The 60,948-nt window shown below is 44.2% G+C and overlaps 3 protein-coding genes across 5 annotated transcripts; 2 read left to right on the top strand and 1 right to left on the bottom strand.

Moving 5' to 3' along the window:
* Positions 1-965: 965 nt before the first annotated feature.
* Positions 966-6,806, bottom strand: commd8 (COMM domain containing 8). 2 transcript variants are annotated; one of them, XM_079287169.1, is made up of 5 exons: positions 6,750-6,806; positions 6,007-6,162; positions 5,028-5,180; positions 4,562-4,717; positions 966-1,229 (listed from the first exon to the last, which is right to left on the bottom strand). In XM_079287169.1, exons 1-5 carry the CDS (start codon positions 6,792-6,794, stop codon positions 1,209-1,211), a joined length of 531 nt encoding a protein of 176 aa, XP_079143295.1. In that variant the 5' UTR covers positions 6,795-6,806; the 3' UTR covers positions 966-1,208. The 2 variants fall into 2 exon arrangements, with proteins under 2 accessions (XP_079143295.1, XP_079143294.1); XM_079287168.1 differs by lacking the exon at positions 6,750-6,806 and adding an exon at positions 6,608-6,713.
* Positions 6,801-27,086, top strand: atp10d (ATPase phospholipid transporting 10D). Its single transcript, XM_079287167.1, has 23 exons — positions 6,801-7,164; positions 9,852-10,225; positions 10,441-10,635; positions 13,735-13,939; positions 14,647-14,732; positions 15,335-15,441; positions 15,941-16,072; positions 16,366-16,478; positions 18,114-18,366; positions 18,939-19,162; positions 19,785-19,976; positions 20,138-20,831; positions 20,932-21,038; positions 21,244-21,370; positions 21,482-21,666; positions 22,118-22,418; positions 22,656-22,732; positions 22,877-23,002; positions 23,109-23,309; positions 23,638-23,718; positions 23,824-23,928; positions 24,055-24,242; positions 25,345-27,086. Exons 2-23 carry the CDS (start codon positions 9,939-9,941, stop codon positions 25,538-25,540), a joined length of 4,182 nt encoding a protein of 1,393 aa, XP_079143293.1. The 5' UTR covers positions 6,801-7,164; positions 9,852-9,938; the 3' UTR covers positions 25,541-27,086.
* A 481-nt stretch (positions 27,087-27,567) lies between these two features.
* Positions 27,568-35,525, top strand: dapp1 (dual adaptor of phosphotyrosine and 3-phosphoinositides). 2 transcript variants are annotated; one of them, XM_079286036.1, is made up of 9 exons: positions 27,590-27,664; positions 29,836-29,958; positions 30,339-30,472; positions 31,135-31,265; positions 32,091-32,138; positions 32,270-32,332; positions 32,483-32,568; positions 34,154-34,241; positions 35,056-35,525. In XM_079286036.1, the coding sequence occupies exons 1-9, from the start codon at positions 27,618-27,620 to the stop codon at positions 35,077-35,079; spliced, it is 744 nt and encodes a 247-aa protein (XP_079142162.1). In that variant the 5' UTR covers positions 27,590-27,617; the 3' UTR covers positions 35,080-35,525. The 2 variants fall into 2 exon arrangements, with proteins under 2 accessions (XP_079142163.1, XP_079142162.1); XM_079286037.1 differs by lacking the exon at positions 29,836-29,958 and having other exon boundaries at positions 27,568-27,664.
* Positions 35,526-60,948: the final 25,423 nt, after the last annotated feature.

Below are 60,948 nucleotides of genomic sequence, written 5' to 3'. Positions count from 1 at the left end.
CTCTGCAGCCGTTATTTTCTTAAGGCCTGCACTCAGCTCACTTCCTCTTTCTCCGTACTTTCTACACACAGACTGCACTATACTGATACACATTATTATTATTATCAGGTTTACATTTGTTAAATCACTCTATGTATTAAACATTCGTTATGTAACGATCACACTTTATCTTTCGATTACACTTTAACTATTGATTTCTGAGTATATGCTTTATGCTTTTTATATCCTGACCTTCCCCTGACCGTGTAGTATGTATCCAAGGCGGCTTTCTCTGAGAGCTCAACTCTTCTCGACAAGTTAGGGCTGGCTCGGGTTTATAGTGAGTGCTGGTTCGGGTTTATAGTTACCCTGGCTCGGGTTTATAGTTAGGGCTGGTTCGGGTTTATAGTTAGGGCTGGCTCGGGTTTATAGTTAGGGCTGGCTCTGGTTTATAGTTAGGGCTGGAGAACCAGGAGGGAACCCACACTGATACTGACACAGGGAAAAACATGCAAACTCCACACAGATCAGGGAATCAAACCCTGGTCCCTCCTGCTGTGAGACGACAGCGCTAGGCATCATTTCATGTCACTCAAGCTGTTTTCTCACATTGTCTGTGTCAGACCCATTCTCACCTTCTGGAAACACTGTTGGGTTTCGGCAAGCGCTGGTGCCTGGGCAGAGTGCACATTTGTAATTTGGTCATGAACAACAGAGTCTTTTGCCGTCCCTTGAATCTGTCTGACCATTTAAGCATCTGCCCTTTCCTACAGATTTTTCATAAATCTTGTCGTGCCTTCCAGGTGTGTGTGCGTTTCTGCACAGTGGGAGCTGCCACGTCTTCCCTGTCACAAACCAAGACATGCTTGTGCGTGAACGCATGCAGCCTTTACGATATAGAACAGTCTGATGGTTTGTTAGTTATAGTGGTGTAATAACCCATTTTGATAAGTTCCTTGTATTTAAAGGAAGTGAGAAAACCAACAAAGGAAGTATAGTTTTAATAAAAAAACAAAAGTTCGCACTAAAAGCTGCCAAACTACTCGTAGAATGTTCAAGTGCTCATATACACGACTGAAGTGCAAAGGACAGAAGTCATCATTACATCTGAAAAAACATTGTGTCTTCAACACTACATCATGGCGGTGAATGTCCTTTACACCTTTTAGAAGACATGAGATCCATCCACTCCTGTAATCACGGGTTTGAATGGTCCAAACATCTTTCCATCATTTCAACTGCAGCACCACCTGCAAGACACAAACGCATATCAATCAGCAGCATTCATTTGACGGACCAAGTGCAGATATTTACTACGTGCATATAGCTCAATATTCTGCAGATGGTTTACAGTTTGGTTAAAAGCTGTGAAAGCTGACGTGTGTTGTTAGCGCCTGTACTATCATTTGTTATAATAATAATAATAATAATAACTTTGATTTATATAGCGCCTTTCAGGGGACCCAAGGCCGCTTTACAAGAGTAACAGTTAGACAAAAACAGTTTAGACAAACAGTCAGAAAAACAGAACAAGTAAACTAGGGGCCGAAAGCCTTGGCGAACAGATGGGACTTGAGGGCCCTTTTGAAGGCGTCCAGAGTGGAAATGTTGCGGATCACCGCAGGGAGAGAGTTCCAGAGGGTGGGGGCTGCCACACTGAAAGCTCTGTCCCCGAAGGTTCGCAGTTTGGTGCGGGTGGTGGCAAGCAGGCCAGAGTCTGAAGACCGCAGGTTCCGGGGAGGGGCATGTGGGCGGAGGAGGTCCGATAGGTACTGGGGGGCATGGGCATGGAGGGACTTGTAGGTGAGGAGGAGGATCTTGTATGAGATGCGGGACTTGACCGGGAGCCAGTGGAGGTTGATGAGGGTGGGGGTGATGTGCTGCCAGGGCTTTGTGTGCGTGAGAACCCTGGCGGCAGAGTTTTGTACGTACTGGAGCCTGTCCAGGGTTTTGTTGGGTACCCCAAACAGGATACCATTGCAGTAGTCCAAGCGGGAGGTGATAAATGCATGGACCAGGGTTTCAGCAACAGACTCCGAGAGTGACGGTCGGAGTCTGGCAATGTTCCGGAGATGAAAAAAGGCAGTTTTGGTGACGGACTTGATGTGGGACTTGAAGGAAAGGGTGGAGTCCAGGATGACACCCAGGTTGCGGACTTCAGGAGATGGGGAGATGGAGCAGCCGTCAACCTCGAGGATGAAGTCACCCACCTTCCGGAGCAGCGCCTTGGGTGCCACAACCATGAGCTCCGTCTTCTTGGTGTTGAGTTTTAGAAGATTTGATGACATCCAGGTTTTTATTTCATGCAGACAGTTGACAAGGGACTGAGGGGGGAACTGGGAGGATGGAGTGGTACCGAGATAGATTTGAGTGTCATCAGCATAGCAGTGGAAGTTCAGTCCATGATGGCGGATGATCTTGCCGAGGGGGAGCATGTAGATGGTGAAGAGGAGGGGGCCAAGCACAGAGCCTTGGGGCACGCCATGATTGACTGGGGCTAGGGGGGAAATAGAGCCGTTGCTGGAAACAAAATGTTCCCTGTTATGGAGGTAGGATGAAAACCAGGAGAGGGCGGTGCCAGTGACCCCTAGAAGGTCAGATAGGCGGTTGAGGAGGATGGTATGGGAGACAGTGTCAAATGCTGCAGAGAGGTCCAGGAGGATGAGGATGCTGAGGCGGCCAGAGTCAGCAGCAATGAGGAGATCGTTGATGATCTTAATGAGGGCGGTCTCCGTGCTGTGTTGGAGTCTGAAGCCGGATTGGAGGGGCTCATAGAGCTCATGGTTGGACATGTGGAGATGGAGTTGGCCGGCGACTACTCTTTCCAGAGTCTTACTGAGGAAGGGGAGGTTGGAGATCGGCCGGTGGTTGTTGAGGTCATCAATGTCCAGGCCAGGCTTTTTGAGGATGGGGGTGACTGAGGCAGTTTTGAAGCTGGTAGGGACAATACCAGATGCCAAAGAAGCGTTGATGATGTCCACCATGTAGGGGCAGAGGGTGGGTAAACAGTCCTTGACCAGGGCTGTAGGCATGGGGTCCAGGGAGCAGGTGGACGTCCTGGCCGAGCTGACCAACTTGGCCAGTTGGGGAGCATCCACAGGGGAGAAGGAGGAGAGGTCACAAAGGGAGAGGTGCGGCGCTGAGGGGGCGTTGCCAGGTGGCTGAAGTGCGGGTGGAGGGGGAGGGGCTGGTGTCAGGAGCTGCTGGTGGATGGAGTCGACTTTCGCCTGGAAGAAGTCGAGGAATTTGGAGCAGAGATCGGGAGCACCAGAGGGATGGGGGGCGTCAATGGGGCGGAGTAGGCGGTTGATGGTGGAGAACAATGATCGAGGGTTGCTTTGCTGGGCACCGATCAAACGAGAGTAGTATACAGTTTTGGCCTGAGAGAGAGCTTCCTTGTAGGTTTCCACATGGTCACGAAAGGCCAGGAGGTGGACCATGAGGCCAGTTTTTTTAGAAAGCCTCTCCAGCTGGCGACCAGAGGCCTTCATGCTGCGGAGTTCGGAAGTGAACCAGGGGGCAGGGCGGGTGAAGGAAACAGTCCGGGTTTTGATGGGGGCGAGAGAGTTGAGACTGAGGGATAAGGCAGCGTTTTAGTGGGCTACCAGGCCGTCCACGGTGGAGTCGGAGGGAGCCGAGGCCATGTGGGTAGCTATCAGGTTGGATAGGGCTGGTGCACTCACAGTCTTGATGTTCCTAAACATGATGGTGCGTTTAGGATGCTGCCTGGGCAGAGAGACAGGAACAGTGAAGAGGATGGCGTGATGGTCAGATACAGCCAGGTCCAGACGCTGTAGGTCGGGGGGTGGTGGGCCGGTAGAGCACACCAGGTCCAGTGTGTGGCCTTTGTTGTGGGTGGGACCCTTGACATGTTGCTTGATGCAGAAACAGTCCAGGAGTGACAGGAATTCGGTAGCAAACGTGCAGTTGCTGGAGTCCACATGAATGTTGAAATCGCCAAGCAGGAAAATTGATGGAGACATGGAGAAGAGAGAGGTGAGCAACTCAGAAAGCTCAGACAGGAAGGTAGTGGAGGCTTTGGGTGGGCGGTAGATGAGGGCGACCTCATCTTATACCTCATTATAGTTTCCCCGGGAGTTGGTGAAGACCAGTGCTGTCAATACTCTGACCGGGTCCTACTGAAGACTTCTTAAAAACACCTCAAAGATGTATTTTCTCAAGTAAAAAGGTGATTTCATGAACAGTTTTTTTAATAAGATTTCATATGAAGTGTACTGTAGTTATTTTAGTGCACCCTGACTGTCATGATGAAGCTAACAAGATCACACATTCCACTTCTCTCATGTTGAGCTGCGGCTGTATGCCGCAGCACTGCCACCACTAGTGTTCATCCTCCATCGATGTGGAACATTTAGCAGGTGGCCGTGTTTCTTCTGTTGCATTAGAACAGCGTAGTTCATTCATTCATGTTCTACCGCGACCATAGTGTATCGTAGACGGATGTTTGGTTTTCCCCTCACCACATTGAGCTACACATGAAAGTGTGCAGATACACACATGCAGTAGTCTGCATGCTCTGAATTTCATATTCAGCACCTTTAAGTGGTGTGTGTGTGTGTACCTTGTTAGCAGCCTCTAGTGAACTGATGAGTGTGTTTAACTCCTCTCTGTTCATCTCCATGGTGACAGACCGGAGGGCTCTATTCTCTCTCACGTCCAGACTGAGACTGAGCAGAGGAGTGTGGAGAGAGGAGATCTTATCGCTGGACAGAGCCAACTGGAGACCGGACAGGAGAGAGAAGAGGCGGCGGCGTTAATACAGACTGTGTGTTTACTGAACTTCCCAAGGCTGCTGTCATAATATGGTGCGATGTCAGCACTCGGGCTATTTGAATACCTAACTTACTTAAAATATAGAAACAGTAAGCTCATCCTCATGTAGTGCTTCGTGATAGTCTTAGTTGTTTCACGCTGCATGCCATCAGCTCAGGTGTGCTGACTTCCTGCATCGTTTCCCCGAGAGCACCACAAGCTTTAACTGGGGACTTGCAGGAACACATGACATGATGAGTGAAGCATTGAGTCACCTTGAGTTGCCAGTCAAAGTCCTGCAGAGTAGCCGAGGAGATGGAGTTGGTTCTGTCCAGCAAAGCGTCTCGGATCTCTTCCCGTCGAGCTCTCAGCACGCTCAGCACAGACTCGGCGTGGCTGCTGTCCACATCTGCCAGCCCGGCCAGCACCTGTCCACAGCCACACAGAACACCACCCGCTTTAGGCCCTACTCACAGCAGCCATTTTTACATGTCGTCAGGCTCGTTTGAGATGAGCTGCGCTGAGCCTGGAGAGCGGACGAGAGCAGGCGACAGCAGCAGGGGGCGGTGACAAAAAAAACACAGGAAGTCAAAGAAACAGTTACTTCCTGTTAGATCCGATCTGTAGGCTACTTGTAGTTTACAGACCTTGTTCGGATTTATTTAAGAGTTTGTAAATAGATATATGTGGAAATATGCGTGTATCTGTATTATATGTTATCCTATCTTTTTATGTCTGCCTGTTCGTTTTGATATGTGTTGTATAAATAAGCTTTATTATTATTAGCAATCACACAAGATATGTTTTTAGATTAAACCTTTGCTCCACAACATGAGACGAAAAGCCAACAATCTAGCGTTAAATATTACAATTACACAGAAAACTTGGATTTTCTACAAAACGTGGTGTTTGTTGTCAAATCAAAGAGCCAATCAGAATCCGGACCGGCGACAGCCAGGCGTTTCCCATCATGCAGTAGGTGGAGAGCAACTGCGGCTCCTGGCTCTAAAATCTGCAGCCGCCTCGCTCTCGTGAGGTCATCGTTGACCTCGTGTTCATGACATCAGAGCAAGTCGGACACAAATCTACCCAGCATGCATTGCGAGCCGATCGCCGGTGATCGATTCTGATCAGGCCTGGCTCACCTCAAACGAGCCTGCTGCAGGGTAAACACAGGTGTAATTGATCAAATCATGAAGGTGGGCCGGGACCACCATCTATTTGACTCCATCATCTCCCCTGTTGCTCTCTCACCTCTTCATCAGAGCTGTTGCTCCCCACTGCCCGGCGGAAGAGGGCCGTCAGGGAGTCGAGCAGCTCCAGCCATTGCTCCAGGCTCCAGGAGGCTCCGTGATCCCCCCTGTGAGGAGGCTCCCGCCCACACAGTCCATCCACCACCCTGTGGCAGAGCTGCACAGCAGACAACACGGTGAGGGGCCCACTTTGGTGTTTGGTAGAGAGGACAAAGCTAGGCCTTGGGTGTTTTAGTTTGATACATTTTGTGCAATTACTATATAAACTTTTGTCTAAATAAAAGATTTGTCCAATATTTTAGTGATTTTAAAACAAAATAATTCGCCGAACTCAGCACTTAAAGACATAATAGGATAACAGATGTATTACCAAGCATGTTTAATGGATATTTATATTTACTTTTAATGCATAATTACAATGAAAGCAATGAATAGTTGCTTTTTAAATTGCATTAATTGACTGTAATCAGACATTGACATATGCAATTATTTTTGGTAGCATTAGCCAGATTTGAAAAAGACTAATAAAGACTAAATAATCCAATGACTCCTCATATTTAGTTGGAGGATACCGAAGATACACAACCAGCAGTGGGACCAACCTGCTGATTAACACACACCACGTCCACGGTGTGCTCGGACATGTGAGAGGACGTGAACACAGCAACGTGTTCTCTCTTCATGTCCGGAGAGGTAACAACTACAGCGGTGACCCGGCTCGTGAATACAACGCCTGCTACTTACTTTTAGACACTCGCTGACAGGTAACCTGTTCAATAAGACCACCATGTTTCCGTCCGCTTCCGCCTGCCGATCAGCTGACAGTCAGTCACGTGGCGAAATGAGCTGCGTTCAAAATGCCTGGGAAAAAATGCACTTCTGCGTCTCCGGTGGCTTCTTAGACCGCGCATAGAACGTCAGTAGATGGAATACTGTGCTGTGCATAACAGTCAGTATATGTGTGTTCATGTACACATCATGTATACGTATGTGTTTATCTGTCGCTGAGGATCTTCTAATCTAGAGGATGTTCTTGATGAGTGCTGCTGGTATTACCCGTGGTGCTTTGTGCTGCAGGATGCCTCTCGGTGTACAAACAGGGATGTGACCGAGGACACACGGTTGAAGGTCCGCTTGAAGACTGGAACTAACAGCGGGGGTAAGTGCTGTCTTTCACTATTTCTGCCGTGGACTGAGGCGGCCACATATCAGAAGTTTACTCCTCGAGTTGAGACGACGAACCCGGATGGGAGGGTTTTGGGTAAGAAGAAACCCTTCAGCCGCCCGGAGAGCGAACTTTTTCCATGAGCTACAAACTGCTCTCCTTCAGGAAGAGACGTGCATTGTAGGTGTGTAGTCATGTCAATAATGGTGAACAATGAGCATAAAGGCGAACATCAATGGAGGCTGCTGTGGACATGTCACAACAGCTTTCATTTCAGATGGTCCAGATTCCGACCCCTAAGGTGGTGAGAGGTCACCGTGCAGCATACAGCTCCGTGTGCTCCCAGAGAGCAGCATCACAGCTGCTGGACCATGACCATGTCTATGGCTGTGATAGGTTGGACTCCTTCAGTGAGAACTACTGATGAGACAACATGGCTTAACAGGGCTAGTTTGAGTTCAGTCTCGCGGTTAAATGTCTACATACACATGAAGTTGAGTTGAACAAGTCTTACATCCAGTTTGCACTGATATGATTTGTGGATGAGTCATGAAGGAAGGGTTCATTTATGGAATATCTATCCCAGGTATCCAATTAAAATGTTAAAATGCATTATTATAATATATACATACTCTAAGAATATATAAATTATCTTTGCTTATTTCAAGTAAAATAAGGGCTGGATTAAAAAAATAACATGCATAACAGAAAGCTTTTTAAAAAATGTGCATCTTAAAATAAAGTACTTAATTTTAGAAAACTGAATTGACTTGCAGCTTTAAATTTAGTTCATTCAGCTGTGAAGTGATGTCACCCAAAAAAGACACGATATTCGATTTTTAACTTCAAAAAAGATACATTTGTGTGCAGGGACTTTATCTGTGGTTATTGAAACCACATATTTCAGCTTTATTCCTCTCTGTTAACATCATTGTTGGACATGAATTAACGTGTTAGGATTCTGATTTGCTCAAAAGATTTGGTCTCGTAGCGGTGCTTCACATTGCCGCTTTTATTACAATCGCCACAGTCTCTGAACACATGACACCTACTGGTTTTAAACTGTCCGAAGGAAGAATGGGCGTTTCAGAGTATCTCCATTGTAGGTGAAAGACTCTGATCTCTCTGGTCTCGCTGAAAACATTCCTCTTTTTGGAGAACGTCATGTGACGTCATGTACTCGCGTAACAGAAGTTTTCTGACTACTCTGTCTCTCGCCCGTCTCTCCCGTGTGTGTGAATCAACACTCGAGTCGGAAAGTTGATCAGAATACACATATCTGATTGGCTGAGTAGCGTCACGTGATGTGATTTACAACGCATATAATTGGTCGGTGTGTTTCCTGGACCGCTGAACGAGCACCGTAAAGGCTGGAAAAGTTGCGCGGGTTAATATTGAAGCGCTCCGTCAAACTACAATAATTCTCAATTATCTATCGGTTTTAGGTCCAGGGTCCAGATACGTCGTCTGGGTCCGGACCGCGGTAAACATACAGGCTGCCTCAGCAGATTTGGGTCCTCTGTAAAAGAGATCACTGGTGTTTAAGGGACGAGGCAACGGCATGTGTCATGTGTCACACATGGGTGTCTGTGGCTCAGAGGTCCAGCGGGTCGTCCTTCAGTCAGTTCCATCCCCAGCTCGTCCGATTCATGCATGTCGATGTGTCCTTTGTATCATCTGTGTGTGTGAACGTTTGTTTGAATGGGTAGTTGGTCCAGATAGGCAGGTGGCACCTTGCACGGTAGCCCTGTCATCAGTGTATGAATGATGACATGTAGTGTTAAAGCGCTTTGAGTGGAGCTCTTTTTAATCTGTGGCTCTGCTAGTATTTCCTGCTCAGTCCCTGGAGCTATTTACAGCAGTGGTCTTTTCAACCGTTTCTGAGCCGCGGCACATTTTTTACAATTAAAAGATCAGAAGTTACAAAATGACACATTGTAGCATAATAGAGCACATACACTGCCAATTGAATGACAAGTCTCTAAATTTGTTGATCCTTACTCAGTGTGAAACCTGGGCCTGTTCAGATGAAAGTAAATCCAAAGGAAAGATAGCTTTCGCTGTATTTGTATGACTGCTGAATACATTTGGAACTGTTCCATTGTTTTTAGAGTACTACCATGGTTTCAGGATATTCCAGTTGTGTACGAAAAGAGGGGCATCGTAGCTTCAGCGAGTCACTTACGAGACTTTTGGGTGTGTCGTTTTTAAAAACAGCAGGCAACTTTGTTGAAGTGCCAAAGAAGGGGAGTGACACAGCCTCTCATTGTACGGTGCATGGTTTAACTGTCAGCATATTATTTACTCGGGTTCAGCTGCAGTACAGTTCCAGAGTAACCAAGTGTCAGATAGACTCAGATTAGACTCGATTGCATTTCATCAGCGCTGTCCTACCATCACATTTCCCATCCCCAGACAGCAGATCATCCTGATGGCTTGTAATAATCCAAGATCATTTAAGAACTGCAGAACAGAGCGTCGGCCGTTTTCAATTTACATGATCAAACTTTCAGAGCGGCTCATAAGAAATCGACTTGCGCTTCTGCAGAACCACGTTTAAGGGTCCAGTGTAAGATTTAGTGGTGTGAATTTTAAATATATAGAAGAACACCTGACTGATCCTTTTAACTTGCCTGTAAGAGCAAACTAGAGAAACACATTATTATATTCTCTCTTTGCAGGATGAGGACATTGTGAAAGTCCAGTGTGGAGCACAGAGGAGGGGGCCCATCCACTCTCACAGCTCAACTCTCTGCAGCTCTCTGCAGATGGAGCGGCTCCACTGGGTGCGACATCGCTGTCGGCAGCTGCTGGCAGGAGGCTCTGGGAGAGGCTGGTACTCTGCCCCTGATGGCCCGCTCGGCAAAACCTCCCTGGACACCCACAGCTCTCCACGGAGGGCGAGTGGGAAGCAAAGAACTGTATTCGCTCGCCATGGCCCCCCCCAACTGGGGTTCGAAGCGGTCTCCACAAGCTACGAGGGCAATGCCATCTGCACTACCAAGTACAGCTTGTTGACTTTCATCCCCATGAACCTGTTCCAGCAGTTCCACAGGTCAGATTGGTACTCGTGGGTTGAACACGCTGCCTGGCTTTGTTGAACAGGGTCTGTGTCACAAAGCCAGATCAGTGTGTCATCAAGCTATCGGTGGTATCAATGTGCTGTATACCAATGTAAATGGTGGTAGCACATGGTTGTACTTCCACTGCTTCTGTTGTTTCTTTGTAGTTTCGACACACTAACTTGCTGCTCTGGCCTTCCTTTTGTAGGGCTGCCAACCTCTACTTCCTGTTCCTGGTGTTACTGAACTGGGTCCCGGTTGTTGAAGCCTTTCAGAAAGAAATTACCATGATTCCTCTGGTGGTGGTCCTCACTGTTATCGCCATCAAAGATGCCCTGGAAGACTACAGGCGCTACTTGTTTGACAGGAAGATCAACAGCAACGTGGTGCAAGTGTTCTGTGGGTGAGTCTGCTTATCTGCCTTTTAGATGATAAGAAATGTTCTCCTGCATTGTCTCTGCCACACCCTGCTCCCAGCCCAACAAACACCCTGGTGCCTTCTGATACATCCACACAGCCAGCTCTGCCCATCTCCAGTCAGCCTAGAAGAACAAGCCCTACAAGGGGTCCTTCTGGATGACTCTTGATGGCAAAGTCCTGGACACAAACGAGCGTTCTCCTGGAAAAAAAAGTGCCATTTGAAATGCTGCAGCTCCACAGGCCACTCAACAAAGCTGTTAGATAAGGAGACCCTCAGGAGCCCTCAGTATCTGGTGATCCACACAGAAATATGACCTGCACTGCTTCTGTACAGACATCTGGACCTCCCACTCTAACCGGGCGCGGGATATAAGCTGCAAACCCCAGTGTTGAGTGTAACCTCAGCATAACTGTTTGGTGTGTTTACGTCAGTAGTTGTATCAGTTGGAGGAGCCATCATTTCATTCTGTTAGAATGTACAGTAACATTATATCGTAAGGAAGATTCGTCAAACCATGCTGTTCCATTTTGCTCGTGGATATATCCATCTGTCCAACGGATCAGATCTGAAAGGATTGTCAGGGAGTCAATGACGCACCCCCCTTTCTCTCCTTTATCTGGTTTCACAATCCGTCTCCTGGGACAGCTGTAAAACTTGCACCTTGAGTTTGTTTATAGCGGGAGTGGCTTTTAGAGGAGGTAGTAACTATCCATTCATCCCCCATTCCCACCTCGCCTGCCATGTCCGTGTCTTTACTTCAGAGGGACAGTGGAAAATATTCCACATTTAGAATGAATCTGCATGAATGTAGAAGAAAAGTTACACCTGGGGAACGGTTGCAGGTAGGTAAGGCTTCTTAGTGGAGACATGGACCAGCAGGGGAGCGGTGGTCTCATGTATAGCTTGGATTGTCCGTCCCGTCTTCACTCTTCCCTGGAGCGCTTCTGGAAGAAGAGGACGGTAGTACCTTCCTCCACAGAGAATGAGGAACTGAGCCAGCTCCTGAAGTTGTATAAAAGCAACAAGATCCGTACCACAAAGTATTCTCTCTTCTCCTTCCTGCCCAAGAATCTGTTCGAGCAGCTCCATCGCTTTGCCAATATCTACTTCATCTTCCTGGCTGCTCTGAACTTTGTTCCCGTAGTGGAGGCCTTCCAGCCAGAGATCGCTCTGGCTCCTATCACACTGGTGCTGTCACTGACTGCTGTAAAGGCTATCTGGGAAGACTTCCGCAGGTTTAAATCGGATCGTTCTATCAATAGGCTTCTGTGCCACATTTACAGCAGGTAAGTTAAATGTTGCTTTCAGTCAGTTTGATGTGTCAACAACCAACATCTAAGCTATCTTCTTCTTGGGACTGTATATTCCCCTTAGCGTTATCCAAGAAGGATAGTTGTGACTCAGTTGTGTGCATCTTATTTTCTTAAGAGTTAAAGGGTTTCGGCTTCGATCCCCGATCCCTGGCGGTGCTTCTGTGTTGAGTTTGTACGTTCTCCCTGTGGCAGCGTGGGTTCCCTCCGGGTTCTCCGACTTCCTCCCACAGTCCAAAGACATGCAGCTTAGGTTATTTGGAGACTCAAAATTGCCCCTGATGTGAATGTTTCTCTGTCTCTATATGTGCCCTGTGATAAACTGGCGACCTGTCCAGGGTGTACCATGCCTTCCCCCAATGTCAGCTGGGATCGGCCCCAGCGACCCTGAATAGGATAAGCGATTTGGATAATGGAATAAATCAGGCTATGAACGACATATGAACAAACCCCTCTGTACAAACCTTCAGTATATAGACAGGAATGAAACTGGAACGTTTGGTGTATGTGCTACTCAAGTGGATATTTCTGGCTCATAGAATGAGAAAGAAAACGGCCTTTAACGAGATTGATTGTACAATTTCATACATTTTGCAAGGCACTACATGTGAATAGGGTAAATAAAAATGACTTGAAGGATATCCCCACGAAACTTTCTCAGTTTGTAAAGACAAGTCGTCTGAAATGTTGTGTTTAAATAGACATGGTGAATTTATGACAAATCTACAGACACAAATAGAGAACGTGTATTAGAATGATCGGCAAAATGTGTGTTTTGGATGTTTTCTTTGGGAGCAAAATAGCCCAAAATCCAATCCAATCTACAGGAAGTAGATTGGTTGCTTGATTACAGAGAATTAGAAGAAGTATTATAGTAGCATTTGATAATGAAAGGTCGTGCTCTCACTGGTCTGGTCTTGGTCTTGACTCCGTCTCACCCTGTTTTGACTTGGTCTCAACCCCTCCAAGTCTTGGTCATGACTTGGTCTGGGTTTAGGTGTTCTCGACCTCAACACTGTCACAAATAGTTATGACGTCAAGGAGAAAGCCAAAATGTATGATTAGACATTTTTGAAAATGTATTAATTTAGACATTCAAACATAAATTTGAAGTGCAATAACAGTCTATATATAAATAAACACACAACATTATATCAATAAACTATATTTAGATTGCAATCAAAGTTTATCTTGGATCAGCTCATAACCTCACACTGTACATACTGGTAGAGTTCCAGTAATTCTCCTGCCCTGGCTGTAAAGGGTGTTTGACTGTGAGGGTAATGATTACAGTAACCAGGCATTGTAATCAGTGCATGTGACGATAATGCCCGTCAACAAAGGGCTGTGTTTTCTCTCTTACTCGGACTCCCTGATGGCAAATACCACCAGGAGTTATCAGTTGACATATACAGTACATTATGGTGTTAAAGGCTGACACGGCTTCCATGGTCAAAAGCCAATGCAAGTTCTACAGTGTAAAATAATAGGACTGGTCATTCATACTCACTCATCTTCATGCACACGTTCACAGACCCAGGACAAAAGTATGCTGCTCTGTGTGATCACAGTCACATGACATTTCAATAAAATTATCAAAGAAATTCAACTTGCGTATTTCCTTTTTTTCCCCCATTGATTTATGGCATAACTGTGTCATTCTGCACAAAATAAATATTTATATTCTCTCTAAATCTAGCCGTGATTGGGCTGTTTCCATCGAGTGTGCGATATTCCGCTGAGTCATGTTCTCGTCGGTGTCTGTCCACAGCGAGCAGAAAGCCTACGTTGACCAGTGCTGGAAGGATGTGCGAGTCGGAGACTTTGTCCGTCTGTTCTGTAATGACATCATCCCAGCTGACATGCTGCTGCTGTACTCCTCTGACCCACGGCGGGTTTGTTACATTGACACCGCCAACCTGGATGGAGAAACCAACCTGAAACAGAGGCAGGTGGTGTCAGACCTCCCATTGCAGGTAATAATACATGTGGATGTCTTACATGTTGTTCATTTTACTTCATTACAATTAGAAAAAGTGTCTTTCTTCAAATGCAAATCTTGTTGCCAATGTCGTTTTACAACATAGAGCAATCTCTTTAACCAGCCTATTAATGGTGTAGGCCTTCTTGCAAAGTCTTTAATGATTGAGATTGTTCATTTTTTTTATTCAGTTTTATTTCGGTTTTTCAAGTCATGGTGGAGATTTTCATTTCGTCTGTATTTCAGGAAGTGAGTTCTATAATATATTAATCATGATTTCATTCAGTAGATATGTTTTATTTCCTGTGAATTGCATTCATATTTCCAGTTGGATTCTTCTTGATAAATGCAGAATTCAAAGACTTACCACAGCAGAGTTGGGGGTGACTTTGATGAATCAGCTATTTGTGGGAAGGTGCTGGAGTTCAGCAGCTACCAAGTGGTGTGTTCATGTTTTGAACAGTAGAAATCCACCACATCCTCTGATCTGCTGTGTGTCTATATAATCCCTTTTGAGGCGTTGATTCAGACTGCGTTATACATCATCTTTACTTCCACGAGGATCAATGAAAAGCTAGTTGACATATTCCTCAGAAAACAGCCGTAGAATAAAGCGTGGCGTCGACCGGCAGCATGATTATCTGTTCTACTTCCACATCTCTGCTCTGCCGTGCCTGTCTGATATCTGTGGGTGTTTTCCAGGGAGAGGAGTTCACCGCTGAGAGCTTCCACTGCCGCGTCGAGTGCGAGAAGCCCAACAACGACCTCGGCAGGTTTAGAGGCTACATGTGAGTCTCTTTCCAGTCCAACATCCAACACATCTAGTCCGTGCACACTGCCGGGACCTCGATATATGGATTAAGACTTACAGTTCAGTATCTCATTTTATTGAGAAATCAAAAATATTCTCAGTTTATGTATTGATGTGTTTATGATAGATTATTGACATTGCTTTTTCAACACTAACGGACTGTAAATAGCCTATAAATAAACCTGCATTGACATTAGAAAACGGACTGAAATGCATAGAATAAAACACCATTTAGTGGCATGAAGCATTACTGCTCGGCAAAGCACTGTGGCACAAATTCAGAGGTGACATAATGTAACATACCCGATAGAATTTCATGTTTTGAAAACGGATAATGACACATTTAGGACTTGCGCCATTTATACATGAAGACAGTGGGACAATTAAGATGTGATCACAAGCTGATGGAAGGAAAATGATGTCAACAGCACCTGCTTTTGTCTCCCACAAAGCAATGCAGCAGGGCCGCCTCTGTCTCCTAGATAGACATGTCAGCGGCTAGAACTGGATTCTGTTCTGCAGCTGAGTCTGAGCTCCGGCCTGGTGTGTGTGTGTGTGTGCGTGCATGTTGTTCCACAGGGAGCACCCCGGTGGGGTTCGAGTCGGCCTCCATAACGGCAACCTCCTGTTGAGGAGCTGCACCATCCGCAACACTGAGACTGTGGTGGGCATGGTGGTGTACGCCGGTAAGAGCAGAACATCTGTCACTTTGAGGAATACATCACATGTTTGATTGAAGGACTTTTTTTATTCATCTTAACTTCCAGCGGCCTCAGCTGATCTGATCTTTTCCTGACTTCTCAATCAGCTCCTCAAAAGCAGCTCTGAGCTTGTTATTCTCTTCTCTCTGTGTAGTTTGATCTGTTCACCCTTTGTCTTCTCTGTTTGAGTTCCTCATCTTCTTATTCAATCATCTCATCCTCTCTTCTTGAGTGGATGTCAAGCCAGAGAGTTTTCCACTTCCCTTTCCACCTGTTGGTCGGATGTGGAAGGACTTCCTCCCTGGAATCCTCTCCAGATTCTTGTTTTTACTGTCCACTGATCTCCATGCTGGTCTAGTGTGGACATCAGTCTTCATTGTCTTTCATCGTACGTGGGGATTTGTTTGCCGACATACTTCCTGTATTAACGGTCTACATAAGTGAGCATGGACGTATACAGTTTTCCTCTTCCTGTGTGACGCAGGTCATGAGACTAAAGCCATGATGAACAACAGTGGGCCGAGGTACAAGCGCAGCCAGCTGGAGAAGCGTCTGAACACAGACGTGCTGTGGTGTGTGCTCCTGCTCATCATCATGTGTCTGACTGCTGCCGTAGGTGAGTCCCGACCCTGCTCTCGCTTCAGTCAGCTAGGAGTAGCAGCAGTGTTACTGCAGGGTATGGCTGAGCGCGTGAAAGCACACGTAGACTACTTGAGAGCCAGTATTGCCATGGAAACCAGTCACCGAAAAGACACTGACAAAGAGCCAGTAAACGCTCCAGAGGCTGATGCCGGGTTCACACTATAACCAATTGTTTGTAGTGTGTTTTCTTGCCAGATTTCCACACGTCCAGTGTGAACCATGTCCAGCTTTAATCTGCAGCTGCTCTGGTGTCTTGGTGTGTTTCAGGTCACGGCCTCTGGCTGAAGAACCTCAAAGACCCGGTCTTTCAGGTTGATACGGACACGTCTCCTGCCCTGGCTGGATTCTATGTCTTCTGGACCATGATCATTGTGCTGCAGGTACACGGTTCACCATTTCAGTCCAAGGTTAACAATTGCATTGTTGCAGTCTTGTTCAAGTCTCTTATTAGCTGCAGTTATAGATCCAACGCTTTTTCTTTTGTGGGCTAACCAAAGACATTTGAACATAGTTTTTTCTTTGGATTGCTTGAATGGATTATATCGACGTAGGATTGAGGGTCATGCATTTATTAAACATCTGAAGGTTTCATATTTGACAGCTCATAAGAATCCAACTTAAAAAAAAGAAGTGATAGCAACTATGGGCTTACAACGACTTCATGAGCCGAAATGGACAGAAGCCTGATGAAGAGAAGCAAAACAAACGAAGTAACTCTTACAGCGGTCCTTTGTGACTTCACAGAGGTCAGGGGTCAACACCTCGACTGTCCAGCAGGATTACTACCAACTTTTAACATGCCACCACTTTGAGAAGCAATCAGACATTCTAACACCCTCCTCTCTCATATCAGGACTGAGTGGCAAAAGAACTTCAACTTGATGCACACATGTTGCTTGGATCCTCATAGCAGCATGAAAACCAGGGCCACAAACGCCAGCAGGCTGCTAGCATACACAGGCAGACATCTCCACACACATCACACTGCTTATGAATCCATATTCTGCTCGTTTATGAAGAAAACATCCGGTCACCAGGCTACATCATAGCCTCTTTTTCCAACTGTGAGACCGGCAATGTGACTGGCTGAGAGAGTATTTAACAATCACCACACCCGCTGATTGATCTTTGCGCTGCGGCACACACACATACACTAAAATAGAAGGTGCACATGGAGACACGGGGGTGCCACGCATGCTTTTTGCACCCTTGTAGAACGGGGCCCTCCTCGTCTCCTCCAGGGAACGGTCACACGTGCACCTCCGGCCGTATTGAAGCCACGTGAAGCTTCATACCGACCTGCCGCGCGTTTTGTAAATCTGCCGACAACCGTTCTGGAGCTACTGAGGTCATGCCAACGCTTGCATACAAGTGCAGCAGTATTGTGTTCCTTTCTCACGTGTGTCATATTCCTCCGCTTCCGTCTCGGTGTCGATGTTTTTGCTGAAAACCTCCGTTTGTCACTGTGAGAGCTTCCTGTTGCTCCTGCAGTTGACAACGCGATGTAGTCGTGTTTCTCAGCCTACATCCACACAACTACGTTTCCCTTTCAAAACGCATATCCCTTTGCTACGTTCACGCCTGGCGTCCACACTGCTCCAGAGTTTTTAGAACCTCATGAAAAGGAGGCGTTTGGGAATGCTACAGACGTCGTGTTGGTTTGGCGTTGTGGTGTGGACGGGAGGAAACAGGAACTTTTGAAATGCATGTCGGGGGAAGCGGGGTCGGTTGTGACACTTTTGTAATGACGCCACGCAACCTTCAAAACTTCCACACAATTTTTAGAGCCCAACCCAAACGTGAAAGGCACACTTCTTTGAGAAATGGGAAACATTTGTAAAACGATTGTGTTTTCTTAAATGACTGATTTGTGCAATTCACGGTGGGTCTTATTCAATAGGAAAGGCTAAAACTCGCGTGCTTACATTGAACATTTTCAATCAAGGTTGGTCGAGTTGGTGCTCGTCGTATCCATAAATGCACCATGCATATAACGATCCATTTCTGTCCATCAGGTGCTGATCCCCATTTCTCTGTACGTGTCCATTGAGATCGTGAAACTGGGCCAGATCTACTTCATCCACCATGACTTGGCCTTGTACAACGAGCAGCTGGACTGCAGGATTCAGTGTCGGGTTCTCAACATCACCGAGGACCTGGGTCAGATCCAGTACCTCTTCTCTGATAAGACCGGAACTCTGACGGAGAACAAGATGGTGTTCCGCCGCTGCAGTATCTATGGGGTTGAATACCCTCACGAGGAAAATGGTAAGAACTGATAACATGACTTTCATTTGCCTCCGTTGGACTTATTTTCACAGCAGTGTAGAATCAGATCAGTTGGTTTTAATACAAACAAATTAGAAGTTTGTGTGATCCTAGCTCACTGTTTGATATCTGTTCAGTTTTAAATCTGTGACTTGTTTATTTTTTTGTTTTATTGTTATTCAATATTTCTGGGTTATTTTTCTGTGTTTTCTGTTGGATGTTCTGTGTGTTGTGCTATTTTTAAACTCTATGACAAGTATTCAAGGTCTAAAAACACGAGCAGTCAGATGATTAGACTGTGTGGTGAATAACCCCAGAGGTTAGTCAAACTTATTTGAAAGAGAGAACAAAGGCAATTATTATGAATATAGTTACTACGCACAAATCCATAAGAGTTTACAGACTAAGTAAAGTGGCTCAGATAATGTGGATAATGAACGTGTCTGATGGTCTGCCTGCTCGTATCTCTGAACTTTGTAGTTGTGTGTATGTGTGTGTGTGTGTGTGTATATCTCTCTCCATGGTTTGGCCCTGTGATGTAAATGGTCTCCGTTTGTGTTGCTGTGTGTCAGCTCGGAGGCTGGAGGTGTACGAGGCGGAGAAGATGGAGGCGGCCGGTCGCTCTGTGACTCTGAAGTCGGGCTGCAGTGGTAGATCTCTGAGCGGTCGCTCTCTCAGCTGCAAACACAGCTCTGTGTCTCTGCACACAGTCACTGGTGAGGAGGAGGAGGAGGAGGAGGAGGACCAACCGTCCAATCACATCCAGCACAGGACCAGCGCCTTCTGCAGTCGCGTGGTCAGACTCTCACACACACTCTCACAGACACACACTCTCTCACACACCATCACTGGAGTAGAATAAGAAAATAATTAGATTTCGATTTTTTTAGACCAATATTGCGATTATAAGTCAGTATTCAATGAGTTCCCTATTTTCTGTATATTAACAAACAATACGTTATTCTGTATATAATAGACCAACACAACATTGGATACAGTCAACATATAAACTGCTCTTTCTTCACAAATAATACAATCTTCCACCTTGACTTGTAAATTCAAGCCTTGTAGACATGTAATGTAACTTTCACAAACCTGAGATCTGCGCTCAGTAGAGTGCCGATCTCAGAGAGGTATGTCTGAAATGACCACCACTGTATTGTGTGTTGATGAGTATAACCATCAATTGGCTAACGCCCTGTCAAGACACCAATGAAAGGCGTTGTACTACAAACAAGCAGTGATGAATACAGGCCATCGGCTAGAAGTTGTCGTGTAAGGTAGTCATACGGTCTTGTCAAACACTGTTTGAGGTGCTTAGAGGTTCAGCAGTGTGTGTACTGGTGCTTCCATCAGCTGTTAGCCAAAACAGAACAATACAACTGAGCCAACTACCAACAAGTGCTGTGTCTGTTCAGACCAAGGAGGTGGTACCAGACCCTGAGCTGGTGAGGAAGTTGAACTGGTTCTGCTCTCCCATGCTGGCTCTGAGTGACGGCTCCTCCGGGACTCCGTCCAGCCTGGAGCTCACCTACATCACGGACTTCTTCCTCGCTCTGGCCATCTGTAACAGCGTGGTGGTGTCCTCGCCCAGCCAGCCTCGACACGTGGTGAGAAGATCACAAAATGTTGCTGACAGCATATTCCACAATACGTACGCCAAACTACATACAGTGTATACTGCAGTGGTGGGCCGTCAGCAACTTACTGAGCAGTTCAGCTCAGGAGTTCCCTTGTTTCCATGTTCTCTTCGTATGTCTCTTCTCTGCAGGTGCCTGAGACTCGAACACCTCTCAAGTCCCTGGAGGAAATCAAGCTGATGTTCCAGCGCCTCAGCTTCTCTCCTCTCTCAGCGCTCTCCAGCCTGTCCCCTCCCCAGATCAAAGGAAGCCCCCGCAGCTTCACCAGCAGGCTGTTTGCCCGGGGTAAGACCGGCTCCTTCACCTTCTCCACGCCCACTAACAGCACCCCAGACGGGTCAGAACCAGGCCGAGAAAGCAACCAGGAAACCTCCAACCTGAGGCGTGAAGTCCACTCATCCTCCAGAGTGGAGAGTGGAGGGGATGCTGAACAGATGGCGGACAGAGAGACAGACGACTATATCGAGGGTGCAAGGACAAACCCCGAGGGGTCCAGGCAGGAAGTCGAGGGCCTGACCGGAGACGTGGATTGTGAGCGAGCCACTGATGATGAACTGCTGTATGAGGCGGAGAGTCCAGACGAGGCGGCTCTGGTCCATGCAGCCCATGCGTACCGCTGCACCCTGAGGGGACGTTCTGCAGAGAGCCTGCTGGTGGATCTTCCAGGAATCGGATCATTGGCTGTCCAGCTACTCCACATCCTTCCCTTTGACTCCAACAGGAAGAAGATGTCGGTGGTGGTCCGCCACCCGCTCACAGGACAGGTGGTGGTTTATACCAAGGGAGCCGACTCTGTCATCATGGACCTGACTGAGACGCCGAAAGGTAATTAACAGAAGGGATGTGACTGAAGAATGCTGTGTTAACATAATAACAATATTAACAGCACTGTCTGTCTGTGTCACTGTCATTCTGTTTTGTTCAGGTTCAGAGCAGGCTCGGGAGATCTACAGTCGCATCAGAGAACAAACCCAAAATCATTTAGACGGCTATGCCAGAGAAGGCCTCCGCACGCTCTGCATCGCTAAAAAGGTACCGCTTCAGGACGGGGAAACCACACGGCTGTGGACAGTGTTGCGGCTCAGACGTGTCTCCAGAGAGGCGCTAGAGGGGCTTTTATTTTTGAAACAATTGAAAACTGAATGTTGTCATCATACATGTTGCTGGTATGATGACAACATCCAGTCAAAAGATCATTTCCTGTCTGGTTTTGCTGCGTGTTCTGTGTCTGGAGCAGGTCCTGGAAGAGGAGGAGTACGAGGTGTGGTCGAAGGGACAGCTGCTGGCAGAGAGCAGCATCGAGCACCGAGAGGAGCTGCTGCTGGAGGCGGCTCAGAGACTGGAGACCAACCTCACCCTGCTGGGTAGGAGAGGCGCTCGGCGCAGACATGACCGTGTGCACATCAGAGCTTGGAGCAGCAGTACTTAAAGTACGTTGTGTCTCTATATCTGTGTGTGTGTGTGTGTGTGTACAGGCACCACGGGGATCGTGGACAGGCTGCAGGAGGAGGTCCCAGACACCATCGAAGCTCTGCAGAGGGCTGGGATCAAAGTGTGGATCCTCACTGGAGACAAGAAAGAGACGGCCATCAACATCGCCTACGCCTGCAAGCTCCTTTGTCCCAACGACCAACTGCTGACAGCCAGCTGTGGAAGCAAGGTCAGTACTACTACTACCACTACTACTACACTACTACACTACTACGACTACTACTACTGGCCAGATGTAATGTTCATTTCACTGCATTGTGTGACTACTGCCAATGTCATTTTGAATGGTAATGGTAAGGTAATTGCTCTGGACATAAAGGATTCTCAAACCTATGGCACCAGTATTTAGTCTTTTTTTTACATGTTATCTACTGTAATATTTGGCCCTATGTGTTGTACAAAAACAAAAACCAGTTGCCTGATGCCAGTCAACCATTTAGGGAATTTCAGGTGTTTTTTGACCATCTGGCTTTTCTCCAAATTGCGTCACCAGCAACTCCCCAAGTTTCCAATATCCCTTCAGTCATGTCTTCTGTCACGTTTTTCATGTTCACAAAACAATGAATCTTATAAATGCCAAGCGTACGGAACAGTAATCCTGGAGTTCTTCCACATATCAGGATGCATGTGCGGCTTTACTCGAGGAGCTCAAACTGGAAGTGCAGCGTGGCATCGCCGGTTTGACGGAAGTGACTGCAGCGGGGGATCCTGGAGAGTCCTCCTCAGGCGGTGTGGGAGGCTTCGTCCTGGTTCTGGACGGACGGACCCTGGACTGGGCCCTGCAGGAGGAGCCGAGGAGCGACTTCCTGGAGCTGAGCCGGAGATGCAAGGCAGTCATCTGCTGCAGGTCCACTCCGCTGCAGAAGAGCAAGGTGGTCCGGCTGATCCGGGACCAGCTTGGTGTTATGACCCTGGCTGTGGGTAAGGACTTGGCCTGATGACTTCCCTCTCATTGTCTGTAATAATTACTTTTTCCCGCTAAGAAGTTTTCTCATTTCCTGAAACTAAACGTCAAGTCTAAGCCTGAGTTGGATAGCAGAGAGGGATCGGTTATTGTTAGACACAATATAATAGTGGCTGTGGGGGGGAGCAATGCAGATAAAACCTTATGAAACCTTGTGCATGTACTTAAACGTGGACCTCTTTCTGTTCATTCAGGTGATGGGGCCAACGATGTGAGCATGATTCAGGTGGCTGATGTGGGCGTAGGGATATGTGGTCAGGAGGGCATGCAGGTAATGACCCCTCCATCCATCCTGACAGAACACTACCAGACCCACAGCGGCCTGTAGACCTGCAGCTTTCTTTAGCTGTTCTACTCAACTCTGTTTGATTGATCTCCAAGCTCTCTCACTGTATCTTACTCTTCCTTCCCCCAGGCTGTGATGTCCAGTGACTTTGCCGTCTCCAGGTTTAAACACCTCAGGAAGCTGCTGCTTGTCCACGGCCACTGGTGCTACTCTCGTCTGGCAAACATGATCCTCTATTTCATCTACAAGAATGTGGTGAGAGTTCTGTGTGTATCAATGTTTCTAAAATGGCTTCATTTAAGTGTCTGGTACTCCCGAGGAAAACAGCCCTAAAGATTCCTCGCTGTCTGTCTGTCTGCAGATGTATGTGAATCTGCTGTTCTGGTATCAGTTCTTCTGTGGATTCTCTGGGAGCGTCATGACCAACGCCTGGGTGCTCATCCTCTTCAACCTGATCTTCACCTCCGTTCCTCCGCTCATCTACGGCGTCCTGGACCGGGACACGGCTGCACACACTCTGATGGAGCTGCCCGAGCTCTACCGGGAGGTGCAGACCTCCGAGGTGACTTCATGCACACGCAATCACAGCGGCTGTTGTTCAGCGTTTCGCTCTGTTGTTTATTCATTTTTTTCCATCATCATGTCAAACATTTCCTATTTCTAAGGAATGGAGAAGCTTTTGAAATGGGACCACAGGGAGCCAAAGCTCTACTCTGAGACCCAGGATCCAGGATCAAGTCCAACATGCCATAGTCTACTGACTGGACTAGATAAAGACTTTCTATAAGATTGTCCAGCTCGGGACCTTTTTGTTTTTTCTTCATGTGTGGACAGGACATGAAACGTGGACCTGTGTTTAGAAGGACTAAGTGAGTCCTTTGTCTCTGCAGGTCTATGCTCCCTACATGTTCTGGATCACAGTCCTGGATGCGTTTTACCAAAGTCTCATCTGCTTCTTTGTGCCTTACTTTGTAAGTACACCGTGTCAAATCCTTCAGTAGCCGACAGCCTTGCAGCTGATCGTCCTATCACGGAGCTGTAAACGCTGCTCATACAGTCGGTGATGTTTGTCTCAGGCTTTCAGGGGATCCAGCGTTAGTGAGCTGTCCTTCGGCTCTCCCATCAACGCCTCGGCCCTCCTCATTGTCCTGCTGCACCAAGTCATCGAGAGTCACACTCTGGTCAGACGCACTGCTGTACAGTAGGGGTGGTTGTTTGTGATCAGAGTCCAGACAGGAAGTGACATCAGGATCTGTGAGTCTTCAGTTGTGTTGTGGCTTAACCAAAACATCTGTGTCGTTTTACAGACGTGGATTCATGTGCTGGTGCTGGTGCTCAGTGGTGGGTCCTACTTCGGCTTCGTGCTGCTCTTCAGTTTGTTCTGCGTGACCTGCAGCCCCCCCACCAACCCTGTGGGGGTGGAAACCCTCGAGATGTCCCAGCCTCTCTTCTACATCGTATGTGCTCTCACTACTGTGACGGCTCTGTTACCCAGGTACACACACACACACACACACTCAAACACACAACTGGAAAAGTGCACAAGCTGGGTCCAACTTCAGTGCAGCCTACTTTGAAGTCATAAAGGCTTTCCGTTACAAAAGCCGACTTCATACAGCTGCTCTCTTCTATTATTGAAGCCATGCTGCTAGCTGCTAGCTGCTAGCTGCTAGCTGCTAGCTGCTAGCTGCTAGCTGCTAGCTGCTAGCTGCTAGCTGCTAGCTGCTAGCTGCTAGCTGCTAGCTGCTAGCTGCTAGCACAGGCATCTGTAGGAGCACTGGGCTGCTGGATGGCCAGAACAGATGTTGATGCAAATCTGAGATGAGATCAAGACGAGATTTGTACACTTGAGGAATATTTGCAAAGAAAGAACTACAGCTCTGGTGTCCATCGTCCCTTTTTAGAACCTTTTTTGCGATTGTGTGTATGTGCGTGTACGTACGCGTGAAACTAAAATGACCTAATATGGTGGGATACAGTATGTGTCTGTATTGCGGATCTTGGCTCATCTAAATGATGTTGAGGTGTGTGTTGTTTGTAAGCGTCAGTGAGACATATAACGGTACTATATGCGTGACATATATTGATACTACCATAAGGCATGGAAATCAAATGAATGAATTAACGGATATGAAAAAAGCAGCGGAACATTCAGATTGTATTATGCAAAGCAGCCTCCATGTTGTCAATGGATGAAGTCACGTCGTCTTCTGCAACTCTTCACTCAAATCCATTTTCCTGGTCTCAGTTTGGAAAGTCCTTTGAGTCATGTTGACTCATTCATTTTAATCCTAGTTCAGATTTAAATGCACCTTAGTACAGCTGCTAGTGCCTTTAAAGTGGAGTGTGTACTGTGTTAGATTAATGGCTGATTCTTACCAATATTCAGACGTCATTCACTGCATTTATTGTCAGTTAAGTTCTTTGATTTCTCGCAGGGAGCCGAGCCTAACAAGTGGTCCAGTTGTTAGTGGAGTGAAAGGACTGAAGTTGCGTCTCTGTTGGGTGTTGAGTTCATCATGTACTGATCCGTGTGAAGCCACATTCCTGGAGGACTGACTGATACTCACATCTGCCCCGCGTCTTCTCCTCTGCAGGCTGTTGTTTCGAGCTCTGTACAACACCTTGCACCAGTCTGCTGTTCTGGAACCAGCTCGGATGGACGTAGTCGATTCGGAGAAGTACCGCAGGAAAATGCAGCGCTGGAACCTGAGCCGGTTCAGAGACAACAGGCTGCGACTCTGTGCCGACAACCCGGGCCTGGAGCCCAGCACAGCCTCAGTGGTGTCCTGACGTCCCTTTATATATACACGCACACGCACACACACACACACACACACACACGCAGACAGGCAATGCAAGAAGAAAGACCTAAAAGTTGCTGTTGACATGCTGGGGCAGAATAGATTGTGTGGACGTTCCGCAGATAGCTATCCGTTCTGCTGAGAGATGCTCGTTTTGCGACATGTCAACACCCAAAGAAGTTTCAAGAACCGAATAATGAAGAAAGATGGATGTTCTCCTCAGTGATTGAATCACAATAGCGAGCATTTGTCTGTGAAACATGACCACCGTGTGGAAAAAGTGGAGACAATTTTTAGAATTTAGCTGTAGCTATGTATCATTTGCACGTCAACAAATCATGAGTTTATGAAGCTGATGATTAACAGTGATCGTAAAGGAACGAGCTGGCCTTCACGTTGTACTACAGTTATCATTGTGAGCCAGCAGACTGATGAGGAAAGAGACCAAGTCAGATTACCTTCCATAGATCACAGATACAATCAGAGATTATGATTTTTTTTGCTGTTTCATACTCTTCACCATCCTGCGCTGTATAATGACACAGAAGTTGCAGACCTCTCGACATGCATGTTCCATGACATTTTGTCAAATGTCAGTTTTATTGGCTTACTTTCAGATGAGCATAAATCCGAATGTAAGAAAAGGTACACAACGTCAGCATCCCATTGGAGTGGTGTTTGTGTCCCAATACTTAGCTGTGGTTTGGTCTCCACCGACTCCTGAGAATCTGGATATGCGACTGTTTCCTGTTTACTCTTTGTTCACGTCAGCTCTTTAGCGGGTAGCATGTGGCTCAAGAGAGCGCTGGACAATCCAAATGCATCCAACCATATGTAGACAAAGAGATTGTGTTTAATCGATTTGCTGTAATCAACATTCAACAAAGGCTTTTTCTGAAGTTCTCTCTTTACATGACGAACACGACTAATACTAGAGCATTCACTGGTGCTGTTTCTCAGGTAAACTCTCATCAAATCAAAAGGGGGATTTTGTTCCCAGAACCCCCCAATTTGTAATATTGTCAACTCGCTGTCTTAATATTACTTATATTTGAACCCATGACTGGTTTATTCTCATCTATACCGGTTGTTTGCATTTTTCAAAGTTGCAACAAATTCACTCAACTATCCAGTGAGTAATGATGACAGGGCATGTTTTACCTCTATAACTACAAATCATGTTCACTTGACATTAATACAGAAACATTTTAAATGCAAATTGTTCAACTTCTCATTTTTGGAGGTATTTTTTTTCCTATTCCTGATTGGTTGCGGGGAGTTTGTGTGTAGTATGAAAATGAATGTTCGGGTCCGTCACAGTGAGACTGGTTGTAAAGCACTTTATGTGCTCTACCTTTAGCAGATGGAGCTTCACCTGAAGGTGCACTAATGTTACTATTCACATCGTGGATATTAAACTGGCAAACATGTGATTATGAATATGATTCTGTAGATCCTAAACGAAAGACCGCCATGTTAGACGTGACAGGTTTGTTGTGGACTTTGCTGTAATGACTCATTTTGAAATAAATACTTTATCAAAAAAAAGCATCTTCAAATGATTAACCGTCAACTAATGAATGAAAAGCAACAGACTGCTGATGATCATTTGTTCATGTTGTTGCGGAGCCCAGCAGAGGAATGCTGGTTTTTCCATCTGTGATAGCAATCCTGATTAAACCAGTCCAGCAAGTCAGAATTCCATAGAGACATTCCATAGAGACAATGAATGGCAGGCTGACTTTGTTTTTTAATACTCAAATGAAAGCTCATTTGTTCAGACTGACTCTAAATGCAGCACTTGAAGCATGTTCAGCGTCTGATGGAGGGCTATACGTTCTAGTTCTACCATTATTTGAACGTTGGGCTTGTGTAGTTTAATGCACTGCTTATGAGTTGCTTTGGATCAATGAATGGAATGCTGAGGTAACCCTCTGAGGCCGCTCGTGACTCTGGATGCATTGCAGTCTTCATTTCCTCTTTAGGCGTGTCTGCCTCGAGCTCACAGCTCTCACTTCTGTGTGAGTGCTGCTGCTCCTCGTGCGCACCGACCCCGACCTCCTGACATGAGTTACTACAGCGATGCGCCTGGAGACGAGTTGGAGACTTTGGGGTAAGAGCGCGTGGGACTTACTGCAGATGTAGAGCGCGTGGGACGCTGTTATTTGTTGTTCTTATACACTGTGCCACTTTACGGGTTAAACAGTCCAGATGATGCACTCTACAGACGCTGATTCCATTGCCGTGAGTTGGTCGATTTATTTTCACTTTCAACAAACTTAACAAACTCATAATAATAATAATAATAATAGACTGCACCGATGCCCCGTTCTAGTCCCTCCCCTTCCTCTTATCACAGCTGATCTAGATTAATAACAATAGTTCCCAAAGAAAAAGATAGTTATTCAGAATACATTTAAATCCATTCATAAGTCAAAGGAATGTATTTATATCACGCAAATCTTTTAGCAAAGTTAGAAAATATGATTTTGTAATCAAAACAAAAAATATGACTCGAACATCTTCTCTGATAACGATACGAGTCATGAGCCCCACTTGACTGAACCAGAATCCGTATCACAACGACGTCATTCAAAGTATTCTGACCTACTCACAAACAGAAATATGTTGAGTAATCACAACATGTAATATCTGGGAATTCATTTGACCCAGACAGTCGACGGTGTCATCAATTCCTGCCACTTCTCAACTGTTCATAGCACGACTTGGCTTCTTCGTGGAGTAGTTTTGCATAGTGGGCATTATTCAAACCGTGTTAACTGCTTACAGTTTGTATGGACTCATGTGATGAACGAGAGAAAATGGAAGTAGGATGCTACATGGAGCTGAGAGCAGGGCAGCAATAAACTGCTGGTCTTTGACAGAGAGAACCTAAAGCTGGTTCTAAAACATGATGTACAAAATGAAACAAACTTTAACCTGTAGATAAACTCTCTGTGAGTACCATGTACACCTGTAAAATCCAATGCTGTCCAATACAATAGTTAAACAATGCATTCTACTACTTTTATTAAGCTTATAATAAACTTTGGTTGAGGTGTGCCTAATATTCTGCCCCCCTCCTGCATGTTGCCTGTCAAACACCAGTCAGTATGTGATGACCATAATCCTCCATGCTGTGTTTACACACTCCCATAGCTGCTTTTTGTATAATCCCTCAGCAGCTCTCTATGCAAATACTGCACTTTCACATCCCTTTACTAGTTTCCTCTGCAGCTGTCTTACAGTCTGCGGCCTGTTTACCAGCAACAGTCGTCTCCATTTCACCTGAAAACCAACTGTTTCATCAAAAGGCACATTTTTCATCAACTCTTGTCTCATATTTACCTTTACAATATAGCATCCTCTGACCTTTGACCCTCACATCGGTACAGAAAAAACTCGCCCAAAACACTCTTTAATGGGGAGAGAAAAAAGGGAAGAGACCTCAGAGAGAGGAGGGATCCCTCTATCAGGATGGACAGATGTGTGACAGATGCGTGTACAGAATGAACAACAGAGTAACAACACATTCAATGCATACGACAGAAATGATTCGTATAATGAGAGCAGTGAGCATAATGATGATCGGAAAATTACATCTACTAATAATAACGGCATCAGTGGATATAGTAGAATAATAATGATAACAAAAGCAGTAATGGTATCGGCAATAGTAATAGTGTTGCCCATGGACAAATCGACATCGAACCCCCGATGCTCTAAATGAAGGACGACGCCCACAGATCTGTGCTCTATTCAGGATACAAATGCTCGCAGCGCACCTTAATGCAGTGAATGTGGACGTTGCTGTTTCTCATCTCAGTGTCAGAGTGTCTGATGTGGACCAGTGTGTATTCCACACAGAGCAGAAAGACGAGAGAAGGCCCAGAGCTACTGCTTGACTCTGCCTTTTTAGACAAGTACAGTACATTTACCATTAGCTCCAAGAGTTGCTCGATCAAGCAAGAAAGTCGCAGAGTCGGCAACCCTAACAGCACATCCCTTCAGGCCTCCCTCACTCGAATGAAGTGATTGGTCGGGCTTATTACAGTCCTGCGACAGTCACAGAGACCAGTATGATTCAATTTGATTCATTGATTGCTGTCGGGATGTCATTTCAACAAAAATATCAGAAACGTTTTTGAAGATTACCGACCCGGCCTTTAAAGATTGTAGCAGTTTAGACGATCTCTTTTATTCCCATAGAAATAGAATAGATCAAGATCGACTGTCAGTTCATCCCAGTAGAGTTCCAGGTTAATCTTGTGGATTTTGTTGAAGGTGGTACCACTATGACCTGTCCCGTCATGCCACAGAGGCCCTCCTCTTGTCCAATGGGACTGATGGAAGTTATCTCCTGAGGAACAGTAACGAGGGTCCAGGCTGCTTCGCCCTGTCCGTCAGGTCAGTCCGTCTAAAACACGTCTAAACACAACAGTGGAGGCAGTAAATAGTGAACTCTGAACAAGTAGCAGAGAGTTTTACGAGAGAAACTAATCGAGCATAATCTGAAGCTGTTAAAATGCATCATCTGATGTCAGCCAGGGATGGATTGGCCGTGATCTTCCCGCGAGTCGGTAGACTGTTTAACACACGGGCTACACAGGAAGTATGCCTGATGAACACGCCACTCTCACAGCCACTTCATGTACGTGCTGTTAAAACCAAGCGTGTCTTCAACCGGAGGCCATTACCAGGATGGGAAACAATCGAACAAATACTTTGTGCACATGAATGACTTTAACAGTGCATTGTTAAATGTTTGTTTGTCATTTGACGCGCAGGGCGAGGGATTCTGTGAAGCATTTTCATGTGACACGCAAAGACAATGGTTACGTGTTCGGCTTCAACGAGTTTACGACCCTTCGCGACTTCGTCAACCACTTTGCCAACCAGCCTCTGCTGGGCAGTGACACAGGTATGCAGACCTTCAGCTCTTCTAACTAACAAAGCTCACTGCATATGACCAGCTCATATCCAGTGAAACGCCACATTTGATCTATTGGCTGTCGTTCTGGTGAATGGCTTCCATCGCGAAGGTGAAGCTATACTAGGATTTTTCTTGTTCCAGCTCAGGTTTGTGCACAAATGGGTGACGGGATCAAATAGAAACAGGTAGTAAGTAGTTTGAAATTGTCAAAAGTAGAGCTACAAAGTGTTTATGAGTAGAAAAGCTAAAAGAATTATAGTGACGTACAAGATGCTACCAAGACGGCTAGCCTGATGTACTCAGACAGGGAGTCCCAAAGATCTCACCAAGGATTCCCGTAACATTATTAAAGCCTAGTGGCAGCATACAGAATGAGCTGGAGGACAGAGATTGACTAGACCAAAGTAGTTATAGCGGTCCAAGGACTACCAGCACACCAAGGTGTTATGCCTAACCCTCCTCTGTAACCCTACGTTCATTTAAAGCTGTTGATTTTTCCAGTGTTAAAAATGATCCTCTCCACATTTTTTCCAATCCGACAACAAGAGAATAGCCCCAGGCTCATCTGTTGAGTTGTCGGACGTTGTATTTCCTCCGTGTGTTATTGTGAGGTAGTCAGGCCTGTGACCCGCCCTCTGCCTCTGAACCAGGAACCCTGATTGTGCTGAAGTGTCCGTACCCGTGGCGCGTGGAGGAGCCGTCCATCTACGAGTCGGTGCGAGTGCACACGGCCATACAGACGGGCCGCACAGAAAATGACCTGGTACCGAACGCACCATCGGTATGCCCCTTTTCTGCACGCTCACATCTGTGAGCAGCTGATCCCAAAGATGTCCCTCTGTGATGTCATGTGACCAAAGTAACCTTAAAGGGGGGGGGGGGGGGGTGTTCCATTCAGCTCTCTTTAAGTCTGATTTGAAAGGTAATTCTGGATTATTACAACATGGATATTACATTTATTGTTTTGAGATTGTCCGATCACGGTTTGCCGTGGACGGAGTATTGTGGTGTGCACCTGAACCGTTCAGCTGTTGGGGCAGCTCGAGCTGGAGCGGAGCTTTCAACCACATCTCGGTCTCCAACAGCAAATGGTGTCGTTGGTTCAGTTTCATCAGACTACAGGAGCTGTGTTCAGGCAACCTGTGTTCATTTGAAGGCTGACAGGTGCATAAAGACACTCAGTGTACAGGAACCCCACTCAATCTGAACTCACAAACTCTGTCACAGTAACTCAATGGTGACCGTAAGAACCACTCCAGTGGGCCTCTCTCACAAACCATTCAACACCTTAGGATCTCAAGATCTACAGACCCCACCAGAGACCACCTTTGAACAGAGACAGGCCTTACCAGCTCCAACCATATACAACCACCTGTCATCATGTGATAGGAGACCCATCGTTGGGTTAACTGGACTGACTGAACCAACCCCATGACTAATGAGCCAAACAACTCTGTTCACCGATGAAGAGCCGTGAGATGTGGTTAAAAGCTCAAAAACAAAATTCGGTGATTTTTTTTTTTCCAAGTTGTAATAAAACAGAATTGTCGTTATAGTAGAATATAGTAGAATCGTTTTCCTACTAACACAAAGCTTGTCTTTTCAGCTGGGCACAAAGGAAGGCTATCTGGTGAAACAAGGAGCGATTGTGAAGGTAAGAGATGTCTGCACACAAATCAGCTGTCATCAGGGCGATGGAGTGGAGCAGGACTCTGGCAGAGTCTGAACACAGAGCACTTACTGAGGCGATACTTCAAATACATCCTCTTTTGCATCTTTTTGCAGAACTGGAAACAGAGGTGGTTCACGCTGAACAGATACGAACTCAAATACTTCAAAGACAAAATGGTAAGGCGCTCTTCGGCTCAAGTGCACGGTGTGTTAGATGTGCTGTTTCACAGCTTCGCTTTGGATATGTGATGACAGTATGCGGATGGAGCGATTGTATGAAGCCGCTTGTAGTGTGGACGTGTAAGCTGCAGAGTGACTCTGTTGCAGGGTGAAGAGCCCATCCGAACCCTGGATCTGAGAGCCTGCTCTGCAGTCCAGTTTGACTACTCTCAGGACAGAGTCAACTGTTTCTGGTAAGTGATGTCAGTGATCAGCCCTGAGGGGATGCACCGTAAAGGAATGTGGGAATTACCCACACATGTAGGAGTCACACTTTTAACCGACATCTCTGAATCCTTCACTATGGATATGACCTCCTTGGTTACCAAATATATTTTACATGTATGGCATGTCTTCTCTGTACAACATTATTAACGAGTTGGCAGTTCTGTCTGACATCAGATTACTATGTTGCCTATTTACACAATGTATGCTAAGAAGTGACCTACTGGCTAGCTTGTTGATACATCCACAGCGACAACTTGTGACATTTTCATTTTGTTCTGTTAATTAAATGGTAAATGGACTGTACTTGTATCGTCTTCAGTCTTCTGGCCACTCAAAGCTTTAACACTACATCCATTCACACACTGATGGCACAGCCTTCGGGGGCGATTTGGGGTTAAGTGTCTTGCCCAAGGACACAACGGCAGGGACTAGCGGAGCCGGCATTATTAATAATAATAATAATGAACATTAGAAGTACAACATGTCCTTTGCCCGACTTTGCCGGCGCTCGGGCCCTAAATATATGCAATATGTATCAGATGACACCAACATTATATAGAAAAAGCAAATCAAATATATGTCTTAAGTCACAGCACTGCAGTCTGAGGCCACAGCGAGTTGTACTTTCTAAACTGGACCTTTGTGTTGTTTATAAAAGGAAGTGTGCGCAGTGAAATAGCAGAAGAAAACAAGAGGGAAGGAGAAGTGCACATGAAGTGAAAGGCAGCTGTGGCGTTACAGAGGTTACACCCACTGTCCCCCTTTAACTGGATGTCCAATGCTGCACCAGTAGATATCAATCCAACGAGCTTCCTGTTTGGAGTGTTGGAGGTGAACGAACTCGTATGATGTAGAGGTGAATTCATCAAGAAAGCAGCAAAGGGTTCTGAATATGTTATGCTAGATCCCTGATTGTATGGCTCTGATTTTCTTTTTCTTCTCCACATAATGGTCGCCGAGGCTCATGGTTCATATCTAGTGGAACACAACTGAAAAAAAGGAAAGAAAACAGCCAAAAGTAAAAATAAAAACTGATTTATACATATATATCTAACCATGATTTAACTTACACTTACATTCTAAAAATCAAATCTAAAAAACACACAACATCAAATGCGACGCAGGGCCTGACCAAGTGAACCCAAAGACGGGCGGTTGCTCTTTATTTGACGGGTGGCCTGAGGACGGGCGCTGCTCGTGTGGCAACAGGCAGCAGAGTGTTTATTTTAGTTCCGTTTGTTGTGTATGTTGCATACAATAGTCAGGTCAGAGATTTCTTTATCACACTGCATACTACGCCTGTCCCCTTTACTCCCAACAAAAATGGCTTAATTAAAATATACAATGGATCCACCACTCACTGGATCTCCAGAAGCAAAGTTTCAGTGGGAAAATGCCTGTTTGTGATTGGAGGAGAACACTACCCATAGAGTCCAGCAGTGCAGGAAGAGTGTGAGTTAGAAGCGCTTTATAGTCTGCACCCAAGACTTTGATGAGTAGAAACTAGATCCTATAGAGTGATGCACACCTCTGCTGTCCTTGTGTCCGCAGCCTGGTGTTTCCTGAGAGGACATTCTTTCTCTGTGCAAAGACGGGTGTGGAGGCAGACGAGTGGCTCAAGATCCTGAGGTGGAAACTGGTGAGTTTCTTCAGACTGCATGTTTTACTCAGTGCTGGCAGGAAGTGGGATATTTTCTACCAGTAACTCAAACTGCTGGCAGCACGCTTCGCTCCATATCACAGTGTAGCAAAGGGGGTAAAAAAAAACCTTTCATTGAGCAAACAGAAAGTGAGCAATATGGCATGTGGCATATGAGCTCACTTCCTTTATTCTGTTAGTTAGTTAGTTTCTTCCCCCACTGATCCTGCTGCTGGTTAAAAAGCGTTGGATCTGTGTGGCCTGTTGCTGGTGATGCTCTACCTGCTGTTCAGAGCCAAACGCTCTGAATGCTGATGAATACAGAAGAGACTGATCCATCCAGAGTCAGACAGAACTGTCATCAGTAATCATGAGCCTGTGGATACTACTCCTGTGCTGCTGAGACTCACTGCTGCAGTTTGCTTCCATAGTTTAGACTTTATGTTGCGTGTGTGTCGGTACCACAGAATTTGAACATTGTGACCGTCTCCACTTGTCGTGAGTGAAGTCTCAGTCAGCTGCATACGCAGTGAGGAGAACATGTGTTATCTACGTTTCATTGTTTCATTAAAAGACATCTTAATGTCACATGAGACGATAGAAAGGTTTCTGGAGAGTCAACCCAAATATGCATGCTGGGAAATGTATTCAGAAACTAATGTAAAACTCAGTGGGAAATGTATTCAACTCAAAGTCGGCGAAGAAGACAACTTCTTAAAACGATCCCAAATTCCATTATTGAAAGCATCAGTTGATTGATGAAGTGTAAACGTGTGTTCTTGGCAGCCGGCAGTGAGACTCTCTTTATTTCCAGTCGCAGACACTCAAAGGCCGATGACTGCTGATGGAAAGAATCCTCAAGTTGAAAGAAGACGTCACATCGGCTGGATGAAGAACACAGAAGAGCAGCGTTCACACGTGGAGGGTAAAGAGGAGCATGGATAACACTGGGACACTGACTCACGACTGAAGTGTGATTCCACTCCGCTTCAGGAAAGATGCTTCATTTCTCACGAGGGTGTTACTTTCTGCTTTTCTTACCCAGAGGATGTGTGTTCCCGTATGTTCAGCATGAACATCTACTTACAGGATATTGCGAGCATGATTGTGTAAGACCAAAACCAACAATGTGCCAGTGTGTCTCTCAGGCCTTTCTGACTTCCCTAAGCTGTCTGTGGCTTTCAGCTCCAACACCATTGGTTCCTATTTAAACAGGAGGAAATAATGCATGAGATGTCTTATTGTTGTCTTATTTAAACACTGATGTTAATTGATATGTATGGAAGCAGGACGGTGTATGTGGAATTGTAGAGTAAGAATAAACTACATTTTGCAATCATTGCAGTGTATTTTTTAATTATTAAGGATACTTTCTTACAAATTACCTTTTTCCCCCAATACCTGTTTCAATTTTTGTCGCGCCATGTGTTCAGTATTAACATGTTACATATAGTACATCATAGTTTACCTGGACACTAATATATTTTGCCGATGCTTAAGAGAGAACTGTTAGTTGGAACTGGATCATGTGCACTGTTATTATTATTATTATTATTATTATTATTACATGTACACTACATCATTTCTACTAAATGATCACATCTCTCCGTCACAAAGACTTTGTGTTCATGTTTATATGAACAGCATAACATGAGGACAATGCAGTACCGTCCATGAGACACCCTAACCCGACCCGATATTCAATGTTTGTCATTTATATATTAAAAGCTGAAACTAGAGCGCATTGGTCGTTTGTGGTAGCGAAGAAATCAGTAACACGTATGAAGGTCATGTTTATATGACATCATGTAAAGCTTTGTATAACTCGTTTATAATCATGCGTAACAATGTTATAAGTGGAGGACATGATGTATTATAAGTGCAGCATTACAGGTTCATGCGCATCATAACTATAACAATGTGAGTCCTGGGTTACACTGCACCTTATGACTACTATCACTTGAGCCAGTTATAAAGAAACAAAGTGCTCTAACGCAGAGGTCTTCAACAGGGGGTCCGCGACCCCTAGGGGGTCCGTGGAGGTACTGCAGGGGGTCCACGAAATTGTTGGTTGATTAGACAACATACATTTTTTTTTTCCAGACATGAATCTGTCCATTATTTTAATAGTTCAGTATTGTATGCAACATAACAGATATGTTTATACATGGCACTAGGCCCAGTTTAATATAAAACACAATTTTATACAATATATATAGTCGGGGGTCCCTGCTCCATCTCTCTATCAGTTTGGGGGTCCTTGGCCTGAAAAACGTTGAAGACCCCTGTGAGTGTTCTATCTATCTTTCTACATTAAAAGGTTGTAAAGTTTCAAAGCCTGAAGTCCACGACCAAAGGGAGAAACACTTCTCCTGAGCTCCTCAGTTCTTGTCTTTACTTTTAAAGTAGTGATGTCACCAAGTCACACATTTGTATGATAGCTGGCTACCGGCTAGTTTGACACGCCGTCAAACAGAAAGGTCGTGAGAGCAGAGCTGTGGCTCAGTCACAACAGTTTGGTTTGAGGTGGTCATGTCCAGACGCTTGCGTTCTGCTCTGCGAGAGGAAAGGTCCTCTTTATGGAGGCGGGGCTTAGTGAGTGAGAAGCACAGCTCCGCACCACGGAGGCTCAGTCGTTAGCTACTGTAGTTAAACAATGTCTGTAAAAGAATAAAATCAGAAGAGGAGTTCAACAACATAACCTAATACAAGTTAACACCACCAACAAAATAGGAGGATTAAATGTGGACTCATCAGATCTCTGTCATCTATTAGTAAATGATTTAATATCAGATAATCATATTGGTTGTGTAATGAAGAATATGTCAGCCTAAATGAATCAACTCCTCCAAGTCATATTAATACTCACATTCCTCAGGAGGTGGAGTGGCAGCCATCTTTGACTCAAGCCTATTATTAAACCCTAAACCTAAACTAAATTAGAACTCATTTGAAAGCCTGGTTCTTAGTCCTTCACACCCAACCTGGAAAACAATACAGCCAGATCAGAGTTCTTATCAAGTTTAGTCCTTAAAACAGATAAAGTCACGATTGTAGGTGACTTTAATATTCATGTGGATGTCGATAATGACAGCCTTAGTACTGCTTTACCTCTTTATTAGATTTGATTGGCTTGTGTCAGAGTGAACAGAAACCCACTCACTGTTTTAACCCTCAACCTGGTTCTGGCTTATGGCATTCAAATAGAACATTTCATCGTCTTTACACAGAACCCTCTTTTAATTGGACCATTATCTAATAACTTTTGAATTTCTACTATTGGAGTGTACACCATTAAGCTAAAGTTGTGCTTTTACTGTAACAGAGTACTTCTACAATGTTGTATTAGTGCTGTTACTGCAACAGAGTACTTCTACACTGTTGTATTAGTGCTTTAACTGTAACAGAGTACTTATACACTGTTGTATTATTGCTTTAACTGTAACAGAGTACTTCTACAATGTTGTAGTAGTGCTTTAACTGTAACAGAGTACTTCTACAATGTTGTATTAGTGCTTTAACTGTAACAGAGTACTTCTACAATGTTGTATTAGTGCTTTAACTGTAACAGAGTACTTCTACACTGTTGTATTATTGCTTTAACTGTAACAGAGTACTTCTACACTGTTGTATTAGTGCTTTAACTGTAACAGAGTACTTCTACAATGTTGTATTAGTGCTTTAACTGTAACAGAGTACTTCTACACTGTTGTATTATTGCTGTTACTGTAACAGAGTACTTATACACTGTTGTATTAGTGCTTTAACTGTAACAGAGTACTTCTACACTGTTGTATTAGTGCTGTTACTGTAACAGAGTACTTCTACACTGTTGTATTAGTGCTTTAACTGTAACAGAGTACTTCTATACTGTTGTATTAGTGCTTTAACTGTAACAGAGTACTTCTACAATGTTGTATTAGTGCTTTAACTGTAACAGAGTACTTCTACACTGTTGTATTATTGCTTTAACTGTAACAGAGTACTTCTACACTGTTGTATTATTGCTGTTACTGTAACAGAGTACTTATACACTGTTGTATTAGTGCTTTAACTGTAACAGAGTACTTATACAATGTTGTATTAGTGCTTTAACTGTAACAGAGTACTTCTACAATGTTGTATTAGTGCTTTAACTGTAACAGAGTACTTCTACACTGTTGTATTATTGCTTTAACTGTAACAGAGTACTTCTACACTGTTGTATTAGTGCTTTAACTGTAACAGAGTACTTCTACAATGTTGTATTAGTGCTTTAACTGTAACAGAGTACTTCTACACTGTTGTATTAGTGCTGTTACTGCAACAGAGTACTTCTACACTGTCGTATTAGTGCTTTAACTGTAACAGAGTACTTCTACACTGTTGTATTAGTGCTGTTACTGTAACAGAGTACTTCTACACTGTTGTATTATTGCTGTTACTGCAACAGAGTACTTCTACACTGTTGTATTAGTGCTGTTACTGCAACAGAGTACTTCCACACTGTTGTATTAGTGCTTTAACTGTAACAGAGTACTTCTACAATGTTGTAGTAGTGCTTTAACTGTAACAGAGTACTTCTACAATGTTGTATTAGTGCTTTAACTGTAACAGAGTACTTCTACAATGTTGTATTAGTGCTTTAACTGTAACAGAGTACTTCTACACTGTTGTATTATTGCTTTAACTGTAACAGAGTACTTCTACAATGTTGTATTAGTGCTTTAACTGTAACAGAGTACTTCTACAATGTTGTATTATTGCTTTAACTGTAACAGAGTACTTCTACACTGTTGTATTAGTGCTTTAACTGTAACAGAGTACTTCTACACTGTTGTATTAGTGCTTTAACTGTAACAGAGTACTTCTACAATGTTGTATTAGTGCTTTAACTGTAACAGAGTACTTCTACAATGTTGTATTATTGCTTTAACTGTAACAGAGTACTTCTACACTGTTGTATTAGTGCTTTAACTGTAACAGAGTACTTCTACAATGTTGTATTGGTGCTTTAACTGTAACAGAGTACTTCTACACTGTTGTATTAGTGCTGTTACTGCAACAGAGTACTTCTACACTGTTGTATTTGTCAGGATCCAGGATCCCTGTCTGACCCAGTGTGTGTTTCCCCTGATCTCCTCTCCTCATGTGTCCTGTCATTCCCCTGTTTGTTATTGTGTGCCATGTGCTCTGTTTGTCCTCTGCCTCCAGACACCTCCCATGGCCACACCCTTGATTGTGCACAGCTGAGGACACTCCAGCCATCACCTCCTGCAGCCTGACACACCAGACTCAGGGCCCACTAATGAGTCCCCTGTCTCTATATAAACTCTGGTCCTGCAGTCTGGGGTTGTCAGGTCGTACCGTCTTTCACCCGCTTCAACCCCGTGGCATCCTCTGCCCTCCTTGTGTTCTACGGATTACACTCCGCCGCTCTGCCCTCCTTGTGTTACACGGACTACACACGCCGTCAAGCTGCCAGCCCTCCGGTGTCGAGCCACGGGCCTCACACCGTCGATCTGCCACTCGGGTGTCGGACCACGGGCTCCACACCTTCCTGTCTTAGTCAGGCTAAATAAAACCTGTTTCCATTAACTTCTGTCTCCTGTGGTCTTGCGTTTGGGTCCTACCTGTGAACTCCCGTGACAGTATTAGTGCTGTTACTGTAACAGAGTACTTCTACACTGTTGTATTAGTCCTGCTACTGTAACAGAGTACTTCTACACTGTTGTATTAGTGCTGTTACTGCAACAGAGTACTTCTACACTGTTGTATTAGTGCTGTTACTGTAACAGAGTACTTCTACACTGTTGTATTAGTGCTGTTACTGCAACAGAGTACTTCTACACTGTTGTATTAGTGCTGTTACTGCAACAGAGTACTTCTACACTGTTGTATTAGTGCTTTAACTGTAACAGAGTACTTCTACACTGTTGTATTAGTGCTGTTACTGTAACAGAGTACTTCTACACTGTTGTATTAGTGCTGTTACTGTAACAGAGTACTTCTACACTGTTGTATTAGTCCTGTTACTGTAACAGAGTACTTCTACACTGTTGTATTAGTGCTGTTACTGTAACAGAGTACTTCTACACTGTTGTATTAGTCCTGTTACTGTAACAGAGTACTTCTACACTGTTGTATTAGTGCTGTTACTGTAACAGAGTACTTCTACACTGTCATATTAATATTTTTACTGAAGTAAAAGATGTGAGTACTTCCATCTCTGTTCTCACAGGAGAAACTTGATAAAGAGCAACAACAGAGTCAGTTTGAATCAGGAGTTCACTAAATCATCACAACTAATAAATCATTGGAAACTATTCAGTGAAGCAGAAACAAACTGACGACACATGATGTATGGATCACCATAGCAACACACAGGAAGGTGCTGGATGTGGTCACAGAGATATTGATCTGTTGACAGACAGCTGAAAACATCCTGCAGCTTTATACAGGACTCATTATAACAAAATGACTACAAAGAGACATAATGCAACTACAAAGAGACTCAAACAACCATGAAAGTTAAAGAAAACCACAAACATGTAAAACGAGAACAAGAAAATCTAAAACTACTGTAATAAGACTCAAACAAACAGAAGATTTAAAACAACTATAAAGAGACTCTACCTCTTTCCTATATTTCTATTTCTCTAGCTCTGTAGCTCTATAGTTCTATGGTTCTATACTATTTCCATGAGCCCACATGCTGTACAGGTCAATAACTAAACAGATTTGTGAAGACCAAAGTGAGAACCAAGACACCAGAGTGAAGAAGTGTCTGATCCACTCGTCACACTGGAAACATGGTGGACAGAAGAAGGTGATCATGTGACAGAGACTCTTCTCTGTAAAACTAAAGACAGATAAGCCATCAGTAAAGCTCCACCTCTTCCTGTACGCAGATATACACCGAGGACAGCACACAGACACTCAGACGGGACAGAGACAGACGGGCAGAGAGACCGTCTACCTGGACGCCATGGATCACCTGTTGATGCTGCTGCTGTTGGTGTGGACCTCAGGTAGGACTCTGATTTAGAGATGATGTGTTTTATTACAATATTACTGTTGTATCTTTAAATCAGAGAACACACACGCACACACGTACACACACACATATGCACATACACGTGCACACACACACACACACACACACACACACACACACACACACACACACACACACACACACACTGTAGATGGCTATCGTCAATTTTCCTTTGGTCACCGAGAGGCTAAGTAGAGGAGATTTAAACTTGCGGACGCGCTGGCTGTAACGTTAAATGACTTCCGGAATCCAGTGGATGAGTTTCGAGTGTTTATTTGTGGGAAACAAATAAATGTTGATTCTAGATGGCATACAATCATAACTTAATAATTTGTCAGTATTAATGTGAACAAACATGTAAAAATACATGACCGCTATTTCAACAAAAAATAAGGCTCCCTCTCTCACCCCCTCGCCTTCCAATCCTTCCCCTAGTCTAATTCTGACAGCTGATAAACCCCCATTGTGACTATCCCCAGCACCACGTGACTCAATCACCGGAAGCTTACTGGAAGTGACAAAAAAGGGCTTACAAATGACACAGGCCACACCTGGCTCCTACACACACGTACACACACATACGTACACAACAATTTTATTGCAATTCCACTAAAGACTGAAGACAATGGAGTGAGGTCATATTGTCGCATCCTTCAAGGTTGTTGAAAAAGTTTCAAAATAAATGAATTATTCCTCGTGAAAAATAATGAATTAAAGTAATGAATTCTTGACTGCATGAACCAGCAAGGACAGGAGTCTAAGCACAGGTTCCGCCATGAGGTGAGAGATGCTAAACAACTGTACTCAGAGAAACTTCAACAGCAGTTCTCAGCTAATGACGGCTTCTGTCTGAAAGGTTCTCACACTGAAGTATACTCAAGCAACACAATGCTTGTTGTGATTGTGTGTAATGGTGGCTGTCTTCTTAACTTTGGACATTTCTCTGTTTTTAGCCCCTTCCCTCATGCTTTGCTTTCTGACAGGAAGCCCTTGTAAATAATAATTTGAATTTTAAAAATCCCCAACATTGTAATCAAATCATAAGTTGTTGATTGTATTTGTCGTAAATTAATATTCATGCAGTCAATGTACATTCAGTGATGTTCTCTGTGTGCAGTGTTTCATATTGTTGGTGGTAGAGTCCTCCATATATTCAGACTCATGACTAATAGACAGGAAACGATGCAGCATGTGATCAGTGAGGCTGTTTGTAATCTGATATCAGCCGCACTGTTTCCTGTTCACTCTCCTACAGAGTATCAGAGCAGCATTAAGTTACTGCTAATGCTAACTCAACATTTGCTGCTGCTTCACATTAAAACACCTCAAAAAAATGGGGGCTTTTATTGTGAAGCACTCACAGGAAACACAATGTATTCATCACTGCGTACTGAGAGACATCATGACTTGCTGCCTCTGATTGGCTGAACCCTTTTCAACTCTTTTTCTGTGCTGCCTGATAATAATCAATATAATATGTTATTATGTCTTCTTAACTTTGGCCATTTCTCTGTTTTTAGCCCCTCCCCCTAGGATGCTCTAACTTCTGCCAGGAAGCCCTTGTTAATAAGAATTTAATTTAAAAAAAGAATACATTTCTTGTTTTTTCATATTTTCACAAAAAAATATGACCCTTATGGTTTAGGGCCAAAATACATCTCTGATCTGCTGCTACCTTATGAACCATCCCGACCCCTCAGGTCGTCTGGGACCGGTCTACTTTCTGTTCCCAGAGTCAGAACTAAACATGGAGAAGCAGCGTTCAGTTTTTCTGCTCCACATATCTGGAACAAAGTCCCAGAAAGCTGCAGGTCTGCTGAGACCCTCAGCTCATTTAAATCAAGATTGAAGACTTTTCTGTTTGCTGCTGCCTTTAATTGAACCACATTCAATTCATATATTAATCAATTTCCTGCATTTCTGCATTTTACTACTGCATTTTATTTCTTACAGTTTTTTTTATGTTTTACCGTTTTTATTGTTTCAATGAATGTTCTTAATTGTTTTTAAATCTCCTTTTCTTTTGCCTTATGTTTTGATGCTTTTAATGGTTTTATGTGAAGCACTTTGAATTACCTTGTTGTTGAAATGTGCAATACAAATAAACTTGCCTTGCGTTGCCTTAAATGTAATTGGCTAAAACACTGTCTTGTTTTTAAAGGAGGTTCAAATGTCTGAATATAAATGTCACAACATCAAAACACATTTATTGGTGAAAATTGCAAATACATGTCTACTTCTATTATATTTACTTAAAACAACAAATGTGTGTGTATTTCTCCAGGACCCCAGGCTGAAGGAAATCACACCTCAACAGGTAAATAGAGAAATAAAGAACCAATGAAGCTGAATCAACAGTCATGTTTTAGTTTGATATTTTATGAATTTTATTAATTTCTTTACTGACGACTCTCTTGTTTCTGTTCAGAATTTGTCAGGTTGGTGGGAGGAGACAGTCGCTGTGCAGGAACACTGGAGGTGAAACATGAAGGAGACTGGAGACCATTAAGACTGGACATTGGAGACTCTGTCTGGACCCTGAAGGAAGCAGGTGTTTTCTGTAGAGATCTGGACTGTGGCTCTGTTGTTTCTATCAGAGAGGGAGTGGCGTCCTCAAGGAGATCTATGTGGAGGGGCAACTCTGACTGCGTTCTCTCTGGATCTGCTCTGAGAGATTGTTTATCATCACATTCCTCTTCCTCCATCCTGGATCTCATCTGCTCAGGTAAGCCCATCAGTGACATCATCTATGTGCCAATCTACTTCATATGTTTTGGTCCAGTCCCTCCCTAACTACATCCTGGGAATCTGTCTATAAAACACTCTCTGAGGTGGCTCTATCCCTTCATGCGCCTTCACCTGTCGCTTCCTTATTCGGTGGGAATCAGTTCATTGATTTTTAGATAACGTGCTCATAAATAGATATTAGTTGACGAGATCATAATTATTGGAACTTAATAAACTCAGTTATACTTTAAAGAGCAGCTGTCTGTGATTACTTTGTGCATGTGTATTGTGATTATAGCTGGATATGTGGTCTGTGCTCGTACTCAACACCTTCACTTTTCACTCTGAATGTGGAATAGTACTTTGACTATTGACGTTGTGAGTGAACACTAACTATGAGACTTATGAGACTGGTTATTGATCCCTGTTCGCAGGGTGGTGCCCCGTTATTATGAATAATCGTTCATAATTTGATTGACTTTAATGATGCTATTGATGTCAATAATTTAGTTTTATATATGCTGATAACTCAAACACGCTCCTTTTCGTTCCCAACACGAGCAACAACAGGACAGAGCCATTTATAGACCGTTTATAAGAAGTGGACGTAGTCACTGTGACTTCTTCCATTGGTTTGTGGACTACCATTTTAAAACCTCAAATTCTAAATTTTTTCTTGTTTTTTTGCAACCAGAAGTGCAACCAAATTATTGCAACTAACTTTCATGAAGTGAAAACACACGAAAGGGTTAAAGTTGTAAGACCACGACACTGCGGTAGAGACCTGTCATTCACTGTGTAGCTCCGCCCCTAAAGCATACCCTGCTTTATGGTCTATTTGACATTAAATGGACCATAATTTACAAAATGAACATCATGATGGAGTAAAGAAGACTTGCAACTAGAGATTGAGACCATAAACTGATGTTTACAATGTTTACTGAGGTAATAAATCAAGTGAGAAGTAATAATTTTCTCATCGACTTCGATACAACCAGAGGAGTCGCCCCCTGATGGACAGTAGAGAGAATGCAGCTTTAACACATGAAGCATTGACTTCACTTTTCAGAACTGGAGTTTGACTCCATCCCATTACCCAGCATGCACCACCAAGCCAAAGCTTTAAAGTGGTTTGCTATTGATGGTTGTTGAAGTTGTTAAAGTGTTGTTCATAGTAGCCTACATGTAAAAGTGTTTTTGTGCTAAGATAAATTCTTAATGTTTGTAATGGTGTCACCCTCGTGTTGAATTGTATCTGGCAGGATAGGACACCTGTGTGGATGCACCGTTATAGAGCGGAGCGAGTTCCAGTTCTGGGTTTAAAATTCTCACAATCAGCTGGGAACCAGTCAGATGGACTGGTTGGGCTCCAGTATTCTAGAGTGTCTGACCTAATTATGTTAGTTTTTTACCATTATGACCCATGTACTTGTGTCATATGTACTTGTGAAAACTCCTCAGTCAATGACCTGTATGTATTGAACCAGTAGTATGTTAAATTATGTGAATTATTTAAATATTATTGACTTATTTATTATTTAATTTAGTCTCTGAATTATTGTTTCATGACATCTTGTTATTTAGTATCTGGCGTCTTTTATCTCTTTCTCTTTCATCTTCTATCATCTCTCCAGACTCTGTCAGGCTGGTGAATGGGACTAGTCTGTGCTCAGGCAGACTGGAGGTGAAGTCTAACAACCAGTCTAACCAGTGGTGGTCCTCAGTGTGTGAAGAGGACTTTGACCAGCAGGATGCAGAGGTGGTCTGTAGGGAGCTTGAGTGTGGGGCTCCTTCAGTCCTCCAGGGGGCGCTCTATGGAGAAGTGGAGGCTCCAATGTGGACCAAAGAGTTCCAGTGTGGAGGCCGTGAGTCTGCTCTCCTGGACTGTAGAAGCTCAGGCTCAGATAGAAACACCTGCTCACCTGGAAAAGCTGTTGGACTCACCTGCTCAGGTAGAAGAGGAGCTGCAGCTTTGATCTGGTACATTTCTGTTCGACTGAAACTCACTTTGTTCTTTCACTGACGACTCTCTTGTTTCTGTTCAGAACCTGTCAGGTTGGTGGGAGGAGACAGTCGCTGTGCAGGAGCACTGCAGGTGAGACATGAAGGAGAATGGGGACCAGTAGATGCCTCTGACTGGAACCTGAAAACAGCAGCTGTTGCCTGTAGAGAGCTGGACTGTGGCTCTGCCGTTTCTTTCAGACAGAGAGTGGAGTCCTCAAAGACACATGTGTTGAGTATCAGCTCTCGCTGTGTTCTCTCTGGATCTGCTCTGAAAGATTGTTTATCATCAATTTCCCATTCCTACATCCTGGATATCACCTGCTCAGGTAAGTCCATCAGTGACATCATCTATGTGCCAATCTACTTCATATGTTTTGGTCCAGTCCCTCCCTAACTACATCCTGGGAATCTGTCTATAAAACACTCTCTGAGGTGGCTCTATCCCTTCATGAGCCTTCACCTGTCGCTTCCTTAAACGGTGTACCATGAGATTCCCCATTGTCTGCTTTCAAACGTGACTTTTTCATGTCACTGGCTCAGCTTCTGGTGCTGCTGAAGTGGAGACATGTTTCTTCATCAAGTTCAAGGCACATCTTCTGAGGTGTGGATACTTGTGTTCCATCAGTACATCCCATAACTCTTCATTCATGCCATGTGTTTCCCTTGATTTGATCTCAATGTAAATCCACAGAGAGAGAATATCTTTAGCAAAGCTGTCCAGGTGGAACACTGATGCTATTTTGCTCTCAGTAAAGCACTTCTGATCAGAATCAGAATCAGCTTTATTGGCAAAAAAGTAGAACAGATGTAGGTCTAAACATGTAACAGCTATATACAATATAAGTATCAATATATATCCAAAGAAAAGTGTAAATATATATATATACACTAGGGGTGTAACGGTACGCGTATTCGTATTGAACTGTTCGGTACGAGGCTCACGGTTCGGTACGCATGACGAACCGAATACGTTTGCATTAAAAAAAAATAAAATCTTTTTTATTTTTTTAACCTTTATTTAACCAGGTAGTCCCATTGAGATTAAAAATCTCTTTTGCAAGATGTAAGTAACAATACAACATAACATTAAGGAGCAGTTCTTGTTTTTGATGCTCATGTGTTGCTAAGAAGACACCCCAGAAGATGGGTCACTCAGGTATAGTTCCATCATTGTTCAAAGTCAAAGAATAACTTTATGATGTTAGTTGTAATGAATACATATATTTTAAAATCAAGTACATTTCTCTGGCATTTATAGTTTTCTACTGTACCGAAACGTACCGAACCGTGGCTCCACTGTATCGTACCGAACCCAACCGTGGATTTTGTGAACCGTTACGCCCCTAATATACACACATGTGAACATAAACTTATAAACAACAATGTCAATGGAATTGAGGTGATAGTGCAATTGGTGGTAACAGTGCAAACAGAGGTAGTGCAGTATGACTTATCTATTGTTCATGAGAGTGATGGCCAGTGGAAAGAAGCTGTTCCTCTGTCTGGTGGTTTTGGCGTACAGAGCCCTGTAGCGCCTACCAGAGGGGAGGAGGTGAACAGCTTGTGTCCAGGGTGTGATGGGTCTGCAGAGATCTTTCCAGCCCGTTTCCTGACTCTGGAGGTGAACAAGTCCAGGATGGAGGGCAGGCTGGAACCAATGATCCTCTCTGCAGACCTGACAATCCGTTGCAGTCTGTTTCTGTCCTGTTTGGTGGCCGATCCAAACCACACAGTGATAGAGGAGCAGAGAACAGACTGGATGATGGCTGAGTAGAACAGGATCACACAGCTCCTGAGGCAGGTTGAACTTCCTAAGCTGTCGCAGGAAGTACAACCTCTGCTGTGCCTTTTTCCTGATGGTGTTGATGTTCGGAGCCCACTTCAGGTCCTGGAAGATTGTGGATTCCAGAAATTTGAAGGTCTCCACAGCAGACACAGTGTTGGGGGGCTCCTCCTGAAGTCCACTGTCATCGCCACAGTTTTGAGCTTGATCAGCTCCAGGTTGTTCTGATCACACCAGAGGACCAGCTGTTCAACCTCCCGCCTGTACGCAGACTCATCACCGTCCCTGATGAGGCCGATGACCGTTGTGTCCTCTGCGAACTTGAGGAGTTTAACAGACGGGTCCTCTGAGGTGCAGGCGTTGGTGTAGAGCAGAGGTAGCCAACACGGTGCCCGCGGGGACCACGTGAGTCGCCCGCAAGGCATGTTCTAAAAATAGCACTAGTGACCATGGAGCTCCATCTAAAATTGTAGTTGCTGTTCTTTTTTAATCAAAAACACTTGCAATAGTGTAGATTTTAAAATGACATTATTTCTTGTCATAAGAGAGTTGGGTACACGGAGGCGCACGGCGGACAGCCAGGACGAGGCTGCCGCACCGCTCTGGGTTTTCAGGTTCTGAATGGCGGGCGCTTCCCGTTGGCGCCAGACGCGCGCCGCGAGCGCACCCAGTCGTCAGGTCCGTAAATCCTCGGAACAGGCCACGGGGCAACAACTCAGGGGTGGCGGGGATAGAGGCGAGGCAACGCAATCCGACCGAAAAGGCCCATACTAGAGATTTGAACGCGGGCGCCCGAAGACGCTCGCGCGCCTCGGAGGGTTTTGGATCCCCCGCTCGGCTATAGACGAGACTGGTTTCTAGTTTCTTTGTGGAGAAAAGGGTACCATTGGAAAAGCTGGTGTCGGTGACAACAGACGGGGCTCCTGCGATGATGGGCCGGCATGCAGGCTTCATTGCGCAATACAAAGGTGACCCAGACTTCCCAAAATGTCTACATTACTGGATCATTCACCAGCAGGTGCTATGTGCAAAAGTAACCGGCTTTGATCACGTGATGATACAAAAATATCAGAGATGTGATACCTCTGACTTTCAAATGTTGAAAGATTAACAGAAATAAAAGTTGCATGTTTAAATATGTATGTATAGCTATACCATCATTGTTCATCATTCTTAATAATTATTGTGAGGAATAATGAACTGACATGTCATCAAACAGTCTCTTCACATATATTATTATTATTAAGGTGATCTGTGCAACTTTGTTATTCAGGAAGTTTGTATCAAATAAGTAGCCCTTCGTACTACTCGGTACCCTTGAATAGCTCTCAGTCTAAAAAAGGTTGGTGACCCCTGGTGTAGAGGGAGAAGAGCAGTGGGGAGAGCACACACCCCTGGGGGGCGCCAGTGCTGACAGTCCGGGGGGGAGGTACACCAACAACCAAAAACGTTATAAAATGACACCTTTCAGCATAATACAGCATATACGCCAGGGGTGTCAAACTCAATCCCAGGGAGGGACACAATTAAAAATTGTGACTACGTTGAGGTCCAAATAGAGTCACCATTTAATAAACAGTGTAGAAGGGATATTGGACAAAGTGCAAAAAGAATACATGTTTAGGTAGGCTACATTATTTTATGCATATGTGCCAGAGCCAGATGTTTGCCATCTTTTCTTGGCTGCCAGTTCATTAATGTCTGGGGTCAGGTTCTGTGGAAACCCTCAAGATGGAGTGAAGGTGTGCATCAGTGAGACGACTCCTGTGTGGGTTTTCGTTCATCTTCATCACGAAAAGCTGCTCAAACAGGTATGTGCTTCCAAACATGCAGAGCATTTGAGCCGCATAGGCGGAGTTAAGGCATCGTTTCGGGGTGAAGCTTGGAAACTGTGAAGCGCCCTCAGAATCATACTTTGCCTTGAGCGTTATTACACTGGCGGGCTATCAGCTCCACGGGTGCTCTTTCCACGTCAACTGCAAACTGCTTGCTGAGCAGTTCAAATTTAAATTTCTGAGCTGCAAATCGCAAAGTGATCTCTGTGCCAAGTGCGCCCAGTTTATCAGCTAAATGCGCAGTCGGGAACACAGCAGTGGAGACTTTTACTGGATCACACATGTCTGTGATCACACGTCCCCGTCCCTGAAGCTGGAGGTTTAGCGCAGTGAGATGCTTCGCGATGTTGCACAAAAAGCTAGCTCACATCGCCACTTTTCGTCCCGGAGCTCTGTGGTGTGGCGGGCCAGTTATGATAAACATATATTTTCTGGCGGCCGTTGAACCGAGGGCCGGATATATGCTGACAATTTATTGACAAGTCTCTCAATGTGTTGATCCTTACATTACATTACAGTCTTCATTTTTCCTTTTCAAATATTTCTCCATCGCTGTTCGTCTTGTCACGCAACCTCTCCCGCGCGTCATTTCATTCTACTGTCCTAAATGAACTCATTACTGCGCTACCTACTGCCACCCACTGGCATGGAAGAGTATTTATTACTTAACCAGCCACTATATTGCAGCTCAGACGCTCAACAATGGCAAAGTATTTGCAACAACTAAATAAGATTTTTTTGTACTGATTAAGTGAATTTGGACATTTTCCCACGCCACACCTGACGATCTCTCACGGCACACTGGTGTGCCGCGGAACAGCGGTTGAAAATCACTGCTCTGTACAACCAGAGGAGCCGCCCCCTGATGGACAGTAGAGAGAATGCAGCTTTAACACATTAAGCATTGACTTCACTTTTCAGAACTGGAGTTTGCCTCCTTCCCATTACCCAGCATGCACCACCAAGCCAAAGCTTTAAAGTGGTTTGCTATTGATGGTTGTTGAAGTTGTTAAAGTGTTGTTCATAGTAGCCTACATGTAAAAGTGTTTTTGTGCTAAGATAAATTCTTAATGTTTGTAATGGTGTCACCCTCGTGTTGAATTGTATCTGGCAGGATAGGACACCTGTGTGGATGCACCGTTATAGAGCGGAGCGAGTTCCAGTTCTGGGTTTAAAATTCTCACAATCAGCTGGGAACCAGTCAGATGGACTGGTTGGGCTCCACTATTCTAGAGTGTCTGACCTAATTATGTTAGTTTTTTACCATTATGACCCATGTACTTGTGTCATATGTACTTGTGAAAACTCCTCAGTCAATGACCTGTATGTATTGAACCAGTAGTATGTTAAATTATGTGAATTATTTAAATATTATTGACTTATTTATTATTTAATTTAGTCTCTGAATTATTGTTTCATGACATCTTGTTATTTAGTATCTGGCGTCTTTTATCTCTTTCTCTTTCATCTTCTATCATCTCTCCAGACTCTGTCAGGCTGGTGAATGGGACTAGTCTGTGCTCAGGCAGACTGGAGGTGAAGTCTAACCAGTGGTGGTCCTCAGTGTGTGAAGAGGACTTTGACCAGCAGGATGCAGAGGTGGTCTGTAGGGAGCTTGAGTGTGGGGCTCCTTCAGTCCTACAGGGGGCGCTCTATGGAGAAGTGGAGGCTCCAATGTGGACCAAAGAGTTCCAGTGTGGAGGCCGTGAGTCTGCTCTCCTGGACTGTAGAAGCTCAGGCTCAGATATAAACACCTGCTCACCTGGAAAAGCTGTTGGACTCACCTGCTCAGGTAGAAGAGGAGCTGCATCTTTGATCTGGTTCATTTCTGTTCGACTGAAACTCACTTTGCTCTTTTTACTCACGACTCTCTTGTTTCTGTTCAGAACCTGTCAAGTTGGAGGGAGGAGACAGTCGCTGTGCAGGAACACTGGAGGTGAGACGTCAAGGAGACTGGAGACCAGTAGGTGGCTCTGACTGGAACCTGAAGACAGCAGCTGTTGCCTGTAGAGAGCTGGACTGTGGCTCTGTTGTTTCTATGGGACAGAGTGAGGAGTCCTCAAGGAGATCTGTGTTGAGGATCCACTCTGACTGTGTTCAGTCTGGATCTGCTGTGAGAGAGTGTTTAACATCACATTCCTCTTCCTCCATCGTGGCTCTCATCTGCTCAGGTAAGCCCATCAGTGACATCATCTATGACATCATCTCTGACAGCAATGTTTCCAGTATGTTCCTTCCTCTGTCACAGTGACAGTCAGTGGGTTTCCATTGGACTGAACTGTAAAGTTATCCAGGGCAACGACACCCTGAAGTGTAGAGAGGTGGGCTTGTTTCTGGAAGCTTCAAACCCTCCATAGACTGCTGAGCTCCACCTGGCAGGACACACACATACACGTACACACACATACACATACACACACACACACACACATACACGCACACACATTACAATTGTATTGCAATTCCACTAAACAGTGAAGGAAATGGAGTGAGGTCGTGTTATCGCATCCTTAAAGGTTGTTGCGATCAAATAAAAAATGTTTCTAAATAAATCAATTATTCCTCGTGAAAAATAATTCATGAAAGTAATGAATTATTGACTGAACTGTACCAGCCTCCATGTTAAAATAAGAACACCTCAAACGTTTCCTCTTTGTTTATGTTGGGACCTGACCACATGGCTGCAACATGTGGGGTGAACAAAGATAATCAGGTCTTCCCTTTTGCAAGCAAATGTTTCATCCTGATTGTGGTTTGATGAGAGCAAACCTCCTCTGAAGGAATTTCACACTAGGGTGTGAATTCCCCCCCCCCCCCCCCCAAAAAAACTATGGTTCCTGAAGTCACCTGAATGCACCGCTGCAATCTCATTGGCCGAGGCCCAAGAGACCCCAGGACCCCTGTGGTTCAACCACTGTTCTACAAAACTGCCGGCAACTCACATCTCAACGCTTTTCCCTTCGACCTCGGTCGAGCTAGGGAGCACACAAACGCTCTCTTCGCTCGGACCACCGTCCAGGCCACAGAAGATTCAGCTTTCCCATCCTGCGTCACGCTAGCGACGCTGGCCACGAGGAAGCAACGGCCTTCTCCCCTCATCAAACCCTGTCAGGTCACGAGCCATTTCGCTGGACGAAACAGACAGTGCTCCACTTTGAGTAAGGCTCCCTTACCCCGCTGAGACGGATCCCTCCAACGAGACCCGTCTCCGCTCCTTTTTCTTTTTGTGCACACATACCGGCGAGGAGGAAAGACGACTAAGCCTCAATCCTTCACCGATGATTCCCGGTAAGACGCGCAGACACGCCGTCTCATCCGAAGTTAACTGTCCTCCCTGCAGCGAGTACAGATCGGACCTGCGTTTGCGCCAGAGCCACGGCAACGGACCGAAGCCGCACCAGAAAAAGCCGTGCGAGACACAGCGCCTGCTGCAAGGCCGCGCTGAAAGCAGCCCCCCCCCCCCTCGAGGGAACGGGCCATTCTTCAACGGACCCCTCTCTCCTCTGCGAGGAAGCGTCTCACAGTAAGAGTCTTGGTATCTGGGCATAGCTTAGTTTAATTCAGGCCATTCATTTATACGTTGATATTCCCGTGTTTTTGTGTGTTTAAGTTACTGTCGCGTGATATCGAGGTATTGCACAACTCCTCGCGGATCACAAGATCCGCTCTATGGTGCATTCCCGTATTCTGTTTGTGTTAAGACACTGTCGCATTATACGGAGGTATTTACGCAATCATTACGGAGCAGAGAAGCTCCGTTGCATTGTGTATTAACTGCTATGACTGTTTGCTTGGGATTTATTTTGAGTTATTTCATTTCGTTCTGTTTATTTCTCTCTTCATTAACTCGACTCTGTGAGTGAGCTGAGGTGCGTGGCTTATCACGGCATAAGTTACCGGCAGTTCAAAGACGACAGCGGTATACTTATGCGTGATAGAACCAGCAAACTCAGGCTCCCTACAACATCGCACGCCGAAGTGTGATGCACGTCGAGTTCTCTCTCCTTTTTCCCTTTCTTCCTCCTCTCACGTAACACGCACACACAGCTCCTATCTCTGCCCCTGGGGGAAACCCCGTTCAAACGATCGCCTCACACACACACGTGTGCATCGGCACACGTGATTATATACAGCAGTCTCGCCGCCATTTTGTCCGAGTCACTCGACTCCGCCATCTGGTGGTAGTTTAGCTGTAGTATCTTTAAGGCCCCTCCCCTTTTGTCCGCGTCACTCGACGCCGCCATCTTTGTAGTCTTTAGCTGTAGCGTTAAGACTCTCCTTTCTTTACACACACACACACACACACACACACACACACACACACACACACACACAATCACACACACAGACATACACCCTCATCCATTTTATTCATTCTTTAGTTTAGGCATATAAAATTGTATAACGTTTGTTGGTTGCAATATTAATTGATTTGATCATTTATTATTTTGATTTAATAAACTCTGTTATACTTTAAGGAGCAGTCATCTGTGATTACTTGTGCATATGTGTGTAATAAAACTGTATTTAGTAGCCTTGTGTACGAACTTAACCCTTCACTGTCACTTCAAATGTGTAGTCATACGCAGACTATTGACATTATGAGTGACTACTAATTATGATACTTAGTTTTATCGTTTGGTTATTGGTCCCTGTTCGCAGGGTGGTGCCCCGTTGTTATTAATAATTAATAATTGTTACATACATAAATAATTCTATTGATGTCAAGAATTCAGTTTCTGCTGATAACCCAAACACGCCCCTCTTAGATCCCAACATTTATAAAACGTGATGATGTGACCTGAACTTTGTCAAATCGTACACATTCAAGTTAAAATCCCCAACATTGTAATCAAATCATAAGTTGTTGATTATATTTGTCGTAAATTAATATTCATGCAGTCAATGTATATTCAGTGATGTTCTCTGTGTGCAGTGTTTCATATTGTTGGTGGTAGAGTCCTCCATATATTCAGACTCATGACTAATAGACAGGAAACGATGCAGCATGTGATCAGTGAGGCTGTTTGTAATCTGATATCAGCCGCACTGTTTCCTGTTCACTCTCCTACAGAGTATCAGAGCAGCATTAAGTTACTGCTAATGCTAACTCAACATTTGCTGCTGCTTCACATTAAAACACCTCAAAAAAATGGGGGCTTTTATTGTGAAGCACTCACAGGAAACACAATGTATTCATCACTGAGTACTGAGAGACATCATGACTTGCTGCCTCTGATTGGCTGAACCCTTTTCAACCCTTTTTCTGTGCTGCCTGATAATAATCAATATAATATGTTATTATGTCTTCTTAACTTTGGCCATTTCTCTGTTTTTAGCCCCTCCCCCTAGGATGCTCTAACTTCTGCCAGGAAGCCCTTGTTAATAAGAATTTAATTTAAAAAAAGAATACATTTCTTGTTTTTTCATATTTTCACAAAAAAATATGACCCTTATGGTTTAGGGCCAAAATACATCTCTGATATGCTGCTACCTTATGAACCATCCCGACCCCTCAGGTCGTCTGGGACCGGTCTACTTTCTGTTCCCAGAGTCAGAACTAAACATGGAGAAGCAGCGTTCAGTTTTTCTGCTCCACATATCTGGAACAAAGTCCCAGAAAGCTGCAGGTCTGCTGAGACCCTCAGCTCATTTAAATCAAGATTGAAGACTTTTCTGTTTGCTGCTGCCTTTAATTGAACCACGTTCAATTCATATATTAATCAATTTCCTGCATTTCTGCATTTTACTACTGCATTTAATTTCTTACAGTTTTTTTTATGTTTTACCGTTTTTATTGTTTCAATGAATGTTCTTAATTGTTTTTAAATCTCCTTTTCTTTTGCCTTATGTTTTGATGCTTTTAATGGTTTTATGTGAAGCACTTTGAATTACCTTGTTGTTGAAATGTGCAATACAAAAACTTGCCTTGCCGTGCCTTAAATGTAATTGGCTAAAACACAGTCTTGTTTTTAAAGCAGGTTCAAATGTCTGAATATAAATGTCACAACATCAAAACACATGTATTGGTGAAAATTGCAAATACATGTCTACTTCTATTATATTCACTGAAAACAACAAATGTGTGTGCATTTCTCCAGGACCCCAGGCTGAAGGAAATCACATCTCAACAGGTAAATAGAGAAATAAAGAACCAATGTTATTATGTCTTCTTAACTTTGGCCATTTCTCTGTTTTTAGCCCCTCCCCCTAGGATGCTCTGACTTCTGCCAGGAAGCCCTTGTTAATAAGAATTTAAATTTAAAAAAATGTCTTTTGTCGTATTGTCACAAAAAAATATGACCCTTAAATCTACTCTTCTGTGATTGGCTGAAACAGATGGAGACGTCTAAAACACAGTCTTGTGTTTTAAAGCAGGTTCAACTGTCTGAATATAAATGTCACAACATCCAAATAGGTTTTTGGTGAAAATTGCAAATACATGTCTACTTCTATTATATTTACTTAAAACAACAAATGTGTGTGTATTTCTCCAGGACCCCAGGCTGAAGGAAATCACACCTCAACAGGTAAATAGAGAAATAAAGAACCAATGAAGCTGAATCAACAGTCAAGTTTTAGTTTGATATTTTATGAATTTTATTTATTTATTTACTGACTACTCTCTTGTTTCTGTTCAGAATCTGTCAGGTTGGAGGGAGGAGACAGTCGCTGTGCAGGAACACTGGAGGTGAAACATGAAGGAGACTGGACACCAGTAGATGGCTCTGACTGGAACCCGAATGAAGCATCTGTTGTCTGTAGAGAGCTGGACTGTGGCTCTGTTGTTTCTATCAGACAGAGAGAGGAGTCCTCAAGGAGATCCGTGTTGAGGATCCACTCTGACTGTGTTCAGTCTGGCTCTGTTCTGAGAGAGTGTTTAACATCATATTCCTCTTCCTCCAACCTGGATCTCATCTGCTCAGGTAAGCCCATCAGTGACATCATCTATGACATCATCTCTGACAGCAATGTTTCCAGTATGTTCCTTCCTCTGTCACAGTGACAGTCAGTGGGTTTCCATTGGACTGAACTGTAAAGTTATCCAGGGCAACGACACCCTGAAGTGTAGAGAGGTGGGCTTGTTTCTGGAAGCTTCAAACCCTCCATAGACTGCTGAGCTCCACCTGGCAGAACACACCTGTCAGTCTGTCTGTCTGTCAGACCTGTGACATCACGTCCTTATTCAGGGTCCATCTTGTTCAATGGAGGGTAAATGTGAACTTTCATATTCTCTCTGTGTTTACAGACCTGCTGAGTCAGCCAATCATCACTGTGTCCTCCCCCATGTACGGGGTCTCCGAGGCCCAGCAGCAGGGGGCTCCGGTGCTCAGGCGCTCCGGTGCTCAGGCGCTCCACCTTCACCATCCGCTGCTCCATCCATCCACAGTACCCAGGAGGCTCCTTCCAGCTCAACTTCACCTCCTCCAAGTCAGCACACAACTACACCCTGCCAGCTGTCAATCACTCTGCCCACTTCCTGTTTTATGCTGCAGAGGCCGCCCACCAAGGAAGCTACAGCTGTGTTTATCACCTCCATGTTTTTAATCATACCTTCTCCTCTGAGAGCCGTCTGATCTCCCTCACTGTCCTAGGTAAGCTGACTGTTTACATGCAGGTTTGGGGAAGATGATTGGTTCAAACTGACTGAAGATGATCATCTGATGCAATGCATGTTGTTGTCCTGTCATTGTGTTACACATGTCAGTAACCAAACCTAAACACAGTCTATAAATGGCAACAGCTAACAATATACTGTAGGCCCGAGCAGGTTTGGTTACCAGGATAACTCTGGTTCTCTGAGAACTGAAGCACCTTCTGACGTGACCAATCACAAAAACTCCACTGCCACCACATCAGTCATAACACCCCTTCGCCCCCAACTCTCAATTTTCAAGTGTACCGGTAGCTCCTCCACCAATCAGAAGCAAGAAGGGCGGTGTGCTCCGATACCTCACTCAGAACTATGGTTATCCTGGAAACCAAACGTTGAAACAGTTGTTAATGACAGCGATTACGTTTTCAATTGACTCTTCACTAAGTCCCGCCCCTCTAGCGCTGACTGGCCAATCACATCGTAGCATGGTCCAGCTCTGACCAGAAGCTCTGGTGATGAAAACAGGACGTAGGTGATGACATCATTGTAACATGTAACCAGATCAAATGTAACAATGTAACAAAAACACAAACCTTCGTTCTGACTGGCTCTAAAACTGAACATTTATCGTTGAAGACTTTAAACTCTGTATGAAAAGTGACAACGTCTGTCTTTAGACCCTCGAGTTCATGGAAACTGTTTTTAACTGAAGTCACTTTTTGCTTCCTGTTTCTACCATCATGTTGGTCTCTTTTATCCACGACCACGATTCTTCCCAGGCAGCAACATCTGCGACTGAAAATAGAAGTCAAAGATTCATGCGTTAAGGCTGCAATCTCTCTAATGTCCATCAGGGGGCGACTCCTCTGGTTGTATTGAAGTCTATGAGAAAATTACTCTACTTCTCTCTTGATTTATTACCTCAGTAAATATTGTAAACATGAGTTTATGGTCTCAATCTCTAGTTACGATGTTCATTTCGTAAATTATGATCCATTTAGAGTCAAATAGACCATAAAGCAAGGTATGTTTTAGGGCAGGGCTACACAGTGATTGACAGGTCTCTAACAGAGACGTATACGGAGATCTCTACGTCACTCCTCCTCGGTCCAAATATGGTCACTTCCTGTTCACTGGTTGAAAAAACCAAGATGGCGACGGCCACGGTCCACAAACCAATGAATTCGACGAGTACGTCCACTTCTTAAAGAACGTCTGTGGTTCAAACAGTGAATATGAAGTAAACATGAAGAGATATGTGTCAGTGATTGTAGATTTCAGGGTCAATGGGAGCTGTTGGACTCATGATGTCGTGTGATGTGATGACTGTCCATGTGTTTGTTCAGATCCAACACCTCTTATCATCAAAGCGGTCGTCCTGCCGCTGGCTCTGCTGTTGCTGAACATTGCCCTTTACGTCTACTGTAAGGTATGGACACACGTCTGTTGTTTAGACCAGCCACTGAAATGAAGCTCCCGGTCTGTGTTTAGTGAACTGAAGACAGGACTGTGCTGTCATGTCTCTCCAGGCCAACAGGGGGCAGATGCCGTGCAGACAGAAGAGCACTGAGCTGGATCATTATACCCTGGGTGTTCCTGCAGCTGAAGAAGAAGAAGAAGAAGAAGAAGACGAAGAAGAAGGAGAAGGAGCTCAGGGGAGCAGAGTAGCTCCTCCAAGGACCTCATCTCACATCCAGATGGATTTCTAACACACAACCACCATCAGCTCCCTTTTATATTCATGTTCCCTTGAAACAAGACGGCTGGAATATTATAGCCTGTCTTTCTTGCTCTCAACAATGTGTTGGTCTCTCCATATGTTCTGACTTCCTTTCTGTGGCTCAGCTCCAAGCCCATTGGTTCCTGTGGAAAACGTGAATCTTTAAAAACACCTCACAGATATAACATTTCATTTGAAAACTAGACTTGAGAGCAGGCTTACCAGAGTCCAAGCAGCCGGCGTCTTAGTAACCAAAGACTATCAGGAACAATGTTCATGTGATTTATTAGAATAAACATGAAGCATTGGCATATCTTCTACATTCTGTATAACGATACTCAACGTTGACAATCTGATGGTGTTTGTCCTAAAACATATAATGAACTTCATGACTTCACTTTAGCGCTGCCTTGTGGTTCACATGGCTCTTTTATTGTAGTGAGACACATTTTGCCAGCAGGACAACATTTAGCTCAAAGATAATCATAATAATACAAATAGGAACAACGTCCCACTGGGATCAGCCCCTAAAACCTGATTTATTTGTGATTCAGAAATTTTTACTGTTTTGCTCATTGTTGTAGTTAATCATTGTAGTTAATTTTGTAAATAAGGGTTTTGCTTGTCTTTTATAATCAAAGATTTTTGATATTTCATAAGAATACTATAATTAAGGATTTTGCTTGTTTTTTTTATAGAGGGTTTTTACTTCATCGTATGCATTTTGCTTAGTTTTGTAAGTAAGGATATTAGTTATTTCATTACAATTTTGCTTATTGTTGTACTTCATTCATGTTGCAATCAAGGTATTTACAATTTTTCATAGTTAAGGATTTAGCTTATTTCATAGGAACAGTAATTATGGATTTAGCTTATTTTTTAAAATGAAGGATTTTGCTCATTTCATAAGAATTTAACACATTTTAGTACTTTGTAAATTGAAAACTTAATAAAGGAGTTTGCTTGAGTGTTAAGCTTGATTTTGTAATTAACGAAATTTCCTTTTTCATTAAAATGTTGCTTATTTTGTATTTCATGAATATACATTATGTAATTGAGGATTTTGCATATTTGTACAACTAAAGATTGTTCTTATGAATAATTGTGTTTAGTTTTCTAAATGAGGACTTTTAATTTATTTTATAATTGTTGAGCAAAATTCTGTCCAAAAGGATTTTTCTCATTTCATAAGAACTCTGCTTATTCCTGTATTTAAGTATTTTAATTACTTTTGTGCTAAAGGGATTTTATACAAAATATCCTAACTTATCAAACAATCTGAATAAAATATGAATACATACGTAAAACTAAACACACATACTTGTACTGCACAGATACATTTACGAGTACTACTTTGACAAAGTACTTTAATGGTTGTTGAACTTGGGTCCAGTCGGATCATTTCAGGACGTGGAACAGACATGTGACCCTTAAGGAACACAGAGTTTTCTACAGGGTATGATTGAAATGGTATAAGGTACAAGGGTACTGGTTGGAGTGATTATTTGTTTTGTTTTATTTAATTTATTTGTGTCATTATTTCGTTTGGTTGTTTTGTTTTTGGGGTAAAGATTGTAAGTCTATTTTCTGATCCACACTCCGGAGCAGAAGGTGGCGGTAATGCACCAATAAGATGGATGCCAACCACCGTAAAAAAATCTAAAGAATAATCAGGCATTCTTGAGGAGTTTCTGGGTATTGGGCAAGAGACTTAACCTCGTTTCTTCCTTTCACAAAATATGCATAAATATGAAAGGCTGCTCCTGTGGAAAGGCCATCATATACTGGTTTACTGACATTGACCCTATGAACTATTTCATATAGGTAAGGTGGAGAAGTTCCCAATACAACCCTATTTTTAAAGAGCCCGACTATCCCTTTTACAGCCGCACATGGCAGCAGGAGTTAACTGAGTTAGTCAAACATTAAATATGTGCAAGTTTATTATGACTGTCAGCCGGGGCACCTATCTCTACACTGTCAAATAAATAAAGCAAAAACTGTC

Source organism: Melanostigma gelatinosum (assembly GCF_949748355.1).
Source record: "Melanostigma gelatinosum genome assembly, chromosome: 16".
NCBI classification, from domain to species: domain Eukaryota; kingdom Metazoa; phylum Chordata; class Actinopteri; order Perciformes; family Zoarcidae; genus Melanostigma; species Melanostigma gelatinosum.
Note: the sequence above shows the minus strand (reverse complement) of the source record. Positions and strands in the feature narration are given on the sequence as shown.

Excerpts from the sequence above, each read along its gene's own strand:
- dapp1 (XM_079286036.1), top strand. The coding sequence starts at position 27,618 with ATGAGTTACTACAGCGATGCGCCTGGAGACGAGTTGGAGACTTTGGG. Across the intron at positions 32,139-32,269 it reads AACAAGGAGCGATTGTGAAG|AACTGGAAACAGAGGTGGTT; the intron begins GTAAGAGATGTC and ends ATCTTTTTGCAG. Across the intron at positions 34,242-35,055 it reads AGATCCTGAGGTGGAAACTG|TCGCAGACACTCAAAGGCCG; the intron begins GTGAGTTTCTTC and ends CTTTATTTCCAG.
- commd8 (XM_079287168.1), bottom strand. The coding sequence starts at position 6,688 with ATGAAGAGAGAACACGTTGCTGTGTTCACGTCCTCTCACATGTCCGAG. Across the intron at positions 6,163-6,607 it reads TGGTGTGTGTTAATCAGCAG|CTCTGCCACAGGGTGGTGGA; the intron begins GTTGGTCCCACT and ends TCTGCTGTGCAG. Across the intron at positions 4,718-5,027 it reads ACTTTGACTGGCAACTCAAG|TTGGCTCTGTCCAGCGATAA; the intron begins GTGACTCAATGC and ends TCCGGTCTCCAG.
- atp10d (XM_079287167.1), top strand. The coding sequence starts at position 9,939 with ATGGAGCGGCTCCACTGGGTGCGACATCGCTGTCGGCAGCTGCTGGCA. Across the intron at positions 14,733-15,334 it reads GGCAGGTTTAGAGGCTACAT|GGAGCACCCCGGTGGGGTTC; the intron begins GTGAGTCTCTTT and ends GTTGTTCCACAG. Across the intron at positions 24,243-25,344 it reads GTGACGGCTCTGTTACCCAG|GCTGTTGTTTCGAGCTCTGT; the intron begins GTACACACACAC and ends TCTCCTCTGCAG.